The sequence below is a fragment of the Mercenaria mercenaria genome, chromosome 5 (genome assembly GCF_021730395.1).
Source record: "Mercenaria mercenaria strain notata chromosome 5, MADL_Memer_1, whole genome shotgun sequence".
In the NCBI taxonomy this organism is placed as follows: domain Eukaryota; kingdom Metazoa; phylum Mollusca; class Bivalvia; order Venerida; family Veneridae; genus Mercenaria; species Mercenaria mercenaria.
Genome location: NC_069365.1, coordinates 64,105,448 through 64,161,651, shown reverse-complemented (window position 1 = coordinate 64,161,651; position 56,204 = coordinate 64,105,448). Strand labels below are relative to the sequence as shown.

At 36.5% G+C, this 56,204-nt stretch overlaps 1 protein-coding gene across 1 annotated transcript; it reads right to left on the bottom strand.

Moving 5' to 3' along the window:
• Positions 1–31,742: 31,742 nt before the first annotated feature.
• Positions 31,743–46,667, bottom strand: LOC123557419 (N-terminal Xaa-Pro-Lys N-methyltransferase 1-like). The gene is made up of 2 exons (XM_045348866.2): positions 46,370–46,667; positions 31,743–32,483 (listed from the first exon to the last, which is right to left on the bottom strand). Exons 1-2 carry the CDS (start codon positions 46,541–46,543, stop codon positions 31,953–31,955), a joined length of 705 nt encoding a protein of 234 aa, XP_045204801.1. The 5' UTR covers positions 46,544–46,667; the 3' UTR covers positions 31,743–31,952.
• Positions 46,668–56,204: the final 9,537 nt, after the last annotated feature.

Sequence of the window (56,204 nt, the reverse complement as noted above, 5' to 3'; positions counted from 1 at the left end):
TACTGACCTAGTTTTTGACCGCACGTGACCCAGTTTCGAACTTGACTAGATACCATCAAGGTGAACATTCTGACCAATTTTCATGAAGTTCCATTGAAAAATATAGCATCTAGAGAGGTCACAAGGTTTCTCTATTTTTAAACCTACTGACCTAGTTTTGGACCGCACGTGACCCAGTTTCGAACTTGACCTAGATATCATCAAGATGAACATTCTGACCAACTTTCATAAAGATCCCGTGAAAAATGTGACCTCTAAAGTGGTCAAAAGCAAAAGTTTACGCACGCACGCACGATGGACGTCGCACGATCACAAAAGCTCACCTTGTCACTGTGACAGGTGAGCTAAAACATGAGGTATGGAATCAAAATTTGCATACCTGCTGGAATCACAGAGTAAACTAATGTCACATATTGCGTATTTCAATGTCTAGAAAGCCTTTAAATACAGTCAACACCTTGCATAATCAGCCTGTCTGTTGTCAGTCAAGCCATTTATTAAGGCGTGGAAGTATCTTCAAATTTATCTTGGTCTCCTCATGTGAATAAAATTTCTAACAAAGCTAGGCAGAGCTTAGGTTTCTTAAAACGGAACATTCATTCTTCCAAAAGTTCCACCAAGGCAGCTGCTTATAACATTATTGTAAGACCTTGAACTTTAGAATACTGTTTTAGTGTATGGGATCCTTACCATCAGAAGGATATAGATAAATTTGAAAACATTCAAAGACACGCTGCAAGATTTGTAGCAAACAATTATAGCAAGACCCCAGGCACAGTCTCAAATATCATAAAAAAGACTTAAATTGGAATACTTTGCAATCTAGAAGACAGTATAGCAGACTAGTTTAATTTAATAAAATTGGTTATTATCATGTAGACGTTGATCCTAAACAATATGATACATCTTACTTTTAAATACAGTTCTGACACTACAATCATCTGGCATTTCAGATACCATCTGCTATAGCTGATTATTATAATCAAAGCCTTGAAATGTCTGATTGTTGCGGGTTTTTGGTAGATTTATTTTCTGTTTAAATGCCAGTCTATGAATATACATGAATGAGAAACAAATACAAATTTAATGTGCCTCATATCTAAGATGAACTATGACTGACCCAGCTTGTGATGTAACCATTGTTTTGAATACCTTATCATTGATAGATCTTATATAATCTAAATGGTCAGTGTGAGTGGATACAGGTTGAATAAGAACTGCTTGTTCATTGATAATTCATCCGCATTGTTCATGAATGGGACTATTTTGTATAGCACTTGAACATCATCTGGATGTGATTCGGAACAAAATAAAGATGCTATGATTGTCAGAAATACACTTTAACTTTGGTAGCTGGATAAACCCGCAACCAAAAATTAATTCTTCCCTAGAACACTTGTTCAGTGGAATACATTAACATCACATGTAGTCAATGTTGAAACAGTCTCCGGATTCAAATCAGCACCGGCTACATTGATGTTCACACCATAATTCCAGTACAAATCTTTTAGCTTTTACCCTGTTTTAACCCTACTAATGTCTTCCTTTCTGCAAAACAGTTTATTTGTATATACTTTGCAGTTAAGGGAATTAAGGTGTTAGGTTTATGCACCATTTTTATCACAACTGTTAGGAAGCACAAGGTGGACTGAGTAGCCCAGGAAACCTGACAGTCTTTTACTTTCTCTAACTCCCTACGCATGGTCATAATGTATCAGTACTGAACATTTGACATTACTATAAATGATGATGATGATGATGACATATTTCCAATGGCTGCATCACACATCAGGACCCGTTTTAAATGTCTGTAACTTACATTTTCTTGAAGAATATTGTCAATGCTGAATAAAAATCAAAAGAAAAGTGGGGTCATATTTGATGCAAGAAAATATTTTCAGTCAAACACACAAACTGCAAAATCATCTAAAATCTATAACAAGAGGGCCCTGAATCGCTCACCTGACCTATGGACCTAAAGATCAGATCATCAAGATTAACATTCTGGCCAAGTGTGTGTGTGTGTGTGTTCGGGGTTAACGTCTTTTTCAACAATTTTTCAGTTTCATTAAGATACGGTCATAAATGACACTGGCCTCTAAAGTGTTAACTAGCTTTTCCTTTGGTTTGACCTAGTGACCTAGTTTTTGATCCCACATGACCCAGATTCGCACTTGACCTAAAGATCATAAAAATTAACATTCTGACAATCAAAAATGTGGCCTCTACATTGTTAACAAGCTTTACCTTTGATTTGACCGGGTGACCTAGTTTTTGACCCCACTTGACCCAGATTGGAACGTGACCTTTAGATCATCAAGATTAACATTCTGACTAAGTTTCATCAAGATATGGTCATAAATGTGGCCTCTAGAGAGTTAACTAGATTTGCCTTTGATTTGACCTTGTGACCTAGTTTTGACCCCACATGACCCAGATACGAACTTGACCTAAAGATCATCAAGGTTAACATACTGACCAAGATTCATGAAGATACAGTCATAAATGTCACCACTAGTGTTAAGAATTTTTTCCTTTGATTTTTGACCTGGTGACCTAGTTTTTGATCACACATGATCTAGATTCAAACATGACCTAGAGGTCATCAAGACAAACATTCTGATTAAGTTTCATAGAGATATAGCCATGAATGTGGCCTCTAGAGTGTTAACAAGCTTTTCCTTTGATTTGACCTGGTGACCTAGTTTAAGACCTCAGATGATGCAGTATCGAACTCGTCCAAGATTTTATTGAGGGTAACATTCTGACTAAGTTTCATTAAGGTATGGTCATAAATGTGGCCTCTAGAATGTTAACTAGCTTTTCCTTTGATTTGACCTAGTGACCTAGTTTTTGACCCCACATGACCCAGATTCGAACTTGACCTAAAGATCATTAAGGTTAACTTTCTGACCAAGATTCATGAAGATAAGTCATAAATGTAGGCTCTAGAGTGTTAACAAGTTTTTCCTTTGATGTTTTGACCTGGTGACCTAGTTTTCGACCCAAATTGGCCATGATTTGATCTTTGCCTAAAGATCATAAAGATTAACATTCTGACCAAGTTTCATAGAGATATTCCATAAATGTGGCCTCTAGAGTGTTAACTAGCTTTTCTTCTGATTTGACCTGGTGACCTAGTTTTTGACCCCACCTGACCCAGATTTGAACTTCACTTATAGATCATCAAGATTAAAATTCTGACCAATTTTCATTAAGATATGGCCATAAATGTGGCTTTTAGAGTGTTAACTAGCTTTTCCTTTGATTTGACATGGTGACCTAGTATTTGACCCCAAATGACCCAGATTCGAACTTACCCTAAAGATCATCAAGATTAACATTCTGACCAAGTTTCATGAAGATACAGTCATAAATGTCATAAGTGTGGCCTCTACAGTGTTAACAAGCTCTTCCTTTGATTTGACCCGGTGGCCTAGTTTTTGACCCCAGATGACCCAATATCAAACTCGTCCAAGATTTTATTGAGGGTAACATTCTGACCAAGTTTCATTAAAAATTGGGCCAAAATTGTGACCTCTAGATTGTTAACAAGCTTTTCCTTTGATTTGACCTGGTGACCTAGTTTTTGACCCAAAATTTTATTGAGGGTAACATTCTGACCAAGTTTCATTATTATAATAAGCTTGGGCTAAAATTGTGACCTCTAGAGTGTTAACAGTCAAACTGTTGACGGCGGATGATGGATGACGACGGATGACGACTGATACAGGGCGACACAGTTCTGAAAAGATGACAGTTAGAAAATGTTCCCATGAAATCTGCAGTTTAAGTCACACACACCTAAATAGTATTCCCTATTCTATACAAGAGGGCCAAGATGGCCCTAGGTAGCTCATCTGAGAAACACATCATAACAGTGTAAACATGTTTGACCTAGTATTTCATGTAAACAAATATTCTGACCAATTTTCATTGAGATTGGACCAAAAATCTTGAGTGTAAACAAGCCTTTTCCTTGATTTGACCTAGTGACTCAGTTTTTGGCCTCACATGACCCATATTCGAAATCATCCAAGACATATAATATAAACATTTTGACCAAATTTCATGAAAATGTGATCATAAACGTGGCCTCTAAATTGTTATCAGGCTTTTCCTTTGATTCGACTGGATGACCTAGTTTTTGACCCAACATGACCCAGATTGAAACCTGACCTAGAAGTCATCAAGACAAACATTGTGATCAAATTTCATGAAGATCCTGTGTAAAATGCAGTCCCTACTGCATACACAAGGTTTTTCTTTGATTTGACCTTGCAACCTAGTTTCTGATCACAGATGACCCAGATTCAAACTTGACCTAGATTTCATCAAGGCAGCCATTCTGACTAAATTTTATGAATATCCAGTGTAAAATGCAGCCCCTATTGCATACAAAAGGTTTTTCTTTGATTTGACCAGGTGACCTAGTTTTTGATCCCAGATGACCCATATTCAAACCTGACCTTAATTTCACCAAGGCTATCATTCTGACCAAATTTCATGAAGATCAATTGAAAAATACATTCTCTATCGCATACACAAGGTTTTTCTTTGATTTGACCTAGTGACCTAGTTTTTGACCACAGATAACCAATATTCTAACTTGACCTAGATTTCATCAAGGCAATCATTCTAACTAAATTTTATGAATATCCAGTGTAAAATGCAGCCCATATTGCGTACACAAGGTTTTTCTTTAATTTGACCAGGTGACCTAGTTTTTGACCCTAGATGATCCATATTCAAACTCGACCTAGATTTCATCCAGACAAACATTCTGATCAAATTTCATGAAGATCCAGTGTAAAATGCAGCCCTTATTGCATACACAATGTTTTTCTTTGATTTGACCTAGTGACCTAGTTTTTGACCCCAAATGACCAATATTCGAACCTAGCCTAGATTTCTTCAAGGCAATCATTCTGACCAAAATTCATGAAGATCAATTGAACAAGGAGGAGCTGCAATCAATAAACGCTTGATGCCCCCGGTGGCATCCTTGTTGATACAAAGCAACCCAAGTCCAAAACGAGGTCAAGGTCAAATTGAGGTCAGCTGATGTTTGAAGATGAGGAATGGTCACAGGTTACATCTGTATTAGTATTAATTCATTCTTGTAAGCGGTATTGATGCTAGAAGAAACAGTCACATTTGGTTAACCAAGAGGAGATGGCCCATATAAAGCAACCTAAGTCCAAAATGAGGTCAAGGTCAAGGTCAAACTGAGGTTAGGTGATGTTTGAAGATGAGGAATGGTCACAGGTTACATCTGTATTAGTACCAATTCATTCTAGTACGGGGTATTGATGCTAGACGAAATGGTCCCATTTGGTTAACCTCGTATGGACGGACGGACGAACGGACTTGACAATCACTATATGCCTCCCGCATCAGTAGATGCCGAGGGCATAAAATACAGCCTCTATTGCATACACAAGGTTTTTCTTTGATTTGATCTAGTGACAGTTTTTGACCCCAGATGACCCATTTCAAACTTGTCCTAGATTTCATCAAGGTAATCATTCTGACAAAATTTCATGAAGATCAGCTGAAAAATACAGCCTCTATCGGATACACAAGCTAAATGTTGACAGACGACAGACACCGGACATCGAGCGATCACAATAACTCAGATGAGCTAATAAAACTGACATGCCCGCCATTACGCAACTAGACCAGATGGCTCCCACGTTGGTTCCTTTAGACTAGTTAGGCCTTTAGCAATTACGCATATGTACCTAAAAATTCACAATGAAAATGGTCTAGATCGTTTTCTCAATACAATAAGCAATAAAACTACGCCAAAAATATAACTGCCACATCCTTATTTGACTCATTATACCCGATTTCATCAACAACATATGATGGAACTGCCTTTTGGCCTATTTCACACGTAACACTGAGTAGTCACTTCCTTTTTGGTGTCCTTTATTCTATATAAGGCAAGAAAGTATTAAATGCCTCCGCTACTGTATCTATTTAAAATTAACAATTTACAACATGTTTTTATCAGCATTTATAGCTTTTCACTTCTTGTGAGACTACCCTTGTCTTGAAGGTCTGTCTTTAAGCAATCAAAAATGGGGTTGACAATGAAACCATGGTCACATGACAGAGGTACGTGATGGAAACGCTAATACTGCGTGGGTAGACATCAGGGAATACCTATTTTCACTATCATTTTTACAACATCTTCTTAACAACTTTAGAAGCATATAATGTAAAACATCCGCAGATATTCCTCTTTACAATCAAGCATCAATAAAGCTTATATCTTGCATGAAAATGGCCTTTATATGGCTGGAAAATTGCACTATATATTGGTATGGACTACATTCGACACTGGATCACGAAGGCATATCCGGCGAATTACTACCTTCACGCCTTTAGCGGTGGTACACATTTATACTGCCTTTATCTATACATGTGTACTATTTTAAACCTAATGCATAGTACTTATTAAGAACCTGGTGATTATTTTATGAACTTCAAATGACGGAATTTAGTTCCTCTTGATGGTCATAGTTATGCCCCTTTATTAGTAAAACGCCATTTGTACAATTTGACGTAAACATGCGTTAACAGCAATATCGGGTAAGTTAGTCTGCAACTTTTATCAACTGTCATTGTCCTTGTAACAGATTAAGATATTGCATCAAACCAAACCGTTCAGAGTTATCAGTTTAGTCAGGAAAGGAGTATATTATTGTAAAGTTTCATTGACCGTTTTGCTTAGAGATTAAATCTAGCAGAGGGCACTGTAAACGACAGAGGGCGCTGTGAGCAGTAAGTATAAAAGCTGGATGCAGCTGTTTTGTTAATTAATCTGTCACTTGGTCTTGAAGAGTGCACATCGGAAAGCAGAGACGAAGTCTAATACTGGAACTTTAGGACACATATAAACCTATATAGTAAAGTCTCCTACGAAGCCCAGCTTCCTGGAGATAAACTAAGAATAGGTTATTAATATAGCTCGGGTTGCAGGTAGATAAGGTCAGCTTATAGTCCAACCATTGTAAAGTAATATGGGATGTCACCTATAGCTCATAGAAGACCAACTTCTTTGAGACATTAGGTGAACTATAAGGTTTTGGTCAGCTTATACTCTTCTAGAGTTGAGGGAATAGTAGAAGCTGAGATAACAATAAGATGACTTTATATAATTAGTTCATATCATGTAATTAACTTTTGATTAAGTTCAGCTACAAAATAATAGCAATAATAATCATTACTTTATATCAGTCTATTGCCAATCATTGGTCAGACAGCCAAAGAGGAAAATTATGTATTTCATATCAAGCTAATCATAAGGTGAAGCAACCTTGAGGAAAATTATATTATGAAGATGAACGTATGGTAACTTAAGCCTAAAAGGCGTTCAGCATATAGCAATTCATACTGGAGAGAAATACAACCGCTCGGAGATACGTTACAGATTTTTGGTTGGTCGGATTGAATGTCGCACCGACACATGATAGGTCATATGGCGACTTTCCAGCTTTAATGGTGGAGGAAGACCCCAGGTACCACTCCGTGCATTATTTCATCACGAGCGGGCACCTGGGTAGAACCACCGACCTTCCGTAAGCCAGCTGGATGGCTTCCTCACATGAAGAATTCAATGCCCCGAGTGAGGCTCGAACCCACATCGATGAGGGGCAAGTGATTTGAAGTCAGCGACCTTAACCACTCGGCCACGGAGGCCCCACAGATTTTTGGTGGCAGCGCTGGGATAATTGATAGAATAACCGCTATCACTGACACACGACTTCAAGCATGGCACATGCATTATTACCAGAAGATTACAAAGAGTTGCAAGAGGAAATGTTGGAACTACGGCGAGAAAACGAAAGGCTTAGAGTTGAAAAGGAAATATGCAAGTTGGAATTACAGATATCTCAGCTACATCGGAGTTCAACTCTAAAGGATACGACAGATGATAGCTTCAGTACAAGTTTGACACATGAGAGGAAGCCTTTAAGACGAATACTATTACCACAAACCCCATTACGTTCTGTAGTGTTCAACTTACCCTCGGATCGGGCTGATAAGAGTACAGGGACATTACATGAGAATGATGACCTATCGCCGAACCCTAAGCGTTTTGTAAAGTTTAGAAACAAGAAAATTGGTGATAAATTAGCTGATGATGTTTCGGTGAAAACACACAAGAAATTAGTTACCCCTGCAACTTACGATGGTTCCAGCTCATGGACCGACTATCAAGCACATTTTGAAACATGTGCTGAAATAAATGGATGGAGTGAAGCTGAAAAAGATCTTTATCTAACAGTATCACTAAGGGGACAAGCACAGGGCGTTTAAGGCAATCTAGCGGTCAAGTCACACAATTTTAAAGAGCTAGTGACTGCTTTAAAAGAGAGATTTGCACCACCTAACTAAACTGAATTATACAGAGTTCAACTAAGGGAAAGAAGGCAGAAAGCAAGTGAAACATTGTCAGGGCTTGCCCAGGACATTAGGAGGTTAACTAATTTAGCCTATCCTACAGCACCTAATGATGTCAGAGAAACCTTAGCAAAGGAACAATTTGTCGACTCACTAGTAAGCTCTGATATGCGGCTGAGGATCAAACAAGCACGACCTTCCAATTTAAATGATGTTGTCCGTCATGTCGTAGAATTAAAGGCATTTAATTGAGCTGAAAGAAAACATCAAGAAGGACAAGAAGGACAAGGGTACCTATTGTCAACAAATAAAACAGAAACCTCAGACAATAAAAAAATACTAGAGCTTAGGAAAATGGTCGATGATATGAGAAAAAGCTTAGAACATTTCAACAAACGTTGAGAGTAGGAGGAAAGGTTCATTTAGAGATCAAATACCTTCAAACAATACACAAAATCTAAAGCGAAAATGTTATGAATGTGGGCCAGACAGTCATCTTAAGTACGATTGCCCACAGCAAAAGTTTAAATCAAAAACTTACAGCCATAAGAATTATAATGTAAATGTTTCAAATAAGCAAGAGGCAGGACTTTTTGTGGAAGCGCTGGTAAATGGCATATTAGCTGATTGTCTTGTTGATACTGGTGCTACACTGTCTATATTATCAATAAGTGTTTGGGAACGTATTTGCAATATGCAAGCACTTGAAAGCTATTACGGGAACATTATGTCAGTTTCAGGAAAGTCTTTAGACGTCAAAAGGAAAAACAAAGGTCATAATAGAAATTAATGGAATACAAAGTAAAATGGATGTCATAGTAGCAGATATTGTAGATGAAGATGTAATCCTTGGCTTAGATTTTATGAAAGCTCATAATGTCTCTATTAATGTGTGTAGTAACAAAATGACTATACAAGGCAAAGATTGCAACCTTAGTTGTGTTGGAAAATTAGGCTGCTATCGCGTAATAGTAAGAGAAAATACAGTCATACCAGCAAGATCAGAGGCTGTGATACAGGGGAAATTAAATACCAACAAAGTATATAACTTGAGACAATTGTTTATAGCTGAACCAACATCTAACATAATGAACAAGAGCTGTCCATATGACAGTGCGCTCCACCATTCGGGGATTTGACAGTAAAATGAATATATGTCTGAATAAGAGACCCCTACTTTAAAAGGAAGATACACCAAGGGGCATAATTCCATCAAATACACAAATTTGAGATATGCAGATGATGATGATAAAGATATATTTTGAGTTTCAAGTCATTATCTTATATAGAACCAAATGTATGTCCAGAAAACGAAGTTTGTAAAAAAATTAAGTATAAAAGGGGCATAATTCAGTAAAAATACAAATCAGAGTTATGGGGATTGTTACCACACATGCAGACGATGATGAGAAAGATACATTTTAAGTTTAAAGTCTTTATCTTATATTGCATTAAAGTAGTATCCAGAAAGCGAAGATTGCATAAAAAGTGTAAGTACGAAAGGGGCATAATTCTGTCAAAAGCACAATCAGAGTTATGGGGTATGTAGCCACACATGCAGATGGTTATAAACAAATACTTTTAATTTCAAGCCATTATCTTTTAAAGTACCAAAGAGATGTCTATAAACGAAGCTTTCGAAAAAAATTAACATGAAAATAATTCAAAGTATAACTCCTTGGTGACCTTGACCTTGGGTTTAATGGGCCCAGCCCCTACACATACTTTGTTTGTACGCTGGACAATGTTTATATGAACTAACAGTATGATATATGCAAAAGTAACAAAGATATAACAGAAAAACAGAGGTTGCCGAAAAACTTTAACCTTAAAAATAACCTAAGTATAACAGCTTGGTGATCTTGACCTTGGGTATAATGGGCCCAGTCCCTATACATACTTTGTTTGTATGATGGAAAATGTTTATGTAAAGTTACAGTATGTGTGTGTGTGTGTTCGGGTTTAACGTCTTTCTCAAAAGTTTTTCAGTCATATGAACGACGGTGTCTACTTGTAGCAGTGAGCACAATGCTCAACTTTTATAGTGCTGCCTCACTGGAATATCACGCCGTAGACACATGACATGATACCCCACCTAGTCACATTATACTGACACCGGGCTGACCAGTCCTAGTACTATCCTCTAAATGCTGAGCGCCAAGCGAGGAAGCTACTAGTACCATATTTTATGTCTTTGGTATGACGCGGCCAGGGATCGAACCCACGACCTCGCGCACTCGAAGCGGATGCTCTACCACTAGGCTACCGAGGCGGTAGTTACAGTAAGATATAAGCAATAGTAACAAAGATATGACAGAAAAACAAAGGTTGCCGAAAAACTTTAACCTTAAAAATAACTTAAGTATAACAGCTTGGTGACCTTGACCTTGGGTATAATGGGCTCAGCCCCTACACATACTTTGTTTGTATACAGGACAATGTTTATGTGAAGTTACAGTAAGATATAAGCGTTAGTAACAAAGATACGACAGAAAAACAGAGGTTGCCGAAAAACTTTAACCAAGAAGGGTCACGCCGACGCCGGGGCGAGTAGTATAGCCCCCCTATTCTCCGAATAGTGGAGCTAAATGAAAAAGGATTCCTTGCCAAATCATTGCTATACCCAAAAGAAAATATACCTTTGAGAGTAATGAATGTTTCAGACAAACCGCAAGTTTTTTATGCTGGTACTAATATTGCGACCTTGAGTCCAGTTACATGTGTCGATGAAAACAAATTATCAAAACACACAACAAATAACATTGCACCTCATATGAAAGATTTATATGATAGAACAATTAGTGGTTTGACTCCAAAACAATGTAAGAATGTTGCAAAACTATTAATCAAATATTCGACAATATTCTCAGAAAATGACAATGATTTAGGACGAACTGGTATAGTCAAGCACAAGATCCCAACAGGCGATGCTCACCCTATTAAACAAAGACTGCGCAGAGCTCCTGTTCACATGAATGCAGACATCGATAGGCAAATAGATGATATGCTAGAAAAAGGCATAATACAACAGTCGTCTAGTCCATGGGCCAGTGGCATAGTCATGGTACAGAAACGATATGGAAGTAAACGTTTATGCATAGACTACAGGAAATTAAAGGATGCAACTATAAAGGATGCGTATCCTTTACCGAGAATAGACGACACATTAGATCAAATGTCTGGAGCTCAGTGGTTTTCTTGCATGGACCTGAGCTCTGGGCACTAGCAGGTAGAAACAGAGGATGAAGATAAATAAAGGCGGCTTTTATTTCAAGACAGGGATTGTTTGAGTTCCGGGTAATGCCCTTCGGACTGTGCAACGCGTCTTCACCATTTGAGCGATTGATGGAGACAGTTTCAGCAGGTCTCAACTGGCAAATATATTTAATATACTTAAACGACATAATAGAGAGTTTGAGATTTCAAACTTCGCCTTCCCCTTCAACGTCTCTCATATATATTTTGGGTAAAACGTCACCGATATGCGTGTATTTTATTTATATCACACGTTGCTACTAAAGTTGTCCATGTAATATCACGTAAGCCTAAGACTTCTCTTTATTACTATGCGAAATAAAAAGCTTAGTTTCAGGATTTCTGCTTATTAAGTTATTTGATTATCCATATATATAATTAGACTAAATTTGATGCGAAACACTATCAATAGGTATAAGAATAATGAAGTTTTGTATGGCTAATGATTTTAACTAAATACATTGAATTGAACCTGGAAGTATGAAGTTATCAACTGATTTTGAGAAACTTTGAGATTTTGTTCAAACTTTAACTTCTACGGCATATTTGTGTCCCCAGGCGGTATCGATTATTCCAGATGGGCCTTTTTGTCGTATGAAGTGAAGTTTTGAACGTCCGAAGATGTGATATCACGAAAGTCGAAACTTCATTCTTTTTACATCTACTCTGTCTACATACTCGGCATCAAAGACTGAAATCTGGATGGAGGCACATGGCATGACAGTCATTTTACTTGAAAAATAAATAATTACCGCGATTATCATTTGGTGGAACATTTTATTTTCACATCCAAATAAAATCAATCTGTTTCTGTCGGACACTTAATACGACAATTGCGTTTTAATTATAAACATAAAATGGTACTAGTAAGACGGAAAATTCTTCTGAAGTATCAGACAATTTCAGATCTATGATATCATGATGAGAGACGTTTCCTGTTAGCCATATGGGATAACTCCATTCTTTAAATGCACGGAACCAGAGCCTGACAGAGGGACATTGTGGGTTAATTCCCCCTTTGATTCTTACATTTTACAAAGAAAGTCGGTCTTGAAACTCGGTGTGACCCTACCCTACCCCCTCTTTAATGTTGATGTCCCTCTAACCAAAATTCCTGGATCCGCAGATGCTTTACTTATAAAATAGTATATTAAAATCATATTGTGCTGTCTGCGAGTTTTGCATTATACAGAGTCATACAGAGTGTCATTATCACGTTGATACGATCATTATAGGTTATTAACTTTGTATGTGGATATATTGCACGACTTTAGGAGCGCAATACTCTCCGTGAAAGAACGAGTGCATATATCCACATACAAAGTTGATAACCTTTTTATTACATATCCACTATCAAATGATTAATTTATACATAAATTATCGTTCTGTCACAAAAGACAGGAAAAAATACGGAAATAAATTCTCCGAAAACGCAATAAACAAATCAAACTGACGCGCATTAATATTTTCCGCGAAAATGACGTCAACTTGTCGCAACGTGCGCGTGGACGCCATGGACGTCATGCGATTCTTTCCATTACAACGTTAAGAAAACATTCCACGTCCTATATTAGTCCAACTCATGACGTAATTATAACTTTCATTTCATTTCAGTCTGATAAATTACTCCGTGCCAGTATCTAATAGGTCAGATAAATCAAAGTGTAAAAGTAAAGAAAACGTTGCATAAATTACAAATTAAACAAACACACAATAGCAACAAAAATCTAAAGAAAAGAGATCCGCAATGGACGGACCGTCAGGGGAGGTAACTAGAGTCACGGATTGGGACTAGTCCGATATGAAAGCGTTCAACGTCATGATATGGAAAAATATTGCACGATCGCGGTCCATTGAAACCCAATGGAAAATAATTTTAGGTATGTAATAATAATTTTTATTTCCTCTCATGTATGATTTACAATCGTGCATTGTATACTGACTATACTAAACTTTAACATAATTTTATATAAAACCTAAATGTTTGGAGCAACACTAACGAGTTTTTACACTGTTCACATTGTTTTATCGTTTTATTTTTTTTTTTTTCGGCGGGGGGTGGGGTTGTTTTGTTTTTTTTTTTTTTTTTTTTTTTTTTGGGGGGGGGGGGGGGGGGGGGGGGGGGTTGGTAATCGCTCTAATATCCATGCGATGATTATATTAATTGAAATGTTTTTTATTTAATTTTCATTTTTTCATTTTTAAAACCTCTTGTAAAATTCCTGCCTATTCGGACAATTGGTATCAAAATGCACGAAAAAAACGATCATAATTACGGATAAATTGAATGGGCGGATTAAAAGAAGTAAGGTTCATTCTAATGTTTGAAATCTCAAGGAATTTGAATCGAACTTCAACTTCATACGTTAACTTCGCAAGAGACGTTGAAGGGGAAGGCGAAGGTTGAAATCTCAAACTCTCTATTAGTTCATGGTTAAACCTTCGATGAAATCTTAGAAAATCTAGATATGGTATTTAGTAGGTTACAACATGCAGGTCTTAAACTAAAACCTAGGAAATGCCATTTGTTTTGTAAAGAAGTAGAATATCTTGGCCATATCAAATCGGCCGAAGGCATTAGAACAGACCCTAAGAAAACACAAGCGATTAAGGATTGGCCTGTTCCAACAAATACTATCGATTTAAGAGCTTTCTTAGGACTATGCAGCTACAACAGAAAATTCATTTTTGAGTTTTCAGAGGTAGCAAAGCCATTACATCGACTAGCAGAGAAAGGTAGGCAATTTATTTGGACAGAAGAATGTGATCAGGCTTTCGCCAAACTTAAGCAAAAGCTGGTAAAAGCACCAATACTTAGTTATCTTGACTTTACCCAACCATTTATATTAAACGTAGATGCGAGTGAAACTGCAATAGGGGCTATACTTTCACAGAAGATAAATGACACAGAAAATGTTATAGCATATGCCAGCCGAACATTGACTAAATCAGAGAAGCGATATTGTACAACAAGGAAATAATTGTTGGCTTTAGTACACTTTGTAAAATATTTTAAACATTATCTTTATGGAAAAAGATTTACTGTGAGAACTGACCACAGATCTTTGAGGTGGTTAATGCAATTTAAAAATCCAGAGGGACAAGTGGCAAGATGGCTGGAAGTTTAATCTGGATTTCAAATAGACTTTGTTCATCGACCTGGAAAGATACATAGAAATGCAGATGGAATGAGCAGAGTACGTGGAGATGAACAAACAACAGACTGTGATGATATATTATTATCAGATATAAATTTGATAGATCATGAACTGAAAGCATGCCATATAAAAGCTCATGCTAATGCAGATAGTGATGATATAAAAAACATTCAGGATCAAGAAACTTTGGAAAATGCCCGATAAAATAGTAGTATCAAAGGAAAGTCCTTTTGTGAAATCATTATTAAGTCAATGGCAGAGATTATCTATTCGAGATAATAATCTAGTACGAAAATGGGATGTGCTGGAAACAAATATAGCACATTGGCAAGTGGTAGTGCCATTAGGTCATATACGAAAAGTTTTAACATACTGTCATGATATCAAAGCTTCTGGTCATCTAGGCTTTAAGAAAACTTTGAATAAAATTCGCCAAAAATACTATTGGCCAGGTTTGAAAAATGATGTAAAAATTTACAGGATTTGCAGGATGCGAAAAATGTCTTCAACATAAAGACCCAAACAAAACTCAGAAGGTTCCAATGAAAATAGTCAGGTCAAGTTATCCTATGGAAAGAACTGCAATTGATATATTAGGCGAACTGCCAAAAACGGAACAAGGCAATAAGTATATACTTGTAATAGGTGATTATTTTACAAAATGGACAGAATGCCACGCAATGCCAAACATGGAAGCAAAAACAATAGCACAAATATTAATTGGAGAAGTTATAGCAAGATTCGGTATACCGAACTATATACATTCTGATCAAGGAAAGCAGTTTGAAAGTCAATTATTTAGTTAATTGCATCAACAGATAAATAAAACAGGGACGACACCATATCACCCGCAATCAGACGGGATGGTCGAAAGATTCAATAGAACACTTGTCACCATGCTAAGTGCATATGTTAATGATCACCATTCAAATTGGGATGAACTATTGCCATATGTTATGATGGCCTATAGGTCTTGTGAACATGAAACAACAGGGTTATCTCCAAATTTATGCATGTTAGGCAGAGAAACTACATGTCCTCTAGATATAATGTTTGAAATGCCCCCTAGTTTAAAGCCCATCCCAACACACCAATGGGTTTGGGAGCTAAGAGAAAATCTTGAGTCCGCACATACTATGGTAAGACAAAATACAGGTAAGGCTATGAGCAGACAGAAAAATCATGACCCGAAATAATCCTATTCAGTTTTCAAGGTAGGTGATAAAGTTTATGTATACTTTCCTGTAAAGAAGGTAGGGCGTTCATCAAAACTATCGTCTTATTGGAGAAGGCCACATCAGGTAATAGAGAAACTATCAGACATAATCTATAAAGTAGATTGTGGTAGATCAAAGACACCACAAGTGATACATTGTGACAGAATAAGAAAAGCAAAGGATCAGCTATTGACTGGGGAAGAACCAAATACGAACAATGATAACGTAGATAATGAATCAGAAATGGTTTTAAAGAGCTCAGAAGCTGAAAACGTAGTTGCAGAAGATGAAATTGAAGAAGAGGTAAGTGAAGGTAAAAGAACCAGAAGAAAACCTGTTTGGATGAACGATTATGTTCTTTCTATTTTCAGAAACAACATGGCTAAGACCAAGATGACAAAGAGACAACTGATAATTTGCCCATTATGCAATGACATGGTGACAGCAAACGAGGATTACCATTTGTTGATGTGTGCTGGGAAGAGATTCCGTTGTGAAACATGCGGGGTAAGCTTCAAGAAAAACCAGTATCTGAGGCAGCACATATGTCGCAAGCATGAGATGAAATCCGTGAATAAAGGAGTCAACAAATGAAGAAGACGAATCAAGTAAAGAGGTAATTACAGATACAGTTTTGATAGAATCAGATACTCATGAAAATGAAAGTAGTGACCACGAGTGGGATGTCAATCCTGACATTGAACTACTTGGCGAAAGTGCAGGCAAAGAAGTCGCTGAAGGTAATAGGTTAGTGAATGATATTAGAATAGGTAGAATATATAGAAAACAAACAAATCCTATTCCTGTGATAACTCCTAAAAAGAAGAAGACCTCTGAAAAAACAGAGGAAGATTCATCGCCGAAGAAAAGGAAATTAAGTTCACCAGGAAACACTGATGAAATTAACACAGAGAGTTACACAGGGTCAGTTATTGTAATTCCCAGTGAAATAACAGAAAAGAAGGATGACTGTCAAGATGCAAGTCTAGAAAAGCATGAAGTGGCAGTAAATACCATAGACACTGATGTTGAAGTAAAAAAAAGATATTGTGGTACACCATATTGTTGAGAAGAAATCTGATAGTTCAGTTCAAGAAGAAAATGCTTGTAACACGACAAAGAGTCATTTTGTTCAACAGAATCAGGCATTACGTTGTGAACATTGTACTATTATATTTGAGGACGATGTTATCTATTCATTGCATATGGGATGTCATAGTTTAGAAGACCCATTTAAATGCAACATTTGTGGTAACATATACAAGTATGGATTTTATACCCACTTTATTAGAGGTCATAAGTAGACAGACTTAGTTATAACATTAAGACAGAGTAAATATATTATTTTACATTAATACGTGCAGATACACGTTAAGCCGTTCAGTTTTTAATTCGAGGTATATGTTTATACTCTTACTCTATGCAGCTAATCGTGAACTTAGTAAAAGATTTAAGGAAGTTTTCTTGTTAATCTGTTTTGTTAACCATGCCAGATGCATGAACCCGGAGGCATGGGTAATGTGGCGACCTTATTAAGAACCTGGTGATCATTTTATGAACGTCAAATGACGGAATTTAGTTCCTCTTGATGGTCATAGTTATGCCCCTTATTAGTAAAACGCCATTTGTACAATTTGACGTAAACAAGCGTTAACAGCAATATCGGGAAAGTTAGCCTGTAACTTTTATCAGTTGTCATTGTCCTTGTAACAGATTAAGATATTGCATCAAACCAAACCGTTCAGAGTTATCAGTTTAGTCAGGAAAGGAGTATATTATTGTAAAGTTTCATTGACCGTTTTGATTAGAGATTGTTTATTTTGCTTAGAGATTAAATCCAGCAGGGGGCACTGTAAACAACAGGGGCGCTGTGAGCAGTAGGTATAAAAGCTGGATGCAGCTGTTTTGTTAGTTAATCTGTCACTTGGTCTTGAAGAGTGCACATCGGAAAGCAGAGACAAAGTCTAATACTGAAACTTTGGGACACATATAAACCTATATAGTAAAGTCTCCTACGAAGCCCAGTTTCCTTGAGATGAACTAAGAATAGGTTATTAATATAGCTTGGGTTGCAGGTAGATAAGGTCAACTTATAGTCCAACCATTGTAAACTAATATGGGATGATCACCTATAGCTCATAGAAGACCAACTTCTTTGAGACATTAGGTGAACTATAAGGTTTTGGTCAGTTTATACTCTTTTAGAGTTGAGGGAATAGTAGAAGCTGAGATAACAATAAGCTGAATTTATATAATTAGTTCCTATCATGTAATTAACGTTTGATTAAGTTGAGCTACAAAATAATAGCAATAATAATCATTACTTTATATCAATCTATTGCCAATCATTGGTAAGACAGCCAAATATCATATACTTTTTCTGTCAGATGTACATGATGTATGTCAGATGTATATTGTAATTATGATCTATTTTTAGAATGTGCTGAGTTTAGAACTTTCCAAGCCAGTCTGGAAGACAGCTATATCCCCCGCTGCTGTTATTGATAAGGTTATAGATACAAAATGGAAGGCTCAAACCTTTGACCACGAGTTGTGACCTTGACCTTATACACACATGGCTGACTCATGCGCATAATTTGAACAATCTTGTTAGAGATTCACTAGGCAATGCTACATACCAAATATCAAAGGCCTAGGCCTTGAACTTTCAGACAAGAAGTTTTTTAAAAATATTTCCTATATAAGTCTATGTAAAACTTGGGACCCCCGGGGCAGGGCCTCTTTTCATCCCAGGGCATAATTTAAAAATCTTGGTAGAGGACCACAAGGCAATGCTACATACCAAATATCAAAGACCTAGATCTTGTGATTTCAGACAAGAAGTTTTTTCCTATATAAGTCTATGTAAAACTTGGGTCCCACTGGATGGGGCCTCTTTTCAACTACGGGGCATAATTTGAATAATCTTGGTAGAGGACCACTAGGCAATCCAACATACCAAATATCAAAAGCCTATGACTTGCAGTTTCAGACAAGAAGATTTTCAAAGTTTTTTTCATGTGTAAGTCCATGTAAAACTTGGGACCACCGAGGCGGGGCCTCTTTTCAACCCAGGGTAATAATTTGAACAATCTTGGTAGAGGACCACAAGGTAATGCTACATACCAAATCCCAAAGGCCTAGGTCTTGTGGTTTCAGACAAGAAGATTTTTAAAGTTTTGTCTTATGTAAGTCTATGTAAAACTTGGGACCCCCTGGGTTCTTTTCACCCTTGGAGCATAATTTGAAAAATCTTCATTGAGGATAAATGATGTCACATGCCAAATATTGAGGCTCTATGCCCTGCGATTTTGGACAAGGAGGTTTTTAAAGTTTTTCCTTTCCGTTGCCATGGCAACCAGAGTTCTGTGTGGAATTCAATTCTTTGAAAAAATTTGGAAGGGGACCACCAAAGGAACATCCAGGCAAGCATGCTGAAATAAAATAGGAACCCCATTTCCTGTATTAACAATTCTCAAGATATGTGTTAAATTATTTACAAATTATGCAGACAAAGGGAATATAAAGTTATCAAAGATCATTCGTTGCACAGTACATGATATACTAGTATATGTGTCAAGAAGCTGAGGTCGAATATTTGATGTGCGCTTAAATATGTACATAATACATGTTTTATTAATCCCAGTGTCTATTGATTGTTGTGACCATCTGCTGAAATGTTCTATATAATTGAACAGTCCCTGTTAAGCAAGCTGGTTACCAGAGCCCCTTATTAACTGATGCCAGTAACATCAACTAGTACTATTTAGGCGAGGAACAGAAAGTAAATGTCAAGATAAAATGCTTTTAGTAGCATGTCAGTTGCCAGTATAGTCTTAGACAACGTAAGTATATCCGGATTAGTTCCCTCGTACCTATAAAACTGACAAATGTCCAATGGCTGCAGCACACATCAGTACCCATTTTAAATGTCTGCAGTTAACATTATCTTGAAGAATATTGCAAGTCCTAATTAAAAATCAAAAGAAAAGTAGTGCTCAGTCAATATAAAGAATATAAGAATAGAGACGGATTTACAATGCTATTAGTAGCCCCGATGTTTAACTGGATGTTTTGATTTTGATGCGTATGTGCTCTTTACGTGTGGCAAATTATAGATTACAACACACTAAATACCTGTTCTTTATGTAAAATTGACATATTTCCAATGGCTGCAGTACACATCACCTATTTTAAATGTGTGTAACTTACATTTTCTTGAAAAATTTTGACTGTGCTGAATAAAAATCAAAAGAAAAGTGGGGGGTCATGTTTCATGCAAGAAAAATATTTTCAGTCAAACATACACACTGCAAAACCAGCTAAAATCAGACCCAAAATTGTAGCGGTGGTGTATGATCCAAGTATCCATGACAAATTCTGTCATGTTATCATTTCAATATGAAAATGCTACCTGCATGTCAAGCATAGTTCTGTCATGTGACTTCAGCAAAAATGATGTAAAGAAAATAAGGAAAATAGCTCTACAGAGCAAAACAAAACTGAGGACTATATGAAAGTCATTATGCATTTTCCTACTTAGTGTCTGAATACCTAAAAGACCGCTGAACAGTAAGTAAACCTAAATAAATCATCATTATATAACGAATTGTTTTGCCACAATAAAGAAGATTTTGATCACACAATTTATTGTACATACAGAATGCATTGATTAGAAAATAGATATGTTATTAATCATATCTTACCTGAGAAGTTGGCTTTATTCTTATTTTCGTCAGAAAAGAACAAGCATTTCCAAGTCTAGATCTTGTAAAACTTGTTCCTTACATGTGAAAATGTCAATATTTTCTTTCATTTTATCTGTCAAGGAGTTTTTTCTTCAAACTTCAAATAGCTGTATTTTCTCAAACTTGAATGACATCTAAATTGTTACAGAAGTTGCTGTTTTAAGTAATATATGGAAAATTATTACATAACTATTATGCACACTGGCATGATAAAACATAGGTCACCTTGGTGATCAAGACCAGATGTCAACTAATTAGACTGGATCATAAAAGTTACTGAAGCACATAAGATGTCTTTGATGTGACTTACTTTAATGCCCTTCTGTCATCAATGCCGTAATAAGTATGCACCTGGATTAATATATCAGGTGGCAGAGATGTTTATTAAATCAAAAATAAAGATAAATCACACGATATTTAAAATTTTAAATAAAATCTATAAAAATATCCTGTGGAACTTTGATGGACATTTCCTTTTAAAACGATGTTCATACAGATATAAACTAGATGTGTGTCCATAGGACACAGGTGCGCACCCCCCACCCCCCGTACTGCCACTGTAACATGGTTTAATGACTCGATCAGGTTAAACAATTTTTAAGATGTTTGCAACACAAACTTTTAAGAACCTTATGTGTATTTTTCACTTAGTTGGCTATAACTCTGGTCTAGCTGAGTAAAATCCTAAAGAGAACACTTCATAGGCTATAAAACAATCCTCTAATGTTTTATGATTCTAGGTCAAGTACATTTTAACTTACATGTTTCACAAACTTTTTTCTTTGAGTAAATCTGGTCAAGAAGTCTGGTCTTGTGTAGTGAAATAATGACTGTAGGTAAAATATTTTCGGAGCTATGCAGGACAAATCATTAAAATGACAATTTTTTCCTAGGTCAGGGGCCGTAACTCCTACAATACTGAATGAATCCGGACGCAAAACCCCAGGTGCACAACTGCACATGCTGACCAACATTCCTGTAAACTTTGGTGACTCTAGGTCAAATACTTTTGGAGCTACGCGCGACACAACATTAAAATGTCCAATTTTTTACTAAGTCGGGGGCCATAACTCCTACAAAACTGAATGAATCCGGACGCGAAACCCCAGGTGCACAACTGCACATGCTGACCAACATTCCTGTAAACTTTGGTGACTCTAGGTCAAATACTTTTGGAGCTACGCGCGACACAACATTAAAATGACCAATTTTTTTACTAAGTCAGGGGCCATAACTCCTACACGACTGAATGAATCAGGACGCGAAACCCCAGGTACACAACTACAACTACACATGCTGACAAACATTCCTGTAAATTTTTGTGACTCTACATCAAATACTTTCGGAACTAGGCGCAACACAACACTAAAACAAGAGCTGTCCGTAAGACAGCCAAGCTCGACTATTCGAAATATTGTCCCAGAAGCAGGAAAATATTACCCAAAAAAGTTAAATATCAAAAGAGTTTTAAGTTCAAAAGGGGGAATAATTTGACCAAAATGCATATCAGTTATGGGACTTGCTGCTATCAACTAGTTTTATAACCCTTAAGGCACATGTGAAGTTTCAATTCAATATCTGCATTAGTTTTGGAGATAGAAACTTGCATGTAAAACTTTAACCAGAATTTTCAAAGTCCAAAAGGGGGCATAATTTGCCCAAAATACATGCCAGAGTTATGGGACTTGATCCAGTGAGGTAAGTAACTGATCTAGAAAAAGAAAAAATAAGTTTCAAATCTATATGCCTTTTAGTAATAGCTGTATGTTAATCATGCAAAACTTTAACCAGAATTTTCTAAGTCCAAAAGGGGGCATAATTTGGCCAAAATGAAGGTCAGAGTTATGGCACTTGCTGCTATCAACTAGTTTTATAACCCCGAAGACACATGTGAAGTTTCAAATCAATGTCTGCATTAGTTTTGGAGATAATAACTTGCATGTCAACTTTAACCAAAATTTTCTAAGTCTAAAAGGGGGCATAATTTGCTCAAAAAACATGTCAGAGTTATGGGACTTGACCCAGTGAGGTTGGTAATTGATCTAGAAAAAGAAAAAATAAGTTTCAAATCTATATGCCTTTTAGAAATAGCTGTATGTACTTGCATGCAAAACTTTAACCAGAATTTTCTAAGTCCAAAAGGGGGCATAATTTGGCCAAAATGAAGGTCAGAGTTATGGCACTTGCTGCTATCAACTAGTTTTATAACCCCGAAGACACATGTGAAGTTTCAAATCAATATCTGCATTAGTTTTGGAGATAGTAACTTGCATGTAAAACTTTAAACAAAATTTTCTAAGTCTAAAAGGGGGCATAATTTGCTCAAAATACATGTCAGAGTTATGGGCCTTGACCCAGTGAGGTTGGTAATTGATTTAGAAAAAGAAAAAACTAGAACTGTCACAGGAGTGACTCATACGGTCTTGTCACATAAGAATGGCAACCATAAGGAATCTTAAAAATACTTTGGAGTATTTCATCCTGGGCTTCCACATATAAGTAATACTAGTATAATACTAGTATAGTAATACAAGTAAATATATTAAATCTCTAATATTAGAGATACACTAAAATTGAATACAAAAAAGGGTCTTACCGACCCATGTTACCACAGAAAAATGTTTTTACTTTTTACATAGGACTTATAATAAAAAAGTTAGAAAAATACCTAAAATACTGAAAATCTAAAAATAGGATTTCTAAAAATAGACCAATTCCTGGAATTTAAGGGGAAGAAACTCAATACAAAAGTTAAAACAAGAGGACCATGATGGTCCTGAATCGCTCACCTGTCTCCACATGACCCAATTTTCATGAAGATCCATTGAAAAATATGGCTTCTAGAGAGATCACAAGGTTTTTCTATTATCTGACCTAATGACCTAGTTTTTGAAGGCACATGACCCAGTTCTGATCTTGACCTAGATATTTTCAAGGTGAACATTCTCACCAATTTTCATAAAGATCTCATGAAGAGTATGGCCTCTAGAGAGGTCACAAGGTTTTTCTATTTTTATACCTACTGACCTAATTTTGGCAACATGTGACCCAGTTTCAAATTTTATCTAGATATCATCAAGGTGAACATTCAGACAAATTTTCATGAAGATCCGTTTGAAAATATGGCCTCTAGAGTGGTCAAAAAGGTTTTTCTATATTTAGACCTACTGACCTAGTTTTGGACCACATGTTAACCCAGTTTCGTAACTTGACCTAGATATCATCAAGATGAATAATTCAGACCAACTTCCATACAGATCCCAATGAAAAATAGTGGCCTCTAGAGGTCACAAGGTTTTTTTGATTATTTGACCTACTGACCTAGTTTTTGATGGCATTGACCAGTTTCGAACTTGACCTAGATGTCATCAAGTGAACATTCTGACCAATTTTACTGAAGATCCATTGAAAAGTATGGTCCTAGAGAGGTCACAAGATTTTCTATTTTTAGACTACTGACCTAGTTTTTGACTGCAGTTGACCAGTTTCAAACCTGACCTAGATATCATCAGATGAACTTCAGATCCAACTATCATACATATCCCATGAAAAATATGGCCTCTAGAGAGGTCACAAGGTTTTTTCATTATTTGACCTACTGACCTACTTTTTGGAAACACGTGACCCACTTTCGAACTTGACCTAGATATAATCAAGGTGAACATTCTGACCAATTTTTATGAAGATCTATTCATAAGTATGGCCTCTACAGAGGTCATAAGGTTTTTCTAATTTTAGACCTACTGACCTAGTTTTTGACCGCACGTTGACCCAGTTTCGAACTTGACCTAGATATCATCAAGATGAACATTCAGACTAACTTTCATACAGATCCATGAAAAATATGGCTTTAGAGAGGTCACAAGGTTTTTCTATTATTTGACCTACTGAACTAGTTTTTGAAGCACGTGACCAGTTTCGAACTTGACCTAGATATCATCAAGGTGAACATTCTGACCAATTTTCATGAAGATCTTGTGAAATATATGGCCTCTAGAGAGGTCACAAGGTTTTTCTTTTTAGACCTACTGACCTAGTTTTTGACTGTACGTGACCCAGTTTCGAACTTGACCTAGATATCATCAAGCTGAACATTCTGACCAATTTTCATAAAGATCCCATGAAAAATGTGACCTCTAGAGTGGTCACAAGCAAAAGTTTACGCACGCACGGACGGACTAACGCACGGACGGACGACGGACGACGGACGCTGCGTGATCACAAAAGCTCACCTTGTCACTTTGTGACAGGTGAGCTAAAAAGGTTACTTCCCTTTGGCTGTAAGCCAATCAGAATGAGATATAGTGAAAATACATCAAAATTAACCTTAAATTCTAGGTAAAAGGGGAAACAATTCAAGAAAAATTAGTGTCAGAGTTATGCACCTTGTGTCACATGATGTGGGTGATGAGGTGGAACATCTATTTTAAGTCTGGATCAAATCCATTCAGTAGTAACTGAGATATAGTGAAAATACATCAAAATTTACCTTAAATTCTAAGTAAAAAGGGGCATAATTCATGAAAAATTGGTGTCAGAGTTATGCACCTTGTGTCACATGATGTGGGTGATGAGGTGGAACATCTATTTTAAGTTTGAATCAAATCCATTTTGTAATAATTGAGATATAGTGAAAATACATCAAAATCAACCTTAAATTTAAAGTAAAAGGGGACATAATTCATAAAAAATTTATGTCAGAGTTAAGCACCTTATGTCACATCATCTGGGTGATGAGGTGGAACAACTATTTTAAGTTTGAATCAAATCCATTTAGTAATAACTGAGATATAGTGAAAATACAACAAAATTAACCTTAAATTCTAAGTAAAAGGGGACATAATTCATGAAAACTTGGTGTCAGAGTTATGCACCTTGTGTCACATGATGTGGGCACATGATGTGGGTGATGAGGTGGAACATCTATTTTAAGTTTGAATCAAATCCATTTAGTAATAACTGAGATATAGTGAAAATACAACAAAATTAACCTTAAATTCTAAGTAAAAGGGGACATAATTCATGAAAACTTGGTGTCAAAAGTTATGCACCTTGTGTGACATGATGTGGGTGATAAGGTGGAACATGTATTTTAAGTTTGAATCAAATCCATTTGGTAATAACTGAGATAATAGATTTCGGGACGGGACGGGACGGGACAAAACTGCCTCCTATATACCCCCCTCAAACATGTTTGGTGGGGGTATAATAAGTTTCAAATCTATATGCCTTTTAGAAATAGCTATATGTACTTGCACGCAAAACTTTAACCAGACTGCATTAGTTTTGGAGATAGTAACTTGCATGTCAAACTTTAACCAAAATTTTCTAAGTCTAAAAGGGGGCATAATTTGCTCAAAATACATGTCAGAGTTATGGGACTTGACCCAGAGAGGTTGGTAATTGACCTAGAAAAAGAAAAAATAAGTTTCAAAGCTATATGCCTTTAATTGATGGCTGTATGTACTTTCATGCAAAAACTTAACCAAGGTGTGACGCCGACGCCAACGCCAGGGTGAGTAGAATAGCTAGACTATTCTTCGAATAGTCGAGCTAATGACCAATTTTTACAAAGTCAGTGGCCATAACTCCTACACGACTGAATGAATCCGGACGCGAAACCCCAGGTCCCGGCTGTACATATTCCAGAGTAACTGTGGAAAAATTGCGGACAAATGCAAAACTTCCATGGAAAGTAAGTACTTTCAATGGAATAGTCCGGAAAAGTCATCTGTTATAGAACATGTCCAGAGTGATTGCAAATGTTTTCCACGGACATCTCTGGAAATTACTCTGGACATCTATCAAAATGTTCATGGAATATTCACCAACACTGCGGAAATGTAGCACTTTGAAAAAATTCTGGTCATTTAATTCTGGAAAATAACTGTCATTCTCTAAGGGATTTTAAACACATCAGAAAACAATTAGCATCAGACTGGGAATACCATGTGATCAGATGAACTGATCTTACAGAGGAATTTTCAAAATGTGTAACTGGAAGTCTGATGTTAACAAGTTGTGTAAAAATTAGTGAAACTTTATTATGTGAGGTATTAATTCAGTTCAAAGTTAATATTGAGGATTCTAGAAATTGCTCAAGTAAGTTTGTTTACATAACTGACCAGTGAAACAATACATACATTTGTAATAATTAACACATGTATGTATATTTGTACATCAGTCATTATATGGCATAAAACAAGGAATGCTAAAGTATAACCAAAGGCTTCACAAAGATTTTATAAATAATATGCATATATGACAACAGATATCTTTAGGTACTTTCTTTGAAAAATTTCATTATTATTTAAGTGTAACTAATCTTTGTTCGAAACTATGTATATGCTTAAAAAATATTCTAATCAGTCACTTTTAACTGGCAAAGATTCATTTTCCTTGTTCATATATATCATACAGTGTTTGAAACTGCAAAAGTGATCACATGCAATAAAATCATATTGCTTGTACTGAAGTGTTATTGCTCACTATACATGTACTGCAAAAAAGTCTATAAATCACATTTATTGCTATTGAATAATACTGTCAGCAGAACTTCCTGGACGACTGCAGAATAACTTTGGAAAATTGTTCACGGACGTCTGTGGAATCACTCCAGAAAATTGTCCATGGAAAGTTTTCCGGAAATCTCTGGACATTTTTCCGCAGTATTCCATATCAAGCTCCGGAAAGACATTCCATGGAACCTTCTGGAATTTTGACAGCTGGGGTGCACAACTATACATGCTGACCAACATTCCTGTAAAGTTTTGTGACTCTACGTCAAATACTTTGGGAGGTAGGCACGACACAACATTCTCGGAAGGACAGACAGACAAGAGCAAATCTATATGCCCCCACAACTCATGGGGGGCACAAAAACTAAACTCGTAAGATCCAGCTGAATAAAATCAAGGACTTAAATTGGAATTTATTAACCTAAGGAAAATACCTAATATATCTCTGATGTTTATATTCTGGATCATTTTCATATTCTTAATAAAATCGAAAATGTGCAGTACACATCAATTAACCTTCAATTAATAGAATAATGATCATAATAAAATTGACTTCCGCAAAAAAATAGATCATGGTCTTACAACAGATAAACAATGTGAGTGTAAATGACCCTCCCCGCTACCCAACCCCTCTCTGTTAAATCTGACCGCCGTGGTCACCAACCAACCACTTTAATATTATTAAATAAAAACTTTAAAATTTAAAGAATCAATAGAAATAAAACAAGAGGGCCATGAAGGCCCTGTATCACTCACCTGACCTACTGACCTAAAGATCATCAAGATTAACATTCTGACCAAGTTTCACTAAGATATGGTCATAAATGTGGCCTCTAAAGTGTTAACTAGCTTTTCCTTTGATTTGACCCGGTGACCTAGTTTTTGACTCCACATGACCTAGACTCGAACTTGACCTAGATTCGAACTTGACCTTAAGATCATCAAGATTAACATTCTGACTAAGTTTCATGAAGATACAGTCATAAATGTGGCCTATAGGGTGTTAACAAGCTTTTCCTTTGATTTGACCCGGTGACCTAGTTTTTGACTCCACATGAACCAGATTCGAACTTGACATAAAGATCATCAAGATTAACATTCTGACCAAGTTTCATGAAGATACAGTCTTAAATGTGGCATCTAGAGTGTTAACAAGCTTTTCCTTTGATCTGACCTAGTGACCTAGTTTTTTACCCCACCTGACCCAGATTTGAACATGACCTATAGATCATCAAGATTAACATGTGCATTCTGACCAAGTTTCATTAAGATATGGTCATAAATGTGGCCTCTACAGTGTTAACTAGCTTTTCCTTTGATTTGACCTGGTGACCTGTTTTTGATCCTCCATGACCCAGATTCAAACTGGACCTTGAGATCATCAAGATTAACATTCTGACCAGGTTTCATGAAGATACAGTCATAAATGTGGCCTCTACAGTGTTAACAAGCTTTTCCTTTGATTTGACCTGGTGACCTAGTTTTTGATCCCAGATTACCAAATATCGAATTCGTCCAAGATTTTATTGAGGGTAACATTCTGACCAAGTTTCATTAAGATTGCGCCAAAATTGTGACCTCTAGTTTTTTAACAAGTTTTTCCTTTGATTTGACCTGGTGACCTAGTTTTTGAACCCAGATGACCCAATATCGAACTTGTCCAAGATTTTATTGAGGGTAACATTCTAACCAAGTTTCATTAAGATTGGGCCAAAATTGTGACTTCTAGAGTGTTAACAAGCTTTTTCTTTGATCTGATCTGGTGACCTAGTTTTTGACCCCAGATGACCCAATATCCAACTCATCCAACATTTTATTGAGAGTAACATTCTGACCAAGTTTCATTAAGATTGGGCCAAAATTGTGACCTCTAGAGTGTTAACAGTCAAATTGTTGACGACGACTGACGGACGACAGACGGACGGACGACGACGGACACAGGGCGATCACAAAAGCTCACCTTTGAGCTAAAAATAACAGTTTTAAGATTATAATTATCTATTTGAATATGGAAAGAATATAAAATCAAGAGGGGTTGTGTCCATCTTTGTTAAATTTAACATGGAATATCTTTCAGCAATATTGATCTTTCATCTCGACAAATTTAAGTTAAAGAAAAATGAGAAATTGATATTTTCCATCAATTTATAAAGCTTAATTATGTTCGTTAATGGACTTCTCTGAACATGATCTGACACAACTTATGTCGTAATTATCTTAAATGATAATATCATTAAGTCAAACTTAAAAATTAAAAGTTTAATCAAGAGAAGTTGAAGTATGGATTTTAGAAATTGAAAAACTAAAGATTTCTGACAAAGTTTTATAAAGATCAAGTAGAAAATGTGACTTCAAGTGTTATTCTAGCGCTCAAAAAAAGCAGGGTACTGTTTTAAATTCAAAAAGTATGATAGCAGTGGTTTCATTTTAGATGTTTGTGTTTTTTATTTCATTTATGTTTATTGCACACTTGTCACAGACCAAGGTTGCAAATGATGTGTTTTTAAAATCAGTAACAGATAATTTGATTTTTAGGGACATGATTTGAATAAACTATCTAAAGCTGAAAGGCTTGAGGTAAGTTTTGAAATAAGTCTTTGTGAAAGAAGTGTATTTCAGGGTGAGGGCAATTGTGAATGGAGGCCTGATTAAAACAAACTTAGAAGAGGACTACTATACAATTCTACATGTCAAAGTGGAGGGTATTACAGTTTTAGAGTATTTGAAATTTCAGTCTCATGCTCTGCTACCCTAAAAAGGATGCGTTACTTGTTTTTGTTTGGACACTGACCTAGTGACATAGTTTTGACCCCACAAGACCCAGATTCAAACTTGACTTAAAGATCATCAAGATTAACATTCTGACCAAGTTTCATTAAGATGCGGTCATAAATGTGGCCTCTACAGTGTTAACAAGCTTTACCTTTGATCTTTTGACCTGGTGACCTAGTTTTTGATCCCACATGACCAAGATTTGAACTTGACCTAAAGATCATCAAGATTAACATTCTGACCAAGTTTCATAAAGTGGTCTCTAGAGTGTTAAGAAACTTTTCCTTTGATTTTACCTGGTGACATAGTTCTTGACCCCAGATGACCCAATATCGAACTCAGGCAACATTTTATTGAGGGTAACATTCTCACCAAGTTTCATTAAGATTGGGCCAAAATTGTGACCTCTAGAGTCTAATTGTTGATGACGGAAGACTGACGACGGACACAGGGCGATCACAAAAGCTCACTTTGAGCACGAAGCGCTCAGGTGAGCTAAAAATGACCTGCACCTATCAATATGATCAACGCTGTCCAGATGTTGAAAAATCTGGTGTATCACATGTACGAGATTTGTTTCCTGTATCTTAAATCATTCACTTGAGCTATCACTAAAAGTGATGAATGTACCCCCACACCCCCACCCGCACGCACTAACACAGTACACTGCAATTTGATGCACACAAGATTGCATAATTTAATGGACTGTATGTATATAGACTGTATACAGTAAAGTAACAAAAAACAAAGTCCCATAACACTGCAGAATATTTATCTTAAAGAACGTAACATGCACCATGCCCAGCTAGCGTTGGTACTGATCACTTGTGTGAAGTTTCATTAAATTGTGTGCAAGGCTTCGAAAGATTAGGCGCGCACAAGATTGCATATGCAGAATGTATGTACATAGTATTGTTAACAAAAAACAAAGTCCCATGACTCTGCATATTTTTTTCTGAAAGAACCTAACATGCCCCATGCACAACTACTGTAACAGTTGTTACTGATCACTTGTGCGAAGTTTCATTAAATTGTGACAAGGGGATGAGGAGAGATGGTGCGCACAACATGCCCAGTGCACAACTACTGTTGTTACTGATCACTTGTGTGAAGTTTCACATGAAAACTGTTCAACTTAAGTGTGCGAACAAGGGTAAATTCGCAGTTCTTTGAGTAATTCAAGGACCATAATCCAAGAGTGCCTGGGGCGATTTGGCTGGTTATCGAACTTGGCCGATATATAATGCCCACAAACATTGTCAGCAAGTTTAGTGAAGATCCGATGAAAACTGTTTGACTTAAGAGAGGGGACATGCTTTGGACACCGATCACCTGCCATCAAGGGTGTTCATATAATATGCCCCTCACTTTCAGAGAAAAAAGTAAAGAAACCCAAGAAATGGCAAAATGGAAGAGAAAAAGTGAGTATTAACTTGCAAACACATTTTTTTTTACTTTGAAGTCTTGAGGGACTGTGAAGAAACGACAGCTGTCACAGGAGACAGCCCGCTAGACTATTTCGATGCTTGATAGTGAAACTGGGCACACTGAGGAAGCTGGAGCTGTCACTGGAGTGTTTAATGAATCCAATGTGGATGAAGATATTGGACAATAGCTTGAGTCTGTGTCAAAAGTATCAAGTAATATGTGAGATAAAGATAAAATGTATCAAAACATTTAATAAGTATAATTCTAAGCAAGAAGGGGGCATAATTCATGAAATATTGGTGCAAGAGTGGTGCATATTGTGTCATACGATGTAGAACAACTACTTTAAGTCTGAATCAAATCCATTCCATCGAGCGGTCACAAAAGCTCACCATGTGAGCAAAAAGCAAGAAACAAAATGTATACATGTGTATAAAGAGATCATTTCACAGCAAACATAACCATTGCATATAAATCCTTTGGCCAATTTTTTTGTCTTTGCTGTTTCACAATAGTAAGACCAGCTTTATTTATTATATTCAAATAGTCTTCCTGTGATCGTACAAAACTACTATCATTTGTGTCAAATTCTGTCTCTCCTGACACGCTTACATTTTCTTTTATTACCATAACCCCACCAGGGGTCAGCCCTTTTTGACATTGTTTCAAAAACTCAACAAGATGTTCCTCTGTAAGATGACACAGTACCCATTGGCTCCATATCAAATCATAGCGGCTGGGTTCTGGTGTAAAATCTTGAAGACTTGAACAAATGAACTTTTCAACTCTTCCAACCTCTGCTCCAACAAATGTTTTGGCTGTGTCTAGAAATTTCTGCTCCATTTCAACCATATCAACAGTTCTGAACAAGGGCAAGAGTAATCTTTTAGTGATTCTACCAATGCCTGCACCACAATCTAAAGCTCTCTTACGATCTGTCCTTCCTTTGCTCTTTCCTTTTCTCCTTCTTATCTGAAATTGAGAATGACATACCGGTATAAATTATGCAGCTATTCCCAATCAAATAACGGCATTCTGCAGTTTTGAGATAATATAATCATGATAATATCTGTGAAATTATTTTGAAATTTGGCCATCGTTTTGTGACCAGAAGATTTTTTAAAAAAAATATCTACTATATGTAACTATATATAAAACACTGTAATATATGAAAAAGTGATTATCCCCTCTGGTGACAAACTGGAATAATTGGAACAAAAATGGCAAGGAACATTTCATGATATTATCTAAACTAGATTAGAGACAAACAGTCTAACCATGTTTTATGTAAATCAAGCAGATCATTATCCAACTTTTTAATTTGGCATAGTGTCCTAGTTTTTAAAGAGAATTCCTATAGTTTTTTTCCTTTCATAGAATTTTTTTTAATTCACATATATGATATGAAATTTTGTGCTGAAAACAATGAACAAGTAAAAACAATAGGTCACCAGGCTCGTTTTTGTGAAAAATTGTTTTGAACACACCCACTGTTGCTGAAACTGCCAGCGATTTCAACATTTTCATAATTTTCTGCTTTTTTATAAATACCAACCAAAATATACATCAAGACAACACAATAAGGTTTTTTTCTTTTACAAATTTTATTATATACTTATTTAATATTATAGTCATATTTGTAATACTCTATCCTTACAATAATGGGTACAGATGAAAAAAAAATATTGTTTCATATTTACATTTGTGAACTTTTTTCAATGAAAAATACCCCTAGTGAAGAATATTTTTTTAAATTTTGAAAAATCTCTTTCATAGAATTTTTTCCTGTTTTTCTTGTGTATAGATAATTGTATTGTGAACATAAAAATGGCTAAAAATGTATGGGTCACCAGGCTAAATTTTATGTTAAGACCGTTAGAATACAACAACTGTTAGGACGGAAAGTGGCGCGAACCTAGCCAAATTGATTACATGTATGTGTGCTAGAAGTTAAAAAAAGTCTTAAAAGTTCTTAATTCTTTCTATAATTGAATACTAAATAATCTGAAAGGTGATATTGTCTTATCAGTACTAAGTCAATTATCTTACATTATATGAACAACACTGTCTTTGTACTAAAGTGCGATGTGAAAACACAACCACAAAAATAGCAAGATATCTGTCAGGCATGATACTTGTCAATACAACATAAACCAGTATTAACATTTGATTACTGATAAAATTTATCAAAAATGTTATTTCATTCAAGAAACCTCATATTTAAGATTGTCTGTAACATGTTTTAACAAATGTTGACTTAAGTTCAGTTTTCCATAGAAAGTGTCGGCTGCGCAGAAAGATGCGCATAAAAAACAATAGGAATTCCCTTTAATTCAAGTGACCGAGTTACAAATTTATCCTAGATTTTAAACAAACAGACATTCTGAGCAGGCATCATGAAGACCAGGAAGAAAATGTGACCTTTTTAGCATTGACTAAGTCTTTCTATGATTTGACATAGTGACCTAGATTTTCACCTCAGGCACCAAACTTTTTAAACTGACCTAGATTTGAAATTTTAGAAGAGATGAACACACTGGCAAAGATTGAGACATTAAGCAGAAAATGTGATATCTAGAGTGCAAAAAGGTGCTTCTAAGATCTGATTAAGTGACCTAGTTTAAGACCTCAGATAACAGTTTTGAACTTGACTATATATCAGTGGCAAACATTCCAACAAAGTTTTACAACAATCAAGTAACAAGAGCTGTCACAGGAGAGAACGTGCTCGACTATTTCGATGCTGGACAGTGAAACTGGGCACATCGGAGGAAACTGGAGCTGTCACTAGAGTTTTTAACAACTCCAATGTGGATGAAGATGTTGGATGATAGCTTAAGTCTGTCAAAAGTATTAAGTAATAACAGAGATAAAGATATAAAGTGTATCAAAACATTTAAGAGGTATAAAAGGGACATACATGTAGTTCATGGTAACTTTCTGAAAAGCAATGCATCATGTGTCATTTAATGTGACTAATAATGTGGAAAAACTATTTTAAGTATGAATCAAATTTTAAGCAAAAAGGGGGCATAATTCATGAAATATTAGTGAGTTATGGCTTTAATTGTGTCATTAATGTACATACTGATGTGGAAAAACTGTTTTAAGTTTGAATCAAATCCGTTTGGTATTAATAGAGTTAGAGTGAAAGTGCATCAAAACTTTAACAAGTATGATAGAGCTAAATGCTCAGTGACTGATGTTGATGCGCTGATGGGGAATCAGCAAAATTGATGAGTAACTCCAACTCTGTTTTAAATGTCTTGTATTGAAATCAACACAAATATATGTAACAAATAAATAACGAGTTCCTTCGACAATGAAATCTTGACTTCAAAATTAATGTCCAAACGGTTTTCCATATAAAAGTTAAACTTTGCTTTTTACACAACTACAGGTATTCCTGACATAAATTTCAACTCTGCAGTGATTGCCTCAGTTCTTACTTTCGAGTCCTAATATTTTCTCTTTTTTTCTTCATTCAAAACCATGCTTTATATAGCATATTATGTTGGCAAGGAAACATATGCCAAGAACATTTCTAAACAAGTATTTAACAAGTATAGACTCTTACAGTGAGAATTAGTCAAGATAAATTTCAATTTGTATGTCAGTTAATCATACATAATCATTATACCAATCAACATTATAATGAGAATAATAGCAATGCTTTTAACACAATAAAATTATACAGTAAAAGCTAAAACATATTAGGTCCAGGTTAAAACATGTCTGTAAATTAGTTAGAAATCTTCTAAGAGGATAAAAATAAGTTGTAACAAAATTGGATTTTTCTGAAAATACATATTCTAATAAGATAATTTTGAAAAAATCAAAAATCAAGTAATAATTCCTGTGTTTAACTTTTGAGAGAAATATTGTCACAGAAAACCTTGTGACACAAGGCAGTCTGAAAGACAGCTAAATCCCCCGCCACTGTTATGGATAGTGAAAGGGTAAACCTTTGACCTTGAGCTGTGACCTTGACCTTGAACTGACATGGCTAACTCATGAATTCTGCAAATCCTCTTGATGAGGTAATCATTTGACCCAAGTTTCATGAAAACCCTTCAAGGGGTTTAGGAGATACATAGCTCAAACCTTTGACCTTGAGTTGTGACCTTGACCTTGAGTTGACATGACTGACTCATGAGTTCTTGATGAGGTGGCCTGATAATTTGACCAAAGTTTGATGAAAATCCTTCAAGGGGTTTAGGAGATACAGAGTGGACACAATGGAAGGCTCAAACCTTTAACCCTAAGTTATGACCTTGACCCTGAGCCGGCATGGCTGACTCATAAGTTCTGATGTGGAACAACTATTTTAAGATTGAATCAAATCCTCTCTGTAATAACAGATATATAGTGAAAATAGATAAAAATTTACCTTAAATTCTAAGTAAAAAGGGGGGTATAATTCATGAAAAACTAGAACTGTCACAGAAGTGACTCATACTCCCACCATACGGTTTTGTCACAGAAGAATGGCAACCATAAGTAATCTTAAAAATACTTAGAATAATATAAAAATGTCAAAAAAGCTTAATATTTAAAAAGTAGTTTACTCGTCTTTGGAGTACTTCATCCTGGGGTTCCACATATAAGTAATACTAGTATAATTATGTGCCCTGGATGAGGGATGAGGTAAATATAACAAGAGGACCATGATGGTCCTGAATCGCTCACCTGTTCCCACATGACCCAGTTTTGAGTATGACGTCGTTTTTTCTATTATTTGATATAGTGACCTAGTTTTTGAGCTCATGTGACCCAGTTTTGAATTTGATCTAGATATCATCAAGATAAAAATTCTGACCAATTTTCATGAAGATCCATTGAAAAATATGGCCTCTACAGAGGTCACAAGGTTTTTCTATTATTTGACCTATTGGCCTAGTTTTCAAAGGTACGTGACCCAGTTTTGAACTTGACCTAGATATCATCAAGGTGAACATTCTCACTAATTTTCATGAAGATCTCATGAAAAATATGGCCTCTAGAGAGGTCACAAGGTTTTTCTATTTTTATACCTACTGGCCTAGTTTTTGACCGCATGTGACCCAGTTTCAAAACTGACCTAGATACTATCAAGGTGAACATTCAGACCAATTTTCATGAAGATCTATTGAAAAATATGGCCTCTAGAGAGGTCAAAAGATTTTTCTAATTTTAGACCTACTGACCTAGTTTTTGACCGCAGCTGACCCAGTTTCAAACTTGACCTATATATCATCAAGATGAACAGTCAGACCAACTTTCATACATATCCTATGAAAAATATGGCCTCTAGAGAGGTCACAAGGTTTTTTCATTATTTGACCTACTGACCTACTTTTCGAAGGCACGTGACCCAGTTTCGAACTTGACCTAGATATCATCAGGATGAACATTCTGACCAATTTTTATGAAGATCCATTCAAAAGTATGGCCTCTAAAGAGGTCACAAGGTTTTCTATTTTTAGACCTACTGATCTAGTTTTTGACCGCATGTGACCCAGTTTCGAACTTGACCTAGATATCATCAAGGTGAACATTCAGACCAACTTTCATACAGATCCCATGAAAAAATTGGCCTTTAGAGAGGTCACAAGGTTTTTCTATTATTTGACCTACTGACCTAGTTTTTGATGGCACGTGACCTAGATTCGAACTTGACCTAGATATCATCAAGGTGAACATTCTGACCAATTTTCATGAAGATCTTGTAAATATATAGCCTCTAGAGAGGTCACAAGGTTTTTCTATTTTTAGACCTACTGACCTAGTTTTTGACCGCATGTAACCCAGTTTCGAACTTGACCTAGATATCATCAAGGTGAACATTCTGACCAATTTTCATAAAGACCCCATGAAAAATTTGACCTCTAGAGTGGTCACAAGGTTTTTCTATTATTTGACCTACTGACCTAGTTTTTAACGGCACGTAACCCAGTTTCGAACTTTACCTAGATATCATCAAGGTGAACATTCTGACCAATTTTCATGAAGATCTTGAGAAATATATGGCCTCTAGAGAGGTCACAAGGTTTTTCTATTTTTAGACCTACTGACCTAGTTTTTGACCGCACGTGACCCAGTTTCGAACTTGACCTAGATATCATCAAGGTAAACATTCTGACCAATTTTCATAAAGATCCGATGAAAAATGTGACCTCTAGAGTGGTCACAAGCAAAAGTTTACGCACGGACGGACGGACGACGGACACTGCGCGATCACAAAAGCTCACCTTGTCACTTTGTGACAGGTGAGCTAAAAAATCTCTAAAATTAGAGATACACTAAAAGTGAATACAAAAAAGTGTCTTAATTACCGACCCATGTATTTACTTTTTACATAGGACTGATAATAAAAAAGTTAGAAAAATACCAAAAATATTGAAAATTTAAAAATAGGATTTCTAAAAATAGATTCATTCCTGGAATTTAAGGGGAAGAAACAGTACAAAAGTTTAAAAAAAGGTTATTTCCCTTTTGCTCTAAGCCAATCAGAATGCGATATAGTGAAAATATATCAAAATTAACCTTAAATTCTAAGTAAAAGGGGACATAATTCAAGAAAAATTGGTGTCAGAGTTATGCACCTTGTGTCACATGATGTGGGTGATGAGGTGGAACATCTATTTTAAGTTTAAATCAAATCCATTTAGTAGTAACTGAGATACAGTGAATATACATCAAAATTAACCTTAAATTCTTAGTAAAAAGGGGCATAATTCATGAAAAATTGTTGTCAGAGTTATGCACCTTGTGTCACATGATGTGGGTGATAAGGTGGAACATCTGTTTTAAATTTGAATCAAATCCATTTTGTAATAACAGATATAGTGAAAATACATCAAAATCAACCTTAAATTTAAAGTAAAAAGGGGACATAATTCTTAAACAAGAGGGCCATGAAGGCCCTGTATCGCTCACCTGACCTATTGACCTAAAGATCATCAAGATCAACATTCTGACCAAGTTTCATTAAGATATGGTCATAAATGTAGCCTCTAAAGTGTTAACTAGCTTTTCCTTTGATTTGACCAGGTGACCTAGTTTTTGCCCCCACATGACCCAGATTTAAACTTGACCTAAAGATCACCAAGATTAACATTCTGATTAAGTTTCAAGAAGATACAGTCATAAATGTGGCCTCTAGAGTGTTAACAAGCTTTTCCTTTGATTTGACCTAGTGACCTAGTTTTTTAACACACCTGACCCAGATTTAAACTTGACCTATAGATCATCAAGATTAACATTTGACCAAGTTTCATTAAGATATGGTCATAAATGTGGCCTCTAAAGTGTTAACTAGCTATTCCTTTTATTTGACCCCCGTGACCTAGTTTTTGACCCGACATGACCCAGATTCGAACTTGACCTAAAGACCATCAAGTATAACATTCTGACTAAGTTTCATGAAGATACAGTCATAAATGTGGCCTCTAGAGTGTTAACAAGCTTTTCCTTTGATATGACCTAGTGACCTAGTTTTTGACTCCATCTGACCCAGATTTAAACTTGACCTAAAGATCATCAAGATAACATTCTGACCAAGTTTCATTAAGATATGGTCATAAATGTGGCCTCTACAGTGTTAATTAGCTTTTCCTTTGATTTGACCTGGTGACCTAGTTTTTGACCCGACATGACGCAGATTCAAATTTGTCCTAAAGATCATCAAGTTTAACATTCTGACTAAGTTTCATGAAGATATAGTCATAAATGTGGCCTCTAGAGTGTTAACAAGCTTTTCCTTTGATATGACCTAGTGACCTAGTTTTTGACCCCACCTAACCCAGATTTGAAATTGAGCTATAGATCATCAAGATTAACATTTTGACCATGTTTCATTAAGATATGGTCATAAATGTGGCCTCTACAGTGTAAACTAGCTTTTCATTTGATTTGGCTTGGTGACCTAGTTTTTTATCCTACATGACCCAGATTCAAACTGGACTTTAAGATCATCAATATTAACAATCTGACCAAGTTTCATGAAGATACAGTCATAAATGCGGCTTCTACAGTGTTAACAAGCTTTTCCTTTGATTTGACCTGGTGACCTAGTTTATGAACCCAGATAACCAAATATCGAACTCGTCCAAGATTTTATTAAGGGTAACATTCTGACCAAGTTTCATTAAGACTGGGCCAAAAATGTGACCTCTAGAGTGTTAACAAGCTTTTCCTTTGATTTGACCTGGTGACCTAGTTTTTGACCCCAGATGACCCAATATCCAACTCGTCCAAAATTTTATTGAGGGTAACATCCTGACCAAGTTTCATTAAGATTGGGCCAAAATTGTGACCTCTAGAGTGTTAACAAGCTTTTCCGTTGATTTGACCTTATGACCTAGTTTTTGACCCCAGATGACCCAATATCGAACTCGTCCAAGATTTTATTGAGGGTAACATTCTGACCAAGTTTCATTAAGATTGGGCCAAAAATGTGACCTCTAGAGTGTTAACAAGCTTTTCCTTTGATTTGACCTGATGACCTAGTTTTTGATCCCAGATGACCCAATATCGAACTCGTCCAAGATTTTATTGAGGGTAACATTCTGACCAAGTTTCATTAAGATTGGGTCAAAAATGTGACCTCTAGAGTGTTAACAGTCAAATTGTTGACGACGGACGGACGGACGGACGGACGGACGACGGACGACGACGGACGCCGGACACAGGGTGATCACTAAAGCTCACCTTTGAGCACTTCGTGCTCAGGTGAGCTAAAAATTGATGTCAGAGTTAAGCAGCTTATGTCACATGATGTGGGTGATGAGGTGGAACAACTATTTTAAGTCTGAATCAAATCCATTTAGTAATAACTGAGATATAGTGAAAATACAACAAAATTAACCTTAAATTCTAAGTAAAAGGGGACATAATTCATGAAAACTTGGTGTCAGAGTTACTCACCTTGTGTCTCATGATGTGGGTGATAAGGTGGAACATCTATTTTAAGTTTGAATCAAATCCATTTGGTAATAACTGAGATAATAGATTTCGAGACGCGACGGGACGGGACGCGACAAAACTGACTCCTATATACCCCCCTCCAAACATGTTTGGTGGGGGTATAATTAGTGCAGAGTTATGTATCTTGTGTCAGATGATGTGGGTGATGATGTGGAACAACTATTTTAACTTTGAATCAAATCTATCTTGTAATAACTGAGATATAGAGAGTAAGTGCATCGAAACTTTAACCTTAAATTCTATATAAAAGGCAGGGCTCACGCGAGTGGGCCACTTGAGCGAAACGGTCGCTTTGGAACTTCAAATTTCGCTCAAATCTAACCTCAAAGCGAAATGCAAGTCGCCAGATTTTCTTCAATATCCGCACTACCCGACTTGATAATTTGCACGGTGTCAAAATGAGTGTTGAATACACAAACACACCGATAGCATAATTTAAGCTCAACCTACTTCAGGTACTTGTGAGATTTTCCCAAGAAGTGTGAAAGCGAATCAAATTATCCGATACACCAGAGTAGATTGTGTTCAGCCAATTAGCGCCGCGGTTACGTCTTTGTCACTTCGCATTTAATTGTCACATGTTGGAGTACAAAAAAGAAAGTTTTATAAAAGAAACTGCTGACTAACCATGTGATTAATTGGAATATTGTACATAATTATTTGTTATCTATGGTAAAAGAACTACGTTAAATTAACTTCCATCGATGAATTGATTTGAGTATGAATTTCTAGTTTACACAGTTTACATTCAGTTTTATTCCACCAAGGTGGTGACTTGGTGTTAATAATAAACACCTCATTCAAGACATAACCAAAAATCGCGGGTTAGATTTACAGCATCGGCTTGAATTTCGAAAACAACTTTTTTGAGAATTTTGTAAAGAAACAATAACAACTTTATGGGAAATGACTTAACTAAGAAAACTAGAGCTATCACTAAAGGTGATGAATGTACCCCCCACATGCACTGACACAGTACATTGCAACTTGATGCACACAAGATTGCATAATTATGTGAACTGTATGTATATAGACTGTATGTAAACAGTATAGTAACAAAAAACAAAGTTCCATAACTATGCAGAATATTGATCTAAAAGAACGTAATATGCACCATGCACAACTAAGGTTGGTACTGATCACTTGTGTGAAGTTTCATTAAATTGTGTGCAAGAGTTCGGAAGATTAGGCACGCACAAGATTGCAAATGCAGACTGTATGTACATAGTATGTTTACAAGAAACAAAGTCCCATAACTCTGCAACTTTTGTTGTTGAAAGAACCTAACATGCCCCATGCACAACTACTGTTGTTACTGATCACTTGTGTGAAGTTTCATTAAATTGTGTCAAGGGGATGAGGAGAGATGGTGCGCACAAGATTGTGTCTATGTATATAGTATAGTAACCAAAAACAAAGTCCCGTAACTCTGCAATTTTTTTTTCTGAAAGAACCTAACATGCCCCATGCACAACTACTGTTGTTACTGATCACTTGTGTGAAGTTTCATTCAATTGTGTCAAGGGGATGAGGGGAGATGGTGCGCACAAGATTAATTGTGTCTATGTATATTGTATAGTAACAAAAAACAAAGTCCCGTAACTCTGCAATTTTTTTTTTCTGAAAGAACCTAACATGCCCCATGCACAACTACTGTTGTTACTGATCACTTGTGTGAAGTTTCATTAAATTGTGTCAAGGGGATGAGGAGAGATGGTGCGCACAAGATTGTGTCTACGGACAGACGGACGTACAGACAGACAACCTGAAACCAGTATACCCCCACTTACAACTTTGTTGTCGGGGGTACAATGAAGAAACAAGAAAATTACAGCCACCTTTCGAATCACACAACAGCATTCATGAGGTAGGAAGTCTTCCCACTTCTTCCTAAATCAGCTCAAGGGAGAAGTGACTTCTCCCAAAAAATTGGACCTAGCTAGACCCCTGAAAAGGGGATAATTCATGTAACATTAGTACAAGAGTTATGGCCCTTGTGCAATGTGATGTGGGCAATGATGAGGAATAACCATTTTATGTTTGAAAAAAATACATCAAGTTAAGGTAAAGAGAAAGGGAATCAAAACTTTAACCAAAGTGCGGACACGGAAGTTGAAGTAGCTGTCTGACGACAGCCAGCTTGACTATTCAAAGCACTTTTGACTTCCATTGTTTTACTAGGACTGGGACGATTTCAAAATTTTGAAACCGGATAATCACATACATGAAATAAAATTGAACCGGTTTATCAGCCACCAGTATGAAAGTACTCCTTACTTTTCTGAAGACTTTATCTTGGTACTTCTGGCAGCTGACTTCAAATTCATTAGGAACTTACAGACTTTATTGTTAGCTGTCATAAGTCATATTTTGTTGAATTTTACCATTCCACATTGTTAAAATAGCACGGCATGCAAATCGGGGACTACTCATGTAAAAACTAGAGATGCTTTTGAGAAAAGCGCATGTCTCCCACAACTGCCCCTATGAAAAATGTCTAGTTTCTCTAGATGAATGAATTCAATTAGATGGTCTGGACGAGTGGATCCAATCAGTAATTCAAGGGCCATAATTCAAAAGCGCCTGGGCCAATTTGGCTAGTTATAGAACTTAGCCGAGGTCTTATATTTAGGGTAATATTTTCCTGCTTCTGGGACAGTAATTCGAACAGTCAAGCACTGGCTGTCTTACGGACAGCTCTTGTTTTTTAACGTCTTCGTTTTCCTAACAGTAAAATGCAGATACTGGTATGGCTTACTGGTTGGCGACCCTGAACTTCGGATGATCTAGAAACCCGGACAGTCGCATAAATACTTATTTCAGTGTTCTTTTTGATCATTTGTTGACAAGTACACAGACGCTTTATGTGCAACATCCACTGCAACATTTGCAAATTGGTCATTAAAATTACAAAATTGGAATATTTACATTTTGTTCACAAAATGGTTAGTCAAAATAATTCGATGTTCAGATTGTTTTATATTAGTGATGGGCAATCTAAACATCAAAACTTTGAAGGACCAAAATGATGGAAGATAAATCACAGTACACAGTCATGTAAAGTTATTGGTTTTATCACTTGCGCATATTGGCATGTAGACACGGTAAACGTTAATTGTGTACAGTACATACATAGGTTAAATCACCAGAAAATTCGTAATTTTGGATATTATTTGATAACTAGAGATGCTTTTGAGAAAAGCGCATGTCTCCCACAACTGCCCCTATGAAAAATGTCTAGTTTCTCTGGATGGTCTAGATGAATGAATTCAGTTAGATGGTCCGGACGAGTGGATCCAATCAGTAATTCAAGGGCCATTATTCAAAAGTGCCTGGACCGATTTGGCTAGTTATAGAACTTAGCCGAGGTCTTATGGTCAAAACACATTTTGTTCAAGTTTGGTGAAGATCGGATGAGAAATGTTCGACTTAAGAGTGTGGACAAGCTTTGTGACACACACAGACAGACACACACACACAGACTGGAGTAAATCAATATGTCTCCCACACCACTGTGTGGTAGGAGACATAATTTTGGCATAAATCAATGAAGAATTGAATCCCCTTTCAATACATGTAAGTTTTATTTGAATTTACGTCTAATTTGTGAAAAAATCAGCATTTAAACCTTTAGCATGAAAAGCGTCTGCAACAATGAACATTTCATTAGAAATTGCTTCCACTATTTTGGTCTTTCGAGCATTTGACGCGAGTGTGGATATTGCCCATATGAAAAAAATTATCTATATATTTCCTAGGATCGCGTGAAATTAGTTGAACTAACAAAATGTTGTGACAGCTCTCGCTGGGGGAAGTTGCATGTGCTTTCAGTGCGCATATGCTTACTTATTTTAAGGCCACAACATTATTCATCTACATCTACATCGGTACAACCAACAATCGATTTCCGATAATGACTGGTCGACGCTGTCAGAGAAACAGTTGTTAAAGAAATTTAGTATATTACAGTATTAATATGCTACAGTTAAAGTAGGACAGAATGGAAGAATTACATAGTGACCACCGCCAGCCTCTCTGTAAAGATACCGAGGCTGGGGCTAGCTTTGACTGATGTGGGGAGGGAGTTCCAGAGACGGATGGTTCTATAGGGAAATAAGAGTTAAGCAAAGTATTGGGTGCTGGAATAAGGGATCAAGGGGTACTCATCTACAATCTGCTAAATGCAGATGAGAAAATTCAGTGTTTTAAAATGATAAAAATGGGTATATAAATTTCCCAATAAAAACACAAGTTAAATGCGTTTAAACCAATTTTTTTTTTGACTCAAAATTTTGAGTCGTATATAGGCCAGCTGAATTTTTTCACTCTCGACAGCCTTATATCAAACATTAATAGTTGAATGTAAACAAGGTAAACATGTCTTTTTATCAGTAACACCTACCTAAAATTGATTCTGCGAGACAGAAATTATAAGACCTAAAGGTGATTCTGCGAGACAGAAATGACAATAAGTAACGTTTTCTACTGTTCGATTTCTGGGTCCTGCAACATACTAAAACCATTAAATTTACATAGCCTCTTTTGGGCCTCAGTGACATGTTCAGTTTATTTTTAAATACAAACAAATTTACGTTTCATGACACCAAAGAACTGAACTTGATTCAGATAACATTTCATGGCTCTGGCATTTAAAAATGAAAACAAAGACAGCTGAAAATGTTGTAAAATTGTCCGAATCTGGGTTGCCAACCATTAGAGGGATGACACCTATAAAATATCAGATCATAAAATAAGTCATCCCGATAAGCCAAATGAGTAGGTCCAAACGAGTAAGGTAGACAGAACTATGTTATGTATGATATCCCCAAACAACCTATTTTCGACCGCCTAAGACTTTGTAGGATAAAAATCTTTTCAAGCCAAATTTATCAGTTGTGATTGTTTCACTGCATGTTTACAGAAGAGACAGAACATGTTAGAAACCTATTTTCCTTCAGTTTTAGTACTTGGAAGTTTATATAAATTCCTTTTATATAGAAGTACCATATTTTCATGAGGGTTTTCTTACCTTCATGTTTCCATGGCTACTACCTATTCTTACTTAAAACCAATATCAGTATTTATATATCTTTTGCACTATATGTATATTCCTTAACACATGTTTACTGCCAAAATTGTGAAGCATGCTATTATTAAATTATTTTTTCCATGCAAACCTGATGCTTGTCTTTGCAACAGTTTTCTTCAGTTTCTATGCATTCTAAAATATCCAGAGTGTCAAAAGCTTAGCAATGATATAATACAAATTTATCTGTGACAGCTATCAATGTAACAGATATGACACCCTGGTTCTCTGGTGTTATCAAACACATAATATAGTTCTTTAGATAATACACTAACTTTTGACTTCTATTTAATTTACCCTACCCCCTGTAGTCTAGCTGCCAATTTAGGCAAGTGTACCTACATTATATTGATCTGCAATGTTCGTTTTGGTGTTTGTTGCCAGACTTTATTTGTGAGTGTTCTAAGATTGGGATGGTATAATGAAACTACTGTAGAAGTTTAGTGCTGTTTCTTTTTGTTGGAAGGAAAATACCACCTGTGGTCAGATTTAGGTTGTAAATTTTCAGCATGACTTCCTACTGACGGCTTTCAAAATCATCCTGCCAGGGATTCGATCAATAAGAAACTTGAAACTTAAATGGTATGCTTTTATAGCACTTATGCTGATATAAAGTGTGAGACAATAAACCAAAGATTTGGACATGCATTTGTTAAGCGGTCGAAAACTGGTTGTGCCGGGATACATGTTGTCTTCTTGTCGACTCAAAATAAAACTTATTGTATACAAAATATGTATAATCACCATCATGGAAATACAAAACAATAAAGTTAATGAGTTATGCTAAGGCTTAAGCATGATTTACCTTTAAGAGTGGTCTAAGAAATGCTTTCGAAGCCTTCAAATCTGCGGGAGATATTTTTTCATATCCGCCTAACATTCCATCGACAGTTGACGGCATTTCGTCCCAAAAATGCTTAGCATCACCGTAAAACTTTTCAATTTCCTGACACGAATCTATCATTTTAGACATGTTCATGATGTTGTGTTTACCCGAGTCGTGTATGTACGAAGACGCACCTGAGTTGGGTTGTTCCTAATCCTCTCGGAAAACACTTTTTTCCATACGAAAGATTCCGTACGGAAGGTTATACACCACTAAAAGACCGGTACTACGGCCGTCCGTCCCGTATTCTTTCTTGTCCGGAGTATTTCAACGCACCCACTGATGTAATGTACAGCGAAACTTCACAGACTTGTTGTTGCGGTCGGATGATTTTTCACGGAGTTATTGCCCTTTGACTATTTAACAGTGCATACAGTAGTATAATTATTGTTGAGAGTTTTCTCAGCAAGCACAATTTGGAATTTAGCCGTTCTTCATAGGAAGCTTACTATCAAGAGATGTGCATAAATTTATTTTATTGGTGTTCCGGTCTGATAATGTTTCGAGTTATTACCCAGGCGGGAATTAGACAAACAGTTGATGTACCAACCAGGCTCTAGGGTGGAATTTAGACAAAAAAAGGTTGTCTCTAGGGTGGGGATTTAGACAACAATTTTTTTGAAATGTCAAATTCCCCTGGGTCAGCCCGCTGCCCCCCTGGACGGGCAAAATATTGACAGGTGCATTATGTTTAGTGATGTCATGATAAAATTATGAATACTATAGTACAATTTTTGGTTTGAGTATTTCTCAGCAACCACTGGATGGAATTTAGTGAAAATTGATAGGAAGCTTCACTATCAAGAGGAAATGTGCACTATTATTATCTTCATGTTCCGGTTTGATGATTTTTCGAATTATCGCCCTTTAATTATTCCACAATAGTTTACTATAGTACAGTTCTTATTAGGGGTATATCTCTGCAACCGCTGGTTGGAATTTAACAAATCTTTATAGAAAGTTGCAGTATCAAGAGGATGTTATCTTTAGGTTCAGGTTGGATGAATTTTTCACTGAGTTATTGTCCTTTCATTATTGAACAGTAACATACTATAGTAGGAGTATTTCTCAGCAAACATCTGTTGGAATTTGGTGAATCTTCAATGGAAGTTTCAATCTTAAGAGGAGATGTGCATATGATCTTCATATCTGATTGTGTTTTTTTATATAGTTATAGCCCTTTGATTATTCAACAATAGTATACTATAGTACAATTCTTGTCCGGGGTATTTCTCAGCATCCACTGGTTGAAATTTAGCCATATTTTGTAGGAAGGTTCATCATCAAGAGGAGATTTGTTAACGAGGTAGTTTTATGGACTTTCAAATGTGGCCATACAGAACTGGGCGGGGATGTTTGTAGTATACCTTTACACTCCATTTTCTGTAGCCATACAGTACTAGAGAGAGATGTATAAAGGGAAGCATTCACGTACTGCGGCCACGCGACTAGGACGCGTCTGTCTTTGGGGCTAACCTAATGTAAACATATACTTGCCATACTGAAATCATCAGGGAGTCTATAGATTATTTCATCACACCATTTACTGAAGGCCTCCCGAGTAAGGGCTCTACTGTATATGTAGTATTAAGCACTGAATTTACTGTAGTCATACAGGTCTCTAAATGAATATATACCGATATAACGTATATTTTCACTCGATTTCCTGTGCCGACATATCAAGGAAGTTTACAATGTTTTTACACTCAATTTGATTTGGCCATTGAGGACTCATTAATGATGTATAGATAAATTAACTCTTCATTATATGTGGCAATCAGAAATTGACCCGTTTGTCTAAAGGGTAAATACGGAACTCATCAGGGAGGACTACAGATTATTCCATCACTCCATTTACGGCGGTAGCGATAGCTATTATCTATATATATTCATCCTCCATTTACTGGTCATACTGGACTGGATAGAGATAACAAATGTATATTTTGCCCTTTAACTGTGACCATACTGGATTGGGTACGGATAGCTGTTGTATATATCAACATCCATTAACTATGGCCATACTGGATTGGATATGAATAGCTATTGTATATTTCATCCCGCATTATTTGATTATCATGTCTTTGGCGAGGATATCTGTACGATATTTTTCACCTCCAGTTTTCTGTGTCTATATACATTATTCATGAAGGATGTATACAGGATGTCTAAACCTTTATTTAATGTGCCTATGAGCAATGGACGCGTTTCCACATACATATAGGGTATTATTAGTTACACTGCTTCTCGGTGACAGGATACGGGATATACGCTGTCTCGAAAATCCATATCAGGCTCGAGCTTCGCTCTCGCGCTTCGCTCTCGCCTGATATGGATTTCCTCGACAGCGTATATCCCGTATCCTGTCACCGACAAGCTGTGTAACGATTTTATCTTGCCAACTACCCTTTACTTACATGCTATAATCTAACATTTTGTAAATTAACAAAGCGGCAGCTATGTTTTTTTTAAATCAAAATTCATATCTGAAATGTACTAGCAGGATATGGAATATATCCTGTCTCCACGTGACGTCTATTGGCCAATAGAAATGCAAGAAACTTACAGGAGGCAAGATAAATTTTAATACAAGTAACAGTTGCCTTACCGAACTCGTCAGGGAGGCCTACAGGTTATTTCATTACTTCATTTACTCGATTGGGACGGAAGTACATATTTTTCACATTTAATGTGGTCATACTAGAGCCGTCAATATAGCACCAAGTACCAGTTTCACTAGTTCTATATGGCAACAGTAAATAGACGTCAGTATAACACCAAGTACCCATTTAACTAGTTCTATATGGCCACAGTAAATAGACGTCAATATAGCACAAAGTACCCATTTGATTAGTCCTATATGTCCACAGTAAATAGAGGTCAATATAGCACAAAGTACCCATTTAACTAGTCCTATATGGCAACAGAGCAGAGAGGTCAATATAGCACCAAGTACCCATTTGACTAGTTCTATATGGCCACAGTAAATATGCGTGAATATAGCACCAAGTACCCATCTGACTAGTCCTATATGGCCACAGTAAATAGGCGTCAGTATAACAACAAGTACCATTTGACTACTTCTATATGGCAACAGTAAATAGAGGTCAATATAGAACAAATTACCCATATGACTAGTTCTATATGGCCACAAGAAATAAACGTCAAAATAGCACCGAGTACCCATTTCACAAGTCCTTTATAGCCACAGTGCATAGAGGTAAATATAACACAAAGTAACAATTTAACTAGTTCTATATGGCCACAGTAAATAGACGTCAATATAGCACCAAGTACCCATTTGACTACATCTATATGACCAAAGTAAATAGAGGTCAATATAGCAGCAAGTACCCATCTGAATAGTTCTATATGGCCATAGTAAATAGACGTCAATATAACACCAAGTGCCAATCTGACTAATACTATATGACCACAGTAAATAGACGTCAATATAGCAACAAGTACCCATTTGACTACTTCTATCTGCCCACAGTAAATAGAAGTCAATATAGCACAAAGTACCCATCAGACTGGTTCTATATGGCCACAGTAAAAAGAGGCCAATATAGTACCAAGTACCCATTTGACTAGTTCTATATGGCCATAGTAAATAGAGCTCAATATAGAACCAAGTACTCATCTGAATAGTTCTATATGGCCACAGTAAATAGACGTCAATACAGCACCAAGTACTAATTCCACTAGTTCTATATGGCCACAGTATATGGAGGTCTATATAGCACCAAGTACCCATTTGAATAGTTCTATATGGCCACGGTAAATAGATGTCAATATAGCACTAAGTACCCATCTGAATTTTTCTATATGGCCAGAGTAAATAGAGGTCAATATAGATCCAAGTACCCATTTGACTAGTCCTATATGGCCAAAGTGCATATAGCTTTATACAGCACCAATTTGACTAGTTCTTTATGGCCATAGTAAAAAGAGGTCAATATAGCATCGAGAACCAATCTGACTAGTTCGATATGGCCACAGTAAATAGACGTCAATATTGCACAAGTACCCATTTGACTAGTCTTATATGGCCACAGTAAATAGACGTCAATATAACACCAAGTACCGATTTCACTAGTTCTATATGGCCACAGAAAAAAGAGGTCAATATAGCAACGAGTACCAATCTGACTAGTTCGATATGGCCACAGTAAATAGAGGTCAATATAACATCAAGTAACAATCTCACTAGGTCTATATGGCCACAGTAAATAGACGTCAATATAGCACCAATTACCCATCAGACTAGTTCTATATGGCCACAGTAAATGAAGGTCAATATAGCACCAAGTTCTCATCTAACTAGTTCTATATGGCCACAGTAAATAGAGGTCAATATAACACCAAGTAACAATCTGACTAGTTCTATATGGACACAGTAAATAGAGGTCTATATAGCACCAAGTACCCATTTGAATAGTTCTATATGGCCACGGTAAATAGATGTCAATATAGCACTAAGTACCCATCTGAATTTTTCTATATGGCCAAAGTAAATAGAGGTCAATATAGCACCAAGTACCCATTTGACTAGTCCTATATGGCCAAAGTGCATATAGCTTAATATAGCACCAATTTGACTAGTTCTTTATGGCCATAGTAAAAAGAGGTCAATATAGCAACGAGTACCAATCTGACTAGTTCGATATGGCTACGGTAGATAGAGGTTAATATAACATCAAGTAACAATCTCACTAGGTCTATATGGCCACAGTAAATAGACGTCAATATAGCACCAATTACTCACCAGACTAGTTCTATATGGCCACAGTAAATGAAGGTCAATATAGCACCAAGTTCCCATCTAACTAGTTCTATATGACCACAGTAAATAGAGGTCAATATAACACCAAGTAACAATCTCACTAGGTCTATATGGCCACAGTAAAAAGACGTCAATATAGCACCAATTACTCATCAGACTAGTTCTATATGGCCACAGTAAATGAAGGTCAATATAGAACCAATTACCCATCAGACTAGTTCTATATGGCCACAATAAATAGACGTCCATATAGCACCAAATATCTATCTGATTAATTCTATATGGCCACAGTAAATAGTGGTCAGTATAGCATCAAATACCTATCTGACTAGTTCTAAATGGCTACAGTAAATGAAGGTCAAAATAGCAACAAGTTCCCATTTGACTAGTTCGATATGGCCACAGTAAATAGAGGTAAATATCGCACCAAGTTCCCATCTGATTTGTTCTATATGGCCGCAGTAAATAGAGGTCAATACAGCACCAAGTACTAATTCCACTAGTTTTATATGGCCACAGTATATGGAGGTCTATATAGCACCAAGTACCCATTTGAATAGTTCTATATGGCCACGGTAAATAGATGTCAATATAGCACTAAGTACCCATCTGAATTTTTCTATATGGCCAGAGTAAATAGAGGTCAATATAGCACCAAGTACCCATTTGACTAGTCCTATATGGCCAAAGTGCATATAGCTTTATATAGCACCAATTTGACTAGTTCTTTATGGCCATAGTAAAAAGAGGTCAATATAGCATCGAGAACCAATCTGACTAGTTCGATATGGCCACAGTAAATAGACGTCAATATTGCACAAGTACCCATTTGACTAGTCTTATATGGCCACAGTAAATAGACGTCAATATAACACCAAGTACCGATTTCACTAGTTCTATATGGCCACAGAAAAAAGAGGTCAATATAGCAACGAGTACCAATCTGACTAGTTCGATATGGCCACAGTAAATAGAGGTCAATATAACATCAAGTAACAATCTCACTAGGTCTATATGGCCACAGTAAATAGACGTCAATATAGCACCAATTACCCATCAGACTAGTTCTATATGGCCACAGTAAATGAAGGTCAATATAGCACCAAGTTCCCATCTAACTAGTTCTATATGGCCACAGTAAATAGAGGTCAATATAACACCAAGTAACAATCTGACTAGTTCTATATGGACACAGTAAATAGAGGTCTATATAGCACCAAGTACCCATTTGAATAGTTCTATATGGCCACGGTAAATAGATGTCAATATAGCACTAAGTACCCATCTGAATTTTTCTATATGGCCAAAGTAAAAAGAGGTCAATATAGCACCAAGTACCCATTTGACTAGTCCTATATGGCCAAAGTGCATATAGCTTTATATAGCACCAATTTGACTAGTTCTTTATGGCCATAGTAAAAAGAGGTCAATATAGCAACGAGTACCAATCTGACTAGTTCGATATGGCTACGGTAGATAGAGGTTAATATAACATCAAGTAACAATCTCACTAGGTCTATATCGCCACAGTAAATAGACGTCAATATAGCACCAATTACTCACCAGACTAGTTCTATATGGCCACAGTAAATGAAGGTCAATATAGCACCAAGTTCCCATCTAACTAGTTCTATATGGCCACAGTAAATAGAGGTCAATATAACACCAAGTAACAATCTCACTAGGTCTATATGGCCACAGTAAATAGACGTCAATATAGCACCAATTACTCATCAGACTAGTTCTATATGGCCACAGTAAATGAAGGTCAATATAGAACCAATTACCCATCAGACTAGTTCTATATGGCCACAATAAATAGACGTCCATATAGCACCAAATATCTATCTGATTAATTCTATATGGCCACAGTAAACAGTGGTCAGTATAGCATCAAATACCTATCTGACTAGTTCTAAATGGCCACAGTAAATGAAGATCAAAATAGCAACAAGTTCCCATTTGACTAGTTCGATATGGCCACAGTAAATAGAGGTAAATATCGCACCAAGTCCCATCTGATTTGTTCTATATGGCCGCAGTAAATAGTGGTTAATATAGCACCAAGTAACCATCTGACTAGTTCTATATGCCGCAGTAAATAGATGTCAATATGGCATCAAGTACCCATTTGAATACTTCTATATGGCCACAATAAAAAATAGAGGTCAATATAGCCCCATGTACCCATCTGACCTAGTTCTATTACCCCCATCACACCAAGCTCGTTTACAGTACGTTCTAAGAAATCTAGCCGAACGGGCTCAAACTGTGTGACAACGGAGCAGACGTAGTAGCGACGTTCAACAGTTTGTCTAAGAACTTTATGGGCTGGCTCGGACGGAGCTGAACGGGAATGGTGCTCCAGAACTTTGAGCCTACTCAAAAATTTCTGCCGATCATTCCGTCCTACAGTTAGACGGACTGACAACGTACTTAAAACGAGATGGACGTACTAAGGACTGAACCGCCGTACTTCGATCGTACTAGAGACGTGGTATGACGTGATGCGATCGGGGGTCAATTTAAGTACGTGTGCACACCGGCCGGATCCGTTTGTAGCTCGTTTAACCCGTTCACAGAAAGACTTAACTCGACCACATTATATCCTTAGTGCGTCGTTATTCCATCTGAATACGATCAAAATAAAATACTATGTTTGCAATACGTTTCAAAACAGTTCTAAGAGTTTACAATACGTTCTCAGTACGCTCCGCACGTTTTTAGTACGTTTATTACGTTTATTCACAGTTCCTACAACGTCGATCCCGTCTGTAGTACAATTACACAAGTTAGGGTATAAATACATGCCGTTGTCATACAGATTCAAGATTTGGGCACACGGTTAAGCCAAGTTTATGCCCTTTGGTTTCTGACTCTGTCCTCCTTCATCCTCGGACTTGGAGACAGAGTCGTCAGAAGGTGCAGGGAATATATATATCGACACTCATCCTCTCGGCTTTCACGTTCAGGGGCTGACTCAGGAGACTGTATCGGCATTGGTCTTTTACTGCTTTAACACTTTACACCCTATCTCTGTTTGGCTTCACTTTTCTTTGGAGTCATATTGATACTTGCCTATTGCTGTAGATTTTTTTGTCTTGAGAGGTTGAAGAGACAAACGAGAATGAGAACTGGGCGAAACGTGATGGCTTTTAATAGTCATCGGGCCAGAACGTGATTTCAATTTATGTTCTGAACGTACTAGGGAGAGATTAGGACGTAACCAGAACGAGTTAAACTGTCCGTGAACGAGTTGGTCGAGTTAACAACTAGTTAGAACGTATTTCAACGTACTCTGAACGAAGTAGGACTAGTTACAAACTTCTTTAATCTGACCACAGACGGACTTGGACTGCCTACAAACGGTGTTCACATGAGGTGAACGGGCATTATTTCCGAACTGAACTTACTATAAACGTACTTCAGACGGGATAAAGACGCAATGGACGTATCGAGAACTGTTTAAGAACTAACTATGATCGCGTTATGGATATTTTCCGGCCAAATTTCAAGCGTTCTAGCCAGATCGCAGCCCGTTTTACAATATTTTAGGACGGGTTGGAACGTTTTGAGAACTAGTTTGGTGAGATGAAAAGGCGTCAATATAGCACCAAGTACCCATTTGACTGGTCCTATATGGCCACACAAAAAAGAAGTCAATAAAGCACAAAGTACCAATTTCACTAGTTCTATATGGCCACAGTAAAATGAGGTGAATATAGCACAAAGTACCAATTTCACAAGTTCTATATGGCCACAGTAAATAGAGGTTAATATAGCACCAAGTACCTATCTGAATAGTTCTATATGACCACAGTAAATAGAGGTCAATATAGCACTGAGTACCAATCTGACTAGTTCCACACATCCACAGTAAATAGCCGTCAATATAGCACCAAGTACACATCTGACTAGTTCTATATGGCCACAGGAAATAGAGGTCAATTTAGCACCAAGTACCTATCTGACTTGTTCTATATGGTCACATTAAAGGAAGGTCAATATAGCAACAAGTTCCCATTTGACTACTTCTATCTGGCCACAGTAAATATAGGTCAATATAGCACAAAGTACCCATCTGACTAGTTCTATATGGCCACAGTAAATAGAGGTCAATATAGAACCAAGTACTCATCTGAATAGTTCTATATGGCTACAGTAAATAGACGTCAATACAGCACCAAGTACTAATTCCACTAGTTCTATATGGCCACAGTATATGGAGGTCTATATAGCACCAAGTACCAATTTGAATAGTTCTATATGGCCACGGTAAATAAATGTCAATATAGCACTAAGTACCCATCTGAATTTTTCTATATGGCCAGAGTAAATAGAGGTCAATATAGCACCAAGTACCCATTTGACTAGTCCTATATGGCCAAAGTGCATATAGCTTTATATAGCACCAATTTGACTAGTTCTATATGGCCATACTAAAAAAAGGTCAATATAGCATCGAGAACCAATCTGACTAGTTCGATATGGCCACAGTAAATAGACGTCAATATTGCACAAGTACCCATTTGACTAGTCTTATTGGCCACAGTAAATAGACGTCAATATAACACCAAGTACCGATTTCACTAGTTCTATTTGGCCACAGAAAAAAGAGGTCAATATAGCAACGAGTACCAATCTGACTAGTTCGATATGGCCACAGTAAATAGAGGTCAATATAACATCAAGTAACAATCTCACTAGGTCTATATGGCCACAGTAAATAGACGTCAATATAGCACCAATTACCCATCAGACTAGTTCTATATGGCCACAGTAAATGAAGGTCAATATAGCACCAAGTTCCCATCTAACTAGTTCTATATGGCCACAGTAAATAGAGGTCAATATAACACCAAGTAACAATCTGACTAGTTCTATATGGACACAGTAAATAGAGGTCAATATAGTACCAATTACCCATCAGACTAGTTCTGTATGGCCACAATAAATAGACGTCCATATAGC

Excerpts from the sequence above, each read along its gene's own strand:
- LOC123557419 (XM_045348866.2), bottom strand. The coding sequence starts at position 46,543 with ATGAACATGTCTAAAATGATAGATTCGTGTCAGGAAATTGAAAAGTTT. Across the intron at positions 32,484-46,369 it reads TTCTTAGACCACTCTTAAAG|ATAAGAAGGAGAAAAGGAAA; the intron begins GTAAATCATGCT and ends TCTCAATTTCAG.